Genomic DNA, 72,089 nt, shown 5'->3' on the forward strand with positions numbered 1-72,089 from the left:
CGCGATGTATAATCCTGCTGCGCTATCACATATTTCAATTTCACCGGTGTAAATATGGAAAAAATTCCAAAACTGCTATTTTTATTTATTATTTATCATGCTTTATATTGCATTTGGCCGGCGGTTGGCAAGCCAAATGTCAAGAAAAGCAGTCGTCATAATAATTGTAATTTAATTTTCACTTTTTTGTATTGGATACTCTTTACTTTTTTGCAAATGCAACATATTGTATTATTTTTTATAGTAAACGCCGATTTTTCGCCAGTGAACTGTATTTATTTACGAGGAAAATAAAAAACAAACAAAGTTGCTTACTTTTGCAGGGGAGAAACGAGGAGGGGGAGGGGTTGTCTGATTCGACGACAACCGCGCGGCCGCGCTCCCCTCGCTTCTCCCCGCAGAAGTAAGCAATCATTTGTTTTTTTAAATATTTTATTTCTTTTAATTTTCTTTGTTCTGAATTTTTTTTTAAATATGCTAATATGTCTTTATGCCCATACTGATCATCGTGGTTTTGGATGTAAAAGAACACCCTGTATAACTTTTAAAATAAAATGTCTAAAAATATGTTACTAGAAAAACGCGACATGTTTGGCATCAAAAAGTTTGACGTCAAAATTCGTTACGATATTTTAAATGGTTTGGCACAAAGTTGAAAATTAACATGAATCGTGACGTATTAGGGGCGTGGCCTATGCAATGACCGTTTTTGGGGAATTCAAAATTACAAATTTAAAATAATTTTTTACGCTACTAACAAGTAGCAAAAAAATATTTTTTGTACTGGAAAGTATTTTATAGACCCTCATTACTTTAAAAATGTCTTTTAAAAAAAACATGATTTTTCTCTATTACAGTAGTGAATTACAGCACAATTGAGGGTACTATTTGCAAACCAGGCAAAATCCATCTTTATTTATTTTGAACAAATCAGAAAAAACTAATACAATTCTTAGCTTCAACTTTTTTTTAAACTTCATTTTTTATTATAATCAGTAAATATTTTATACGTAAACAGTGATGACATAAGCATGATTATGTCAAGAAACAGTAGTAAAATAGTAAATTTAATTTTATAGATTCCAACTTGGCAATGCTCAAGTAGAGGTTGCCATGTTTGCAACAAACCCGATAATTTAAAAGTCAAGTTATTACAAATAAAGCCTTTTTTTAACTGACACATAATTATTGTAAAAAATTGTATTCTATTTAGAACTTATTTAAGTTTCAATTAATATCTCACTTTTTTTAGATTTTGGATTTTGCCGGGTTTGCAAGTAGTAGGTACCCTCAATTGTGTTCTCACCGGAAATCGAACCCGGAACCTTTTGTGTGAGGGTCAAGTATATTGGACATTACGCCACGGAGGTCGGTTGAGTGTTTTAGTTTAAAATAATTACTCGTATGCTTAACCTCTAATTGATAAACAATTTACAATTTAATTGATATCTAAATCTAAACCCAGTGAACATTCATGAGAGCGAGATTACCGAGTCCCCGATTTGATTATTTATTCTTAAAAAAACTGTGGTAAATAATCCCTTTGCATGTGGTGATGTAATCTCGTGTTATCACTAGTAAAAGACGGAATATTCTAAAGTTCAGACATTTGAAAATAATAAAAAAAACATGGAGACATACTGTTTAACAATTCCTTTTCCATAATTTATGCAAATAAACATATAATTTATCCCTGTTATAGCAAAATAAATTTAAAATCATAAATTCTAAATACGCCGGTCATGTTATGTGCGTGCGTCCCCCATCAACTGAAGACTGAATTTCACTGAATCTGTTTTACACAACACCGCCACAGAACAGCGTCTCTGTCTTCCTTATTGTGAGTTATATCTTCGTGCTTTCTCTTATACAGATGTCTTGCTGAATAAGCGGACATTCTTCGCGTACGAAGGATAAATATTTTTTGTATCAACATCTAGCATAGTTATACAAATTTTACTTTCCAAATTCAGTGTGAAAATGTCCATTTGAAGATTACAAAAATACAAGTTCATTTTTTTTAATAAGAGAGATCTACCTGTCCTTGTGTCCTATGTTGACTAGTGTGGGAAACAACATTGCCAAACCAAATATATCCTGTCAGGAGTAGAAACCTCACAAAACTAAAATTAGCCATTATCTACTCCCATATGACTCTTCTGGCTAAAATAGATCAAAACAAATAACCGGCTCAACAATATTTTTATTTGTAAAACTGTAGTCAGATGGCAGAAGGGACTATCAAAATCACATTTCAAAAATAACACTTTGGTTCTGATTAATCTTGGAAAGGTATGAATAGAACTCTGTTGAGGAGTTCCTGTGTCTTTATGCCTTACTAGGCAAATTTCTTTTTTGCAGAGGTTATATTGCATCGCAAAAGCCCCCTCTGTTGACACACTTTTTCCCCAATCAGTTATTTGATGGACAACACAAAATGTACTCAGTGTTTTTGTCTGGAGTTTCAATATATTTATTTTCATTTCCAGAGGAGACCACACAGAGGTTATAGAAGTCGACTACGATCCACAACAAATAACATTCAATGATCTCCTTGAACTCTTCTGGCATAATCACGAGTATGGTTTGACCACCAAGATTAAGAGACAGGTATGCAATATTTTTTGCTCTCGTGGATTTAATTAAATTAATTCATTAATATTTATTGTTGTGCACATAGTACCTATAATTATTACAAAAAAAACATAAACCTAACCCAGCAGCAACGAGGAAGTTCATTGCTACGGTAAATTGGATATATATATTTTTTGCACATGCAAAAGATACTTGAAATAATTCTAGATGTTTCATTACTTGCCTACAAATGTATATTTCTAGATAGAAAAAGCAAAATTTTATGCAAAGAGTGGGAATTTCTCTGTTCTCAATTGCTGACAACCCACCTAATATTATAATACCCTGATATACTGTTGACATTCTTTAGCCCTTAAATGCGAGATTTTTTTATATTCTATTAAAACAATATATTTTATGCTGTATTTTAAGGTGTAGTTTTGAGGAAAAACAATCCATAAAAATATCATAAAAAGTATTATATATTTTAAAAATAGCATGATATAAATTTTCATCATACTAAATTTCACAATAACTATATTGAATTTTATATTTTTAACGTAAAGTAAATATATATCTATGAAAACTGATTTTTTTGCTGCACATTTTCATTTTTATCGCCTTTGAAAATATTATAATTAACTGAGAAATTTAAATATTAAGTTTGCAAAACTCTAGAAATTACAAACATGTGCGGTCAAACTTTAAATAAATATATAAATCATAGACAAAAGGTCGATTTTATTTTTCTTTCCTCTTAAATCCATAGATGAACTAAATTGATTATGAATTATTACCAGAGATAATGTAGAACTATTACTAGTTATTATTATGAGACTTAAAAAATACTCCATAAAAATATTTGGTATGATGAAGTTTAGGATTAGTAATTCTGTGGATTGAAAACTATGTACAGTAAATACAAACTGCAAAAAATTCACTATTTCAAATGAACCAACTTTTTATAGGTTTTAAGAAAAGCCATTTTCATTAAAAAGTAAACAAAAATTTATAGAAATGGATTAGTATCCAAAATACAACAAATTTTAGCAGCATTGTTCCAACAAAATCACTGGTGTGATCACAATTGGAATATGCATCGTCAGTCTGGATCCCTTTTAAAAGTGTAAACCTTTTCATAAAGTTTGCTACCAAATTTTGATGTCTGAGTTGAGGTTACTATTGCTCTCCACCAGAATAACTGGTCTTTAATTAATAAACTCCTGTTTACCCACGGGGACCACCAGACTCCAGTACATGTTCCAGTGTGATTACAATAGCACAAACTAGTCTCACCAATCTCCCCCTCCCCTGGATCGCCCGCACAAAACTGCGAATAATTATACAGATCTGTTGGACTTGTTCCACACCACATCTGCTGCAATTAAATCAGCTGTTCTATCCGCTGCATGGTCATAATCTCAATTCTCCAACTTTTCAATGTGTCCTATCAATTTTTCTGTCCTTCCTTTCCTTTTTTGCTTACAATTAAAAGTTTTTCCAGTACATGTCATTAATACTCTACCATGACGAGGAACAGAAAAAGTTGGCAGAAGATTCATATAAACGAATGGAACAAGAAACCAGTGAAAAACTCAGGACAGAAATTGCACCGGCCGGACCCTTTTATCCTGCTGAAGAGTATGTCTTGTAACTCTATTTTTTAAAGAAATTAAAATATAATACCCTTGTCACAATTTTTACTTCTTTCTACTTTCTTTATGCAATCATTCATGCGGTTTTTTAATACGTTGACAGTGGACAACCAAGTTTCGTGAGTTATTCCAGTCTAAATCCATAGTGTTGGAGAATAAATTTTTCTAGAAGACGATAGACACCGTGACGATCCTGCAAATGAGTTGAATACATGAAATGGATTGAATTGATACATCTCTTACAGATAGTAATCATAGTGACCATTTAGGATCTTGTATGTCTCTATCTTGATGGATGCGAATCCTGGCACATTACCAAAACTCAAAGCACATAACTCCTGAGTTTTGAGCTTGAGGAGAATAATAGGCATAAGGTTGATTTCATAACTAACATTGAAATTTAAGAACAGACGCCGCAGCCTTCTATGACAAGCGTTTTGAGGATGGGGCAGTGGACCTGGCTTGGATACATGCTGTGCATTCCTTAAAAGAACCTTAACCTCAAATTCCCTCTTATTTACTGCTGTGGACTCTTTATTTGGCGGAACTAAGGGATGTTGTATTGATGTGGAAGGAGGCAAGGGTGCTATCTGGCGATAGGATCTCCTGGAGGAGTCTGGTAATGTTTACATGCTCCACCTAGGAGCGAATGTGGAAAAAAATATGTCTCTAAAGAGTGCGGTTGATAATAAATCATAACATTTGTCTGAGGGACAAAGAAAATTAATGTGTATCATCTTTTTAAAGTAATCCTGTGTAAGCTGGATTCGTTCTGATGTTTACTGAACGGTAACTGTACCATTTTCAGAGTAAACTATATGTATCCCATAATTTATCCGGAAGATGGCTTAAATTCTTTTTAAATATAACTTTTGTACTGTGTTAACTGTGTAAAAAAAAATTCCAGTGTATTTGAACCATAACAATTTTTTTTTTATCGATTATACATTAACAGTATATTTTCTAATAATATTTTCAATGTTTTTACTAATTAGGCTTGTATTTTTCTAAATATGATTACTTTATTTATGTAGTATTATTTATTATTTTTTAAATATTACGTTTTATTTATAATTATAAATTCATTTGTATTTCAGTAGTCAATATTATTTGCGTACGTTATGATATATCTATGTAAAAGCCCTTTGGACATTTATAAGTACATAAATGATTGGTTCAATAAATGAGTTTACATTATATGGCAAATCCAACATTGAAGACTATTCATAAAAAGAAAAAGAGTACAATGGCTGGGCCATGTGCACAGAACGAATGATAATCGTACCCCCAGTAAAATTCTTTATACCACTCCGGAAGGCAGACTAAACTGAAGATGGCTGGATGATGCTGGAAGTGACACAAGAGCAATTGACCTGAGGAACTGGAGAATACCCGCAGCTGCTGGGAGAAATGGAGACAGATCTAGAGGGCCCACAACGAGCTATAGCGCTACTGATGATGATATTATTATTTGAAACTATTTGTAATATTCTGCACTGGTATGGAGTTGTGACTTATCTTTATTATATTTTTCTTTCTCAGTTATCATCAGAAGTACCGCCTTCAAGGCCACAAGGATCTCTGCTCCTCCATCGGCCTTAAGATCGGGCCCATGCTGCAGGAGTCTCATCTGGCGGCGCGCCTCAACGGCTACCTCGTGGGGGTCGGTGGCCTGCAGCAGCTGGAAAGTGAAGCCCCGAAGCTCGGCCTCAACAAGGAACAGCTCGACTATGTCCGCAACGAACTCGAGAGAAACCAAGGTGGAGGCTTGTCTTGTTGAAAAGACATGGAATGACTACCTCTATGCTTTAGCTAATTCAAATTTTATATTAGGCGTATTAAAACAATGATCGCATCTCCGCCATTGGTCTGAAATTAATGATGAATGGTGAGACAAAAATACTATCGATAACTTCAAAGGTGGTGGACCATAAATGGCAGTATTTCATACATTTTTAACCCAAAGTATTTATAAAATTTACATTTGAGGCATTAACTTCGTGGTTATTTTGTTTCGCCCAAGTCGTTAGCGATACCCAATGGTTTTTTCATGTTTTCAGCAGTTAGATTTGAAATATTATCATCTTTGAATAATTATGGTTAATTAAAGCCATTCCCTTTAAATATTCCATTTTTAATTTTTCAAATCTTTTATTTTTTTAATGTGTAGTGACTACACAGCACCGTTACGCGTAGGTGTTTTTAGGACAGTAAGGAAAAGGTTAAAAAGCTTGTGTAGCATTGAAACCGGTCTGTAGAAAAAAAAAGTGGTTAAAAACAAAGTTGGTTTGTTTTTAATTTATTAATGTATGTATTTACTTGCAACAGCAACGGTAGTCTCCTTAACTTAACGGAACAAAAACCAAAGCAATCTAATTAATTCAAAATAATTAGATAATTTACTGATTCATCACAATAACATATGCACAGAGGGTAATTTCATGCTACCATGAGGAACTTCAGCCCTATGGGAAATAGGGTACGAAAAATGTTTTCTTGTGGGCATTACAAATTAAAGCATTAAATTGTACGGCAAAGTTTCTTCAAAATGTATGAATTAAAAAAAACACTAACTACTTTGAACGACGTCACTAGATCGTATGAATCAACCAATGATAAGAGAACTGAGAAATATATCCGTTTTACTTACCGTCAACAGACCAATGTCACATGCGGAGTAATTTCAGAAATACAACATTTAAAAAAATCGTAGCGCTGATAATACGATACATATTTTTTTTTTTTTTTTATCTTTGGCTTAGTGTAATAGTCTATTAATAAATAAAAATAAAAAAAGAAACCATCGAACTTCCTTATTATTAACTAAAATAATAAACTTTCATTGCAGTCTGGGAAAAGTACTAAAAATTAAATTTATTGCATATTACTCAAAACTAAAAAAGTGGAGAATGCTGTCCTTGTTTTAACACGCCTCATTTATGTATTGATGTGATTTTTACAAAATGACACTTTAAAAATTATCCAACTACTTACCTGATTATAGGTATGTTGTTTGTCCAATAATCGCATTGTTGTCTGTCTCACCATTTTTATAAATCAAGTAAATATTTGCACTGTTTCCGATGAAACGGTAATTTCGCCATGACAAAATCAAAGAGGTACTTTTTATTATTGTTAATAATTTATCATCGTCATTTCCCTATTTACACCTTTTACATAGGACACTGGTTTGGCACTCCAATTGCAGCTTATTCAAATCATATTTATTGTGTATGCAGACAAATGGTAAAATTCCATTTTAAATTTGGTAATGTATCCAAAACAAAACAAGTTTATTGGATTATAATTCTACTTTATTTTTTAAAAAATAGAGAAAGGATATATTTTATACAAAATAATGTAGAATTGTAATACAATAAACTTGTTTTATTTTGGATACATCACCGAATTGTATTAAAATCAGTTTTGTTACATTTAAGGTAAGACAATCAATCTGACTCTTCAGGTGCAAGTCTAGAAACAATGAATTTTTTCAGTGTAGAACACTTTATATACCAATATATCACATCCAGGCTGTCAGAAATCGAACACAGGACATCATGAATGGTAGGTGTGCGCGCCAACCGACCAGCCTACGAGGCGGACTTATCTACACCTGATTTCCTTATTCAGAATTTTTACCCGAGAGTAGCTTACACGTGGAAAAACTCACCCAGAGTTCTGAATCCATTTCACACACAGAACTATATTGCTGCCTGGACACAGGCCTAATCATTTTTAATTAATGAATCATTATATTATACAAATCTTATGTGGCACAATTTTATAAATAATGATGATATTATTGTGAATGTTACATGGTTAATCTATATTTGATACAATATTTCTTTGAATGATTTACATAAATGCACTGTAAAAATAAACAAAATTTAATTAAGCCGCCTTTTACTCATTACCAGTGGTATAATGATTATCATTCCTTTTCCGCACCTAATGATTCATGGTACACCAATCGCAGCGCATCTTGATCATTTTCGTCACATGAGGGTGAGATGGTAAGAAAGGACTATGAAATATTTTAGTGTTAAAACACCTTTTTTTTTAAAATAAATATTTCACATCAACCATGTCGGGAATCCAACCGGAGACCTCTTGCGTGGTAGACAAACGTGCTGACCACTACACCACGAGGCCGACAAATGCTATAATCATACTATATTACAACAGAGATGGAGAACACGGGGCTTATGACCTGTCATTGGTTGGTTTAACTGGCCACTTTACACTGACATTACACTATGTTCGAACTTTCATATTTCTTAAATTCTTCCATCGTTCTCCATCTCTGTTAACATCTCAATCGTATTAACTCTTTAGGGGGTGAAATCCGGTCCCTGTCTACATTAATTTAGATCAACTGAAAACATTTTTGGTAAACCCAATGGTACATTTAAACTTCTTCAGAAACATATATTCACCCTCTCCGAAACCGAAATCGTCCGTTACACGCCTGTTGTTGAACCGAAAATTCGGAACGCTATTGGACCAAATTATTACTATGAGTACACATTTGAAACTTACCTTACATATAATTTAGAAGGACGCGGACGACGGAATTTCGCTCCAAAACTGACAAATTAGCCAGAAGCCAATTTTTAATTTTAAAAAAAACTGTGGTGCCGACTGCTAACATAAACAGAAAAAAAATATGTCAATGTTGGGATACCAGGGCTGCTATTCCAAACGCTCACGCGGCCGTAGAAAAAGAATTTATCTCGCGTGTTTACATACAAAATACGCGAAATGAAAGTGTTTTCTACAAGCGCGAGAGCTTTCGGAATAGCAGCGCAGAAATCAATAAAGAAACTTGCCTTATCGAGTTTATTTACTAACTTATAGGCGGCCTATAGGGTCAATAGGCTTGACTTACTACACACGGAAGGTTCTGGGTTCGATTCCCGGTGAGAACTCAAATTTAAAAACTATAAAAAAGGGATTTTTCTCAAGCCGGGTGTTCTGTAATAAAACTCAATCTGCAATGCTTCGTAACCCGTACTTGGTTTGGGTTTTTCATCAGGTCGACAGAAAACCTTTGCAAATTGAAACCACTTTAACAGTTCCTTTGCATCGTATCTTTGTTGAATTGCCTGATAAACGAAAAATGTTAGAAATATCCCCAGGATCGTTGCCCACATGAGGTCATTGTTTTTTTGCTCTCTTAATCTTATCCATTTTTATCGATCGACCTTGTGTTCATTTCTAAGCACAACAATAATTAATAATGGCGACATAATGCTTAATTACATCATTTGGACAATGAATGCACTGGCAGGTATTTATTTCTTTCTTGCACTTAACCTATCATCATTGTGTACTTATTCAATTGCATAATGTTGTGTAATATTTATAACTTGTTGATTGCATACTTTTGCATGTCATTTCAATGATTTTACTTCGCAGAAGTCAACAAACGTAAGAGTAGAGGAAATGTGAATGTTTAAACATAGGCAGAATGGCAAATGCTACGCAGTAAGTGAAGTGACCACTCACGTTTCAGTCTCATCTGGGACTCTTTAATTAATATATGGCCACGCTGATGATTTAACGTCAAATAATGAACTCGTGAATTTTTTAAAAATTTTATTTTAAATTTACCAAGGTAAATATGTAGAAACATTTCATTTATGGTTTTCCAAATTCTATTTTGTATGATATAACTTCAATTATGACACATTACGTATATTGTTTATTATAAGTTTGAAATAATTTTTAGTCTAGTATTAGGTATCTATTATATTACAACCGTATTATTGTATATATGACTGTAGGTATAGAATTAAGAATAGTCCAGAAACCGCATACGCACATCAAACAGAAGGCGACTCAACTACTCATAAATGAGTAGGTTTACGTTTTGACTCATTAGTTTCATTGTAGACGTCGCTCAGTACGCAACTCCTGATTCAAATTTAACCATGCCATGTTGTGTCCTTTTAAAGTGTAGAAATACTGCTAGGATCTTAGAGAAACAGGATGCAATCACATTTCATGTGTAATTATTAAATGAATGTGTATGTCACAAATGCATTACTTAAAAATTTGATTATTTTTCCATCTGTCAGATTGTCGAAGAAACAAAATGGAAATTTCGTTAGTGTTGCCAGGGTAATAATTTTTTTTACCCTACTTTGCTTATATAATAAGAGAAATAATGAAAATTGAACCTCGGATTAAACAACGCCGTGGTAGATATTTGACCGACATTATCTTTGAAACATAAAATATTATTTAACATGATATAAAAATATCCGTTTTAGTGCCAGCTCTAATGTATGGGAGCGAAATATAGAATTGGAAAAATTATTATGAAAGTAGGTTAAATGCTGTCGATATGCGATCCCTCAAGCGAATGTGTGGTAAAATTATGTATAATAGGTGCACAAATGTCGAGATCCGAGAACTGTGTAAGGTTGAGACATGCATTATCGACATAATCAAGAAAGTGGTGCTGCGCTGGTTTGGACATGTAGAGCGAATGGACAGCGAAAGAACGGCTTAAAGGATCTACGATGCGAATGTTGATGGATGTAGAAAACGAAGACCGAGAAAGACATGGCACGATCAAGTCCATCAAATACTTGAAGATAGACATGTCGAGAGTAGGAATAATCGGCGTGCGTGCATGAGAAGATGTATGAATGTAGAGAAAGCGAGGTCTGTATGCAAAGACAGAGTGATATGGCGTTCTGTCATCTCTGCCTACCTCTACGGGGAAACGGCGTGATGGTTTGTTGTTGTTGTTAAAACGAATGTTCGATATGCCTCTACATTATCGACGCTGGAAAGAAAAAAGATATCAGACTCGTGTTTTAAAATTTTATTTACGCTATGTGGAATCACGCCAAAATAAAACGTGTGTATGTCATTTTTCATGAATTAAAAAAAAAAAAAAAAAAACTTCTATTGGCTCTTCTGTAAAGTTTCTACATGTCGCTTGGTAGCTTTTTCCTTTCCGGCGTCGATATGCTTTCATGATTACCCAAAAATAATTGGAATCCTCCATAGTTCAATATACTCGTATATCAAATTACATTTTATGATGTATTGAGTGCTAAAATAAGTTGTGTCCGCTTTTTTCCAAATTTAAAAATGAGCCCAAAGTTTAAAAAAATTGTTGAAGGTTATACGTCATTCGATAGTAAATTTTATGCTCTATATGATTATGTTGTGTTTGCTTTTTTTTATTAATAAATTTCATTAAAGGTACATGTTTTTTTTAAATTCTATACATATCTATTTTTATACATCTAGTAAATGTTATCACTGTAACTGTCCAAAAAAGAGACTAACTCCTGTGCTTGGAGAGTAACTTACACTGTTGTAGTTGTTTATTGTTTATTATAAGAGTTTATCTAATTTTAAATACGAGTACATGAGAAAAAAATAAAAACATTGGATATATAAAGAAAAAACATAAAACAATAATGCATTTATACTAATCAAAATTTAATATAGTTTTCAAACGTGTTCAAAAAATTTCTTTAGATTTACTTTAAATTTATTTATTGAAATGTTATTTTTAATAGTTTTCAGTTCTTTGGGAAAATTATTATAAATTTCTACACCTTTGAAGACAAAGCTATTTTGACCATGACTTGTGTGGAATTTAGGAATTTTAATATTATGTTGGTATCTGAGTCACTTATTCATCTCAATTTTTTTTTCTTCTTTATAAATTTGGATAATATAATTTATTTTATAAAGAGTGTCTACTGTATGAACCTTAAATATTTTAAATAGACTTTCCGTATTAAATGTTGAGAGTTGAGAGAATTGATCTTTGTACTATTTTAAGGGGGTTAAATATATTGGCGTATGAACCACCCCACCCTACAATACCATATTGTAATAAAGATTGTACAATTAAGTAATAAGCTATTTTTAAATTATTGATTTACGTTATATATATTATTTAATTTGATCACAAGCCTTCAAATGGAATGCCAAGTAGACGAAAGTGAGCATTTTCGACACCTCTTTCTATTCGCGTTCAATCGAGGGAACAGGGCTGCCAAAGCTGTTCGCGATATTTGTGCAGTGTACGGTGAAAATGCTATGAATTATTGACTAATTTCCCTAGATTGAACGCGAACAGAAAGCGGTCTCAAAAATGTTATTTTTCATCTGCTTGCCATTCCATTTTGAAGGCTTGCAACAATAATAAAATAAACAAACTTTACTAGCCATTTTATCCTCGACTGTGGAATCATCTCCCATCCACCATCAAAGAAGTTACTACATTATCTCTGTTTAAATCACGTCTGAAGAAACATCTCCTTTCTCTTCCTTAATCTCTCCTCCTTTCCTTTTTCCTCTTTCCTGTTTTTTTCCTTTTTCCCATTGAGTAATAGTTTTGATTTAAGGTAATTTATAAACAAATACGTTTATTTCTATTTTTATATATTTTTAACTTTTTAATCTTTTTTTTTCTATTGAATATGTTCTGTAACTTGAATTATAAAAATAAAACATTTATTTTATTGGTTGGTTGGAAGAAATTGCCATTTGGCAATAAGCCCGCCAATGTACAAATAACATTATGTACAAAAAGTAAAATAAATAAAAAATAAATAAATATATACAACTGTTATAAATAAAAAATAATAAAACAAAGGTGAACATGACTAAAACGCAGACTTATTGACGCTAGCAATTTCTTTCAGTCAAATAAATAAAAATTTGAAAAATACAACAATAATAATAATAAAAAAATATGAAAATAAATAAAAATTTAACAAAAAATAATACAAGTTATGATGCTTAGTGCTTACATTAAACACATTTAAATTTACTCTGTTTCACCTTCCAAATATTCATTAAGTCAGTCAGTTATCTATTAAGATCGTAAAAAGTTTCATACAATTGATTTCTTTTATGTGTTTTTTTGAAGTTTATTAAATATTTTTCCGGCCATTTTAGAATCAAAGATTTTTTAGCAAATGTATATTTTAATTGACTTTTATTTCTAGTGTTGTAAACGTGACTATTTTTCCTATTTCCAAAAATATTCGGTCTTGATTTTACAATACGACAAAGCTCCGTGATATAAATATCCGTTAATATTAATAAATTTAGTCTAATTAAAACTGGCCTGCATGTTGCTAGGTAATCAGCATTCACCATTTTCCTTACACATCTTCTTTGAATTATTTAATAAAATATATTAATAGGTATGTGTAACGTAAATCAGATGATTGAGAAAGTCGACAGCTTTAAATACTTGGGAGTTCACATAACTGAGAATGGAAGCATGCACAAGGAGCTAAAAAAACCCCGCCTATGAATTGCTGGAGCAACTTTTAACATGATGGGTGTTGTCTGGAACTCTAGTCTATACTAGGTCATTCCGAAATGCCGATAATTCAACTCTTGTATAATGCCAGTACTCCTATATGGGTGCGAATCTTGGCACCTTACCAAAGCTCAATACACCAAACTTCTGAGTTTTGAGAGTAAGTGCTTGAGAAGAAAATTAGGTATAAGGTGGTCGATTTTATAACTAACATTGAAGTCCGAGAACGGACGCAGCAGCCTTCTATAACGAGCGTCTTGAGAATGCGGCGGTGGACCTGGACACATGCTGCGCATGCCTTTGTAGAACTTAAACCCAAGTTGCCTCTTCTTCAAACCTGCGGGCTCACGCCGCGCCGTCCTGGAAGGCCGTCGATGACAATCTTTAGACGGCGGAATTAAGGGGCGCTGGATTGACGTGGAAAGAGGCATAAATGCTAGCTGGCGATAGAGTCTCCTGGAAGCAACTGTTAATGTCCACATGCTCCACTTAGCAGCGGATGTAGAAAAGAAGAAGAAGAAGTAACGTTAATGAATGGCGTATAATTTTTTTGACTTTTGGTGCTCATTTTTAAATTAAAAAAAAACTTAGGTACACAACTTATGTTAACACCGTATACGTAGTACGTAGGTATCTAATTGGGTGTAAGTTTTAAATTTCTTAGAAGACACTAAAATGTAAAGGGGAAATTGTCATGAATTTTTTTGGCTTCTTTCTTCATTTCTCTTTTGCCCAAAAAACAATTAATTTTGATTTGTATACATAAACATTTAAACTTTTTCTTATTAATTAACATCCATAATATGTAATTCTTTTTATGGTTTGGTTTTGTAAAAAACTTTCTGTAGAAATTCACTGTACCTAACCTAAACTCTTTTGTAAACAAAGATTTTTTTTAAAAATCGTTCATTACAGCTTTAAAAAAAATGTTTTTGCAACGTGCGGATCTGAAAAGAGCCCCTAAGACCTTTAAAACGGATTTGGGTAAGTGGGTGGAGCTTTTAACGTACCTAACCCAAAATATTTTTCAAAAAAGAAGTTCCTATTCGCATTGATTTATTTTCCTAAAGAAATTTCGAATACTCGTAAATTCATAATTGTATTTTGTCTCGTGTGTTCATTATTATATTTTTTACCTTTTACATTATTTTTATATTACTTTTTTCTTTTCTTATTCTTTAAATTTAAATTTATCTTGTTTCTATTTACTTACGTTTTTTATTTTATTTGCAACTTCTAAGTGCCTAACATTTCTTAATTGTTAAATTGCTTTTATTTTGATACCGATAATGTACTTAATCAATAGCTTACACCACTGTGGAAAATTTATATCGACTGTTTTCACAATTTTCGTTTACATATATTCTTATTTTCTGTATACAATATATGTAAAAACTGTTATAATAAATAAATTTAAAAAATAAATAAGTAAATATCCGTTGCAGCAAATGAGAATCAAATTGAGACAAAGCGGGATTCGAACCTCTCTAGGCTTATTCTGTCACAATTTCGTTTCGTAAGTTCGTTCGTTCGTCATATATCCATCTCGCTCTAACGCAATCAAAATCTTTTTTGCTCTCGTTCCCTCTCATACGATACGAATGAATTTACAGAACGAATTAATTACCGAATATGACCACTAACTCTTATCCGGATTAAAACTCAACCAAAAATTGAATTATAACAATAATATCGACTGTGAAATTCGTATAAGCCAACGCCCATGGATATGTTAAAAGGTGGCCAAATATTAAAAGTATGCACTGAGGTATTTTTATACCTATATCAATGTAGGTATGCCATTTATTTACGCATATGGATTTATTGAATTCTGAATTCTTCAGCAATTTTCCAGCATTTTGTTTTAACACGCTGTGGTGAAAAAAAAATCTGAATAAACAAATATTCAATGATAGTAAATATTCGTATTAACAACATACCGATTTTTTATGTCTACCGGTTTCGAGACGTACCCGTCTCTTCGTCGGGACACTCACTACACCAACTATAGTTGTATTATTTATTATAATGTGCAACTGTGTGACCAATATTCAAAAGTAAATATATTTTTAATAATATGAATTACATTTACATTTACATTACTAGTAATATTATAAGTTTTGTATGCTTAGTTAGTTTATGTTATGTATAATTTTTATGTGACAACATTTACAATAACAATATTACGTGGAAGCCTCTAATTGGACCATATGATATGTATTTATAGTATAATTGTATCTTATAAATGTATAAATGTCTGTTGGCTTTCCAATGAAATAAAATAAATAAATAAATAAACAAGCAAGCCCTTCAAACTTTTAAATTGCTCTTCTTTAAAATTAATGTTTTTTTCCATCTTTCAACAGGGACATCTGACGTAAATTTTGGGGTTTACATCAAAAACCGCATGTACGGCGTTCGTAAAATCAACGGAGATGCGTTGTAAAATAAATCTAATTTTGTGTGATGTAAATTACAGAAAACTTGATTTATTTTTACGAATTGTCATTTGCTTTATTAAATCTTGTCGTTTTGGAATTAATTTAAAATAAAAAGAAATGTTAATTTTTCATTATAAATTTCTTTAATTGACTCCTGAAAAACTGCTTCATTACGCATCAGTCTACCGTCAACAAGTACTTAATCAATTTCATAATGCATTCCTAGCGAGGTTTTGACACAGTTTGAGACGCAATCAATTTTTAAATCACCCGTAATTATTGTTATTATTTGTTGTTAGTATGTAGATAGCTATTGCAATAATTATTATAAATTGATTAGACTAGATTCGTGTCAATTCGATAAATTTGCAGAACAGCCTTGTCAACTATTGTAAGTAGATTCTAAACTCTAGAGTCTAACGAAACCAAGCTTCATATTTAGAGATTTCAATGTTAATGTTTCAAGGGTAAAACTTGAACAAACAATTTCCATTGAGCAGTAATTTACAAAGTAATAAATACAGTATTTTTTTTATTTTTTTTTATAAAATGATCATCATTCCCCTAACCGCGCGATGGTGCATAGAGCACTACATTAAAACACTACGAATGCAGCGTTTCTCGATCATCTATTACGTGAAGGTAAAGTGGTCAGTAGCTCAACCACAAATAACTGTCGACGTGCTAATAAGCGACGTGATAACAATTTATCACCAATCGCGATCACAATACAACATCCGTGAACACCTTATATTAAATGTCAAAATATTTACGTTTCGCGACGTATAATCCTGCTGCGCAATCACATATTTTAATTTCCTCAGTGTAAATATGGAAAATATTTCAAAACTGCTATTTTTATTTATTATGCTGGCGGTTGGCAACCCAAATATTAAGAAAAGCATTCGCCATAGTAATTGTTTGTAATTTAATTGTCCCTTTTTTGTATTAGATACTCCTTACTATTTTGCAAATGCAATATATTGTATTATTTTTTTGGTAAACGCCGATTTTTCGACAATGAACTGTATTTATTTACGAGGAAATAAAAAAACAAACCGACACGAGCGTTGACTTAATCTCCAATAACACACGCGTTGACTTATGACTACGGTAACTTAAGCATGTTTATAATTTAAATTTATTTCAACAGAGAGGGAAAAAGTTTTCGAGAAGAAATTTGGAAGTCTAGGCGAAGTCAACAGATGGAAGAGTTGAGGAAATGTGGATGTTTAAACATAGGCAGAATGGTGAATGTTACAGTGTGTAAAGTGGCCACTTAAACCAGCCAATGACAGGTCATAAGCCCTGTAAATGCCTAGACTTCCAAATTTCTTCTCGAAAACTTTTTCCCTCTCTGTTGAAATAAATTTAAATATGAACAACTCCCTAGGGAGGAAATCCAGCCAGTCTGCAAGCATTTGGACATAATCAAACATTGTTATGTTTATAATTGTTCATTGTGATCACTCAAATACCAAGCATGTTTTTAAGCTCGTCGATAGTTATTTGTGATTGAGCTGCAGGTGCGCCAGCCCAGGAACAATGAAATATTGCAGTATAAAACCACCTTTGAAGTCAATATTTTACGTCTACTCTGCCAGGACCCAAAGCATGCTAGGCTACTCTACAAAACAGACTCATCTCTACTCGATTTCTTTATCAGGATTTTTCACTCTTCTCACTCTTTTCCTTAAGAACTGAAATGCACCGAACCCCACAAAATTGTATTTCTTTATTAAAATTAATAAATAATTAACACAAATAATTTAAATTTCTGTACGGATATTTGCCTTTACTCAGCCCTTACTAGTTACAGTAATAATTCAGATTCAATTACGTGGTTTCCATGTGTTTGACTTATTTTGAGGGTGGTCATTTTTACAGTACGGCGACATTTAGTCTGGAATATGGCCTATGAGTACCAGTAGTAGATAATGTAGATAAACAAGTATGCAATATACTTAATATCATTAATATTTAAATGATATTGATTTTGCGGTCGAAAAGCGTCCGAGTGGCCATAAATGTACCGAATGGGTGCTTACTTGACATCATTTTTCGACAATCAATTCGCAAGTTGCAACTAGTAGATACGCTCGATTTTTGACGGTCGTCAAATCAATGTCGCCGACAGAAATACCGATCATCAAAGGTAAGGTGATCAGTTTTACGTTTCAGGTACCAGTTCAGGAACAGTGTAATATTATATTTAGGGGATTCCCCGGAACGTGTAAACACGTGATTATATAACCACGCGTTGTATCCCGGTCCCGTGTTTCCACGTGATTTACCAGCTGTTCAAAAAAGTGCATTTTATTGACATCTAGTGACTTTAATTAGTAATATTTGGCTGCTGGTAAACTACGTAAAAACACGGGACCGAGACACAACGCGTGATTATTATAATCACGTGTTTACACGGCTCCGGGATACAAAGCACAAAAAAAGGAATGAGACGCTGTTGGTATATATGCGAACATTGCAATGTAACTCTCCATAAAGGCCAATGTTGGCAAAACTATCTTACAAAAATTACTTAGTAAATTGTTTCAAATAAATATGAGAAGTTAGAATTGATTTAACCGAGTATTTTCATAATTATTACACGTTTAAGAAACCCTTCACAAAAATGGGCCAGGCACAGGGTGAATTCTATGTGTATTCGGCCGGTGCTCAAAGTGTTAAGCTCACCATCCACCCGCAGCTGTTATAGAGTCCAGGGGGACTCTGTCAGCTGCTCATAGAGGAAAGCTATTAAAATATTCCTAAAGAATGCAAACTCTACGCATATCAAGAAGGGGGAAGGAGGATATATGGACAGTGGCCAACACGTCGACCCTACCTCTCAGGATTAGAGTTGTAAAAATTCCGTAGTCTACCAAATAGCTTAGTAGTATACCGGTAGTCTACCGTTTCCTACCGCAGTTTTAGTAGTTTCTTTTTTAGGTGAAAAATATTCAATATTTCGATAAAATAAACACTCTTTTACGATGATTTTATTATTCTTGTTTCATTTTGCGCCCCTTGCCGTCTCTTAAGTAGTTTATTAATGAATAATTTCATGTTTCGTGACAGTACGGCTTCTTTACGGGAAATTTAAGTGAGAAGGGCGAAAAAATAAAAATATTAAACAGTGCCCTATGGACTGAAATCAGGCAGTGCGCTATGGAGGAAAATAATGAAATATTACTAATAAAGTGATTAAACGGCCATTTCAAAAAAATGAGTGTTCTCTATAAACACTACAGAAAATACCGTATTTTACTATTTCTAACAAATATATAGTTTTAAACTATAAAATACCGATGGTACAATACAGGCATTATAATCAAATAGCCATTTTATGAAGAAACACGTTTCACCGGCCTCACCTCTCTGCTCAGGATCTCCTCAATGGGCATCTTCAGACTGGTCCATTCGAGGGTGAAAGCGCTAATTGGTCAAATAAATAAGTGAAAGTGTACCAAGTATTTTTTAAATTAATAACTAATATGTAAATATAAGTTATTATTAAATTATTACAATGGAATAATTTAAATTTTAAAAAAATTTAAAAAAACGAAATCATAATTATGAATGCCTCTAAAAAATTTATTTAAGTTACCAGAATTTAATGACTTCAAATCTACGGAGGCTTAAAAAAAAGTTATCCACCGCAACCCATGCTCCCCTATAATAATATATTGTTACCACTGCGCTGATGCCCAACCGGTGGCAGTCCAATCAAATAATCCCAATCTTAATTAAATTATTAGCTACGCTGAAGTTTTATCACCATCATTCTCTTTCCGCCCCTAATGACGCACACGCAACTGTTTTCGTTACATGAAGATAAGATGATCAGTCTTACGCTTCAGGTGTCAGTCCTGGGCTCGTATTACAATGAGAAGTTAACGTTTGCCTTCAAGTTTATCTACAAGTAAAATTGAGTTTTGTGTGTTTTATTTGTCGTCTTCGGACGTACTGCATACAAATATAATAAATAATTTTTAAAAACAGAAAAGGTACGAAAAATATTTGGATATTATGAAAAATATGAATATATAAATATGAATAATAAAAATTATGAATATTTGGAAAAAAATATTTGGATTTTTTTTCTAAAAAAAATTTTCAAAATTGATTCAGTTTTGAGGTGCGGAAAACGAGATAGCAAAACGTCGATTTTGTCGATTTCAGTTGCCCAAAATCAGTCAACCAAAAACGATGTTAAAATACCCATTCGTCAAAACTCTTTCCTACCACATATCCTCTTGAGGCTTTCAGGGTATGTAAATATATATTTTATTTATTTAAGTGTCTGGCATCTGGTCTGGCTTAGTGTACTAATTCTTGTGTAAATTTAATTTGGTTTTCCAGCCATGTAGAATTTATAGACATACAAGACTTTAACTCTTATGTCATCTAAAAGATAAAAGCAGTATTTACGATGATTAAAAAATGCTCTGTGTGTAAAAATACCTGTAGTTACATTATGACATCAGCATTATTTTTTCAGTAACTTTTCCGTTGGAAAAGATAAGGAATAATAAACTGTGTAATTATGAACTAATCTACATGAACACAAAAGTAAAATAGGTTTATTTTTAAAATGTCACCATCGTAACTTGTCATTTATGTTTAGGTAGTTTCAGAATGAATATGCTAAACGCAATATAATCTAGGAATCACAGAAATGCATGCATTTATAATATTATTATCTTATCTTTATTCCTTATTATCTTTACTAGTGGACTGCTGTCTATTTTGTGTTCATATATTTGTTTTTACTTTCAGTGCTGCAAAACAGCGTTTATTCCTCAGACCTGTTACAGCTATTGAGTCACCCAAGCGGTCAAAAACCACCATAGAATTATCAATCACGAAGTTAGCCACAGTTTACAACTAAACAATGGGCTGTGGCGGGGACGAAGGAGCATATGAAGCAAGTGAGGCTGAGCCTCACTAAGGAATCATTGCTATTCACCAGCACCTAATATGTAATTTAATTCGCATTATATAAACACCTTATGAAGATAAAAAACTAGCAACCAATATAAAAATGCTCAAAGATGCCTTCAAACATGGTCCGTACTGTGTTATTTACTATGGGTACCTACTTAACATTTACGCATATTATACTTATCCTTAAAATCTGAGCTTCACTAGAAATTTGGTATCAAAGACGCCACTGATGTAGTCTGATGAATCACTAATAAGCCACAAAATTGTATGTTAAAGAAATAAACCAGTAAGAAACTATAAATGGCCTTTCTGCACAATCAGCTAACAATGACTTATACCCCTCTGCCTAAATACCACCGAAGTATACTTACCTACCATTTTCTCGATTATAACTTATATATGGGTTAGTAATGTTAGAAGAGCCAAATGACTTAGGCTTCAAAAACTACTTCTGGATAACTATATACGTACACTTTGAGAAATTTGTTAATAATATATTTGTTTTGTCTATTTCTAAATAGCATTTTATTAAAAATAATGTATACACAGCCGTTTTTGTGAGAATCACCTTAAGGGCGCTGGCATATTTAAAAGCAAGAAAAATTCTATTTTGATAAAGCAATAAAAAATATTAGTTTTTTTATACAATAAGTGCATTAGACTGCGTAGGTATCGTAGCATCTAGTTGAGAAAAAAAAATAGTCGAGGAAGAATTTATTTTTATGAAATTTAAATTTGAAGCACTAACTTTGTTATTATATTAGTTATTTATTATAATAAAATAACTACCATTAAACATTAAACCTGCATTCTACATTACTAACAATATAGGAAAACTGTTAAAAAATCACCACGATTAAGTCCCTACATATAATAAATCCGGCATATGCCGATTGCGATTTAATCTACATTTTTTTTGATAAAAAAGAAATATTGCTGTGGGTACTCAGGCCGAGAAATGCAAGCGAAGCTACAAAACGGTCCGTTACACGACTGCTGTTAAACCAAAAAACAAAAAAAAATTATGACACTTTTGTTCTATGCAATACCTATAGCGAAATACTGTCTCTACATGTTTATATGGTAGATTAATTATAAACATAACTATAAACATAAATATAACAATAAACATAAATATAACAATAAACATAAATATAAACATAAAATAAAATTTTATATTTGCAGCACTTATGGTGGTCTTAGCATATCCCGCCATCGCTCGAACGACGATAAATGGATCCACCCTGCAGTGGCTTGGAGAATTTCGTTATTAGAGCTTTTCAGGCGTTCCTATAGGCTCCAAGATCTTTGGCGAAGTAAAAAAACCTCTGACCGTCGAATTTGAATGAAAGCATGGATTTATATGAGCTCTTTTTTTAATTTCAAATTCTTTATAATTCGATTTAGTTATTTAGATTGATTTTATTAATCTTTTAATTATTTAAGCACAGACTGGTAGGAGTTTTTTTTTTTTAGAAAAAATAAATATTTGCGTTCTTATGATTTACCCAAATATTTAATTTTGAGGGCCATTTTCAACGAGTTGTAAATAACTCACTATTAGAAAATGGAATCGAGTTGGGGTAGAGTGGGATTCGAACCACGAACCTTTGGTCCGCGAGTCCGAGACACTAGCCACAGGACCACAGCCCGATTTAGTTATAAGTTGGTCTAGGTTATCTTGGTACTTGTCAATTTTACAGTCTTTTGTTTACTGAAAATCCCTCCACCAACTAACTAACTCGGATCCGTTCTAAATGTCTTCTGGCCTCATTTCAGATCCGCACATTGCAAAAATAAATTTCAAACCTTAGTGAACGGTTAATTTCTTTATTTATAGTCGAAATACCCTTATTTAATTTAACAATGCAGTGACCTACGCACCATTATGCCTAGATACGAATTTTATCACAACCATCAATACATAACATCACATTTCAAATGTAACAACATTAAAGTCCAGACTTTCAGCCCTGGTGTTCATTAAAATATGTACAAACTTGAAGAATTTTTTACTCACGTATCGAAATCAAAAGGCGGTGAGTTTATTTTTTAATTACTTGGTTGCAGCAGTAGGAGTGTTAAAGGTGTTAACTAGTCAGTTTTTACAGGTAATTTATTTCGAATATTTTCCCATGATTTACGTTGATTTTTGGCCTTTATTGTCCCGTCACTTGTATTATATTGCTTAAAAAGTTTCCTTATATCAACATATTTACTTCAGATACTATGTTTTCTCAATTTAGGGGATAAGTTTGTGAATTATAGTAAGTTTACTGTTGATAATGACAGTTGATTTCGGGCAATATGTCGGCCGCACCTGGCATCCATATAAAGTTTGAGTCTTTATCGAGTAGAGGTCGATTAAAATTTTACTCGAAAGTAGCAACGTTAACCTTAAAATTGCATCTAAAATGACATGTCCAAATTTCAGGCCGCTACGACTCGCTGTTTTGGAGATGTGACGGACAAACAAACAAACTCAACACGGGACTTTGGTTCCATGGAGTTGGGATTTATGTCTCAATAAATGTAACGTGTGAATAAAATGAATGAGTCATAATGATATTGTGAATAAAACAAATAAACACAAACACGGATTTTCAGTTTTATAAAAAAATATAGGCGAATTATAGAAAAATAAATATAAATAACCCTGTAATTTGATTTGAATTTACTTTTGTGAGTTCCGTGACATTTCGTGATCAGATCGAAACAGTTTGTAGTAGTTCGTTCAAGATGTTAGGATTTGTCCTAGATACTGCCAGGGTTTTGGTAATACACGAGTACTGAGAACCCTTTATAACTCGTTGGTGCGAAGTAGACTTGAGAGTGGCTCGATGATTTTGGGACCGTGTGAGTTGAAGTGGAGTGGTCTTATGGTGGAGAGGGTTCAGAGGAAATTTCTTCAGATTTATTATCCATGGCTTTATCCTATTGAGTTCTTCCAGGGTATGCTTGGTTGCAGCAGTTTGAAGACTAGAAGGAATGTGTATTTAATTACGCATTTTTATCGATTGTTGCGCAGTATTATTGACAACCCTGAAATTATGCGGAGCATTAGCTTTTATGTTCCGGATAATTACTTTAGACAGCGTCAGCATAGACTGTTTCACATTCCAATATACAGGACCAACCTGCCAATGGTTATGCCTGTTGGAAAGGCTATCTCTATGTTGAATAATATTACTTTTGACATTGACATTTGTCACGACTTTGACGGAGTTTTTCGTTACCAAGATTCTCTCACTTTTTAACATAGTATTCTCTGGATATTATGTATATCTATGTGTAATTTATACATATATATCTCACTTTACCTTTTTATTTTCATTATTTCTATATAAAATTTAAAAAAACAAACCACCTTTGTTTTTTTATGTTCTCCATCTCTGTTGTAAAAATGATTGTTTACAAACGATGCTTTCTTTATAACGTAGACATATTTAATTTCCAATAATGTTCTGAATCAAAATCAATTCTCAAAATTTGTGTTATACATGTTATCATTAAAGCGTCAAACCACTTCAGATAAATACGAGTATTAGAAAATGGGAAACTTTATATTAAAAATTTATATATAAATTTACACTAAATAAATAAAAAAAATCAATAAGGTCTTATCTTTGTATTATCATTTTAATTCATTCTTATCGTCGGGTAAAAACTCATTTTATAATAATTTTATCGACGATGTTACAAAAAACAAAATACGATAACATATTTATAGATAAACGTAATTTTTACATAATTTCTTTGAAGGCTTTTAATTTTTTCTCGTTGTCAGAAACAGAATCAGGACGAGTGTTTTTGACTCAAAACCTAATACAAGATTAAAATCCTCAAAAAGGCAATCGAGTGATGATAGGTTTGCATTGTAGTGTAGGGTAGTGGTTTGCATTTTCGTTTTCGTTTGCCTATCTTGCTTGAAGTTCCGGGTTTGATTCTTGGCAAAGTCGAAATGAAATATTTATATTTAGGATATTTATTCTTTATATAGTTTTATATTTAGATTTTGGTCAATTAAAATTAAAAATAAAGTGCATACTGCAAATAAATCCTGTTTTCGTAATATCAGCATATGTTAATTTTGTTTTTCCTTTGTTTTTCTTTTCTTTTCATGCTCATGTCATACCGTATTTATGTGTTACTTATTAATAATTAAAAAAGGAATGGCCCACACTCAGACGCTGAATTCTATGTGGGCATTTTTTACAATTTATGTTATGGCCTTATTTTAAGATGTATTTTTTTAAATGGTATTTTTGTAATTATTTTTCGATGAAATAAAATTTTATCAGTTATTGTAATTGTAAGAAAACAATTTTATATCCAATTTCCCGTAACACTGAACTTCCTCATTACGTCTGGACACAGACAATAAACATACGTGTTTATTTTTATATTTTATAAGCAAAAAATCATTTAAAAAAATAATATAAAAAGGTGCGCGATTCCTTTACGTCGCGCGTCGGCGTCGGCGATACAATGAATCATATTATCTTACCTACTTCTGAACGAGTCAGTAGTCGGTATAGAATTATACATACTTTCACTCGGCTGTGGTTCGTGGTATGCCGAGCATTCTTTGGCTGTTTGGTTCAATTCTCGGTTCATTATTCACTACTACGTTAGCCTTCAGACGGCCAACACGCTTTATCAAATCAATTCATTATTAGGTACGATAAGTAACAAGTGCATTATTTTTAAATACATACGTGCAAATAAGTTTTCATGAGTCATCAAGTGATAATTACATTGATTATTTATATGTTATTGTTACAATTAAATCTGTGTATTACCACTACAGCATGGAATTAACATTTTATGATCGTGTTTGGGAATCCTTAATGTATGTTTTGGTTGTCATTTCGTGGAGATTTAGACAATTTTGGGATTATCTCGAAAAAAGGTACGTATTAGAATGTGTTTTTCTTAATAATTTTTTTAAGGGCCTCGCTCATTGGTTACATCATACAGACGACCCTGATGCGCCTCATCAGGGTCCATACTCTAATGGAAAGTTAAAATTTATCTTCAAATTTATTTACAAAACAAAAGTTTTCTGTATGAAAAATTCAAAACGTTTACAACTTTTTTTAGACAAATTCAATTTTAGGTTACCGACGACGATAGTTTTCGTACAAATATGCACATTTTCGTACATAAATATCGATTTTACTTTATGGCGTCTATATACGTACCGATGAAGACCCAGAATAGCCTCTATGATTTTTTTAAAATAATTTAATAGGACTAGTATATTTTTTACATAGGAAGGTATATTCAATAAATTGAATGACGTCAAATTTCTAACCCCAAATATAATAACAGAAATATTAAATAAGGCTTTTATTCATTTTCTGTGAGTCCGAATTCAGTTTCAATGTGGGTTAAAATAAAAATGTTCTTATCAAATTAAAAAAGGTACTTTTTTATTATTTAAGAGAACGCTATTGTCTCATTATTGATAATCATCTCACTTTCGTGAAATTTATTAGTATTTATTAACATCTATATTAGAAAAACGCTGCCATAGGTAAATATCACATACTTGTAATGCTGATAAAAATATATGAAATGAATTTAGAATAATTAATTGTATTTTCAAAATCTATAAAGGTATTGTGGAGAAATGTTTTCATACATAAATTTAAAAAATAAATATTTTTTTAATACGTCAACAGAAAAACGTCAACAAAAGAAGAAATAGTTGTGACGTCAAAATTCGTGACAATGTTCTAAACAAGTTTGAATGGTCAGGAATAAATAAACATGAATCGTGACGAATTAGGGGCGTGGCTAATGGGATGGCAGTTTTTGCGGGAATTCAAAATAACAAATTTTTGAAAAAATGCAACTAATAAGTAACATATTTTTTTGTTTTTATTGGACAGTATTTCATAGACCTTTATTATTTTAATTAATTAAAAATATTTTTAAAAAGTCATTTTTCCCTAGTACAGAAATATCAAAAACAATGCCCTATGCCTAGGGGTAACGAAATAATAGATAAAAATAAATTACTTATTCAGTAATGATTTTTACCTAAATGCGATATTATTTTTATTTATTTAGTTTTATTTATACATATTATAAAAAAAATAATATCATGTCCCTAAAACTCTATGAGGCCATTAGCCATGTGTTGAGTTGGGATACAACATATTGCAAAGTATTATTATTATTATGGATAACTTATATAGCGCCATTCTTGTAATATAATACCTCAAGGGTAGGATGCATATTATTAATCATCATCGTCATCATTCCCTTTCCGCACCTGATGATGCATTGGTACACCAATCGCAGTGTAGCTTGATCATTTTTGTTACATGAAGGTAATGATCAGTCTTACGCTTCAGGTACTAGTGCAGGGACTATTGTACTGTATTCTAGTGAAAAACACCTTTTTAAATAAATATTTTATGTCAACCACGTCGGGAATCGAACCCGAGACCTCTTGCATGGCAGGCCAACGCGCTGACCACTACACCACGAGTCCGACAAAATATTTTTAAAGTACCAAAAATAAAAATGATTCTATAAACATAAATTTCAAAACCTCTGGACAACACACATTTTTGACTTTTTATGCTTTGTTTTAATTCATATAAAAACAATATTATACATATTTATATATATACTCATGAAATTATTATTCCTGACCCTCGCACGCGACGAACACAGGCAGTACTATTTTATATCCACGGACTAGACAAAGGTAATGAATTTAGCTCTATTGATGAATTTTGCTGTTCAATATTGAAATTAAAAGAAATACTGTTATTAATGTAAGGATAATTTACTGGGTCGTTAATAGTTAATTTATTTAGCAATTTTTGTTCGATTCCAATTATCGTTTTTCTGCTTTTATTTATTTAATTCTATTTTCATTTGTATTTTTGTTTTTACTAATTTTATTTCATTTCATTTCATTTATTTTTTTTGCACCACAACAGGCCAGGAGGCCCAATTACAGTGGTGAATTACATTACAGAACAACCAGGCTTGAGAAAATTCACATTTTAATTTTTGTGTTCTCACCGGGAATCGAACCCGGAACCTTCCGTGCGTGAGTCAAGCGTCTTGACCACTACACCACGGAGGCCGCCAATTATTATATTGATTATCACGATACGGTTTATACTTTTCACAATGTAAAAGTCCGCTAGGGTGTTGTACTACAATATTGTTTATATTGTGTACCAGGCCGCGATTATGAACGGCTTTCGTGATCGGTATATACTAAGACGGTATAAACTAATATCGATATTTACGTACGAAAGTGTGTATATTTGTATGAAAATTCAAAGTATCCTCGTAGGTAACCGGTAATTGAACATATTTAGAAAAATAAAATATAAACATGTTTAATGTTTCATACAGAAAACTTAATTTTACTCTGTAGATAAAATTGAGGATAAATTTTAACTTCCCATCAGAATACGTACCCTGATATAAAAATTATACCCATGTCTATCGTTAATAAATATTATTCTTAATGCTTAGTGTGTTGATTAAGAAAGTAGGTAAAAAATGTCGCTTTGCAACAAAGTTTATTAAAATAGCAAAAATAGTTTGATAATGGTTATGCCCAGTTATTAACAAATACGATTATTATAAATACACTTTTTATCATCATTTAACTGTTTTTTGACCTTCTGACTTAAAACAATTTGCTATTCACAGCGTCAATTTTTAATGTTAATAATGTATTTATTTATAATGTTTTGATGATTTTTTTCAAACTAAATAAAACATTAAAATTTAATTAAAAATTTTTGACGATGACCTTTTGCACCCAGAATCCCCTTTCCACAATCAACTCGTATCCATAGGGCACCTTGAATTATAATATCATGTATTTATTTGTCGTCAAATGACTTTCGATTAGTTATACTGTTTCTAGTTAAACTAATTATTACAGATTTTTTTTGTTTGTGCTCTGTGACAGTACTAAGATTGGTATTGGAACGCCTTAACAACGCTAACACATGTGAAAATTTACATTTAAAACAGTGTTCAGTTCGCCAAACGTAGGTACTCGTACATAGTATGGCTCTTCGTGAAACCACGAGTTTAAGTTGGGCGACAACATTATTTCCAAAAATCGTCCTGTTAATTATTGGCCTCTACAATCTTGTTATTTGACGCCATTGGATTATTTGTTGTGAGTCTACGTTTAGTCAATGGCCCATGTAAACAATTGAGCATTGGAAGCCAATATAACATGGACAAATAACGCCGAGTTAGTTGGAAAAACTTTTTTTTTTAATTTACCGACAGAATGAACTACGTAACTGCTAGTCGCTAAAAACATTGTTGTTGGATATATTTTCATAAAATAAATGTGTATTTTCATTCTTTCGGACACAATTAAAACAAACTTATTTCTTAAACAATTTAAAATTTATGTTTGAAGCACTAACTTTGTTGTTGTTTATTATAATACAATAAATAATATAAAACAACCACTTATATAATCGGGTTGTGGTCCTGCGGCTAGTGTCTCGGACTCACGGACCAAAGGTCCATGGTTCGAATCCCACTCTACCCCAACTTGATTCCCATTTTCTAATAGTGAGTTATTTACAGCTCGTTGAAAATGCCCCTCAAAATGAAATATTTGGTTAAATCATAAGAACGCAAATATTTTCTTTTTTTAAAAAAAAATTTTTCTTCCGGTTTTTTTTTCATGATATATTTGTTTTTCTTGTTATGATTTTTTTTATTATTATTTAAAAATTTATTTGTTAACCCTTACGGATTATAACTTTCATTTTACAAAAATAATGTATTATTTTTTTAATCATACTCATGTTGTTGATAATAAGATTTTTTGAACCTTTTGAAAACTTTGTCTGAGTCTATTGTTTAGTTTTGTCTGATAGTTTATTGTATAATTTCAGTCCTGGTTTGTTAGTCTCGACTGTCCTTGTCTCGTTTTAGAAGGTTGCATATGATTTTTTTCTGATATTCTCGTATTGTGTCTATGTTTATTACATTTTTTTTTCAAGTTTTAGTAGTTTGTCTACAATAACATCAGTGGCTAATTTATGAATATATTTTGAGGATTCTAGTGTAAAGAGTTCAGTTCTATTAAATTGCTTAGTTTGTTTAAAGAGTTATTTAGTTGCTGTTAGATAGGGGAGGTCATACATATACTAACTTAAATATTTTATTTTGCTGTCTTTGTAGTCTTGAGTTGCGGATTTCGTCTTGATTGAGCAGATACAGTCTAACTACTGCTTCTTATTTTGACTGTAATCGTTTTAGTAAAGCTATTTATTTTTAATTAGGATTAATATTTATGGAGGTAAACTTTACCAACAAGCCACAAAAAGTGGCTTGCTGAGGTTTTTGTATTTATTAGGTGTACTTCTTTTTTATGCATCTAAATTTTTATTCATGTGTACTTTTACAATGAAATAAATAAACATAAATTTAAAAAAGATCGGTTTCAAAGCTACACAACCTTCTTTGTCAAGGTATACTTAACTAATGAATCTTATCCTATTTTATTTTAACAGTGTTTACTAAATATTATCGAATAAATATATTTGATTAAAAACAAAGTTGTTTTACGTTTATTTTATCATAAATAAATTTTGTATTTAAATTTGTTGCAACAGAGAGGGAAAACATTTTCGAGAAGGGAATATGGGAGTCTAGGCATTACAGCGATTATGACCTGTTATTGGCTGGTTTCAGTTGCCACTTTACACACTGTGTAACATTCACCATTTTACCTATGTTTTAACATCCACATTTCCTCAACTCTTCCATTGGTTGAGTTTTGTGAAGTAAAAGAGCTGAAACCTTTATCATATGGGTGAGATTCATCCGGCTGAACCAATTCACCTACTAGGCAACGCCTGAAAACAATTTTTCAATTTTTTATACTTTTTATTTTACTTTAAGTGGCCACTTAAAGTAGCTAGTTACAGGTCATTAGCCCTGTAAATGCCTAGAATACCATATTGCCTTCTCTAAAATGTATCCCCTCTCTGTTGCAACAATTTTAAATATGATCAACTCTCTAGGGAGAAAATCCAGCCAGTCTGCATGCTTTTGGACATACTTAAAACGTTATTGAATTATGTATTATTTTTATTTAAAGAATTACGCTCAAATACCAGATATAAAGAAAAATATGTAGGATAGGTAATTTAGAAATAATGTACATATGCATATTGCTTTTTACTTATATCTCATGCAGTTGTTTTCAACAGACTGAAAACCAGAATATAAATAGCTTTGAATAATAAAACATTACGCCTACAGAAAACAGAATTTTCTGCCCCTATATCTAGATATAGGGGCAGAAAATTCTGGCTATGTTTAGATTCAAAGCTTACATTTTATTAATGTGATGCAATCATTGAGTGAGAGCTTTTATAACGAGTGGGTAATAAAGCTCTATTGTAACCCCTGATCTTATGCAGTACCTACCCGGACAGTTACGAAGGACATTCATCATTCGTGTCCCCTCCTTACAAAGGATAAAGAGCTACTTGATTTAATAAACAATAATTGATCGGGAATGCGACTTGCGACTTGTATAAAGGATAAAGACCGTATTACATTGAACAAGAAATAAGTCAAAAGACTGAATCTTTTAGATAAGTTTTAAGCGTTTTAGTAGAACCCTAGGAATAACAGTGGCTCATCTAAAAAAACTCGTTTTTACTGGAGAGCTGTTACAAATAACACACGGGCTATCAGTAAACTTTTTTTATTTTCAAAAACAAAGGCACAACTTTTAAAGTTGTGTTATCTAGTTTTGCATGTTTTCTGAAATCACCCGGCATATTGATAATTGTGCCTCTTATTACTGGAATTTGAATCAAACATTATAGTAATTTTATTTTATTTAAATAAACGGCACTTACCCTTAGACATTGTGCCTTTTACATATAAGTTGCATATAATAAAATACATACATGTAAGTGAAATGAGTAAAATATAGTATTTAAAAGAAATTATTACTAAACAGTTATTTACAAATTAGGAGTCAAAAAAAAAAGATACATCGTTTAAAAATAATATTACTAGTTATAAAAATACTTGAAAAATTAAATATTTGGTGATAGAAATATTTTGAACCTGTAAAAAAAAAACTAAGAAAGCAACACATATTAATAAAAAAAATAAAACAATTTTGAATAACACTAAACGAAGATTTTTCTTTTTTAAATTACATGTATTATTATTTAAAACTACTACTTAGGTAACTAATATAAATATACATTTGAATAAAACTTTTTTTTACTTTTAAGGCCATGTAACTGACTCTGGTCACATGCAGTCAAACCGTTTCACTTCTGACGTCACTGCGACTTGTGTAGATGTATTATGACAGGTTCCCGTAAATAAGGTCTTGCCCTCCAAGCCTATAAGAGGATAGGCAGTATCTAGGAATTTTGAAAAATAAGTATTTGAACATTGACTGGATGCTGCCGTATAAGAGCATCTAACCGTAAAAAGGTTGCCACCATAAAAAAAAATGTTATTATGTTTCATCGATCTGTTTTTCAATATTCCTGTTTGTGCGTATCGAGATGTCAAAAGAGCAGACTTTGTAATACCTCAATAGATAAATACAGATGAAAGTTAAGTGTACCGTCTTGGTAATTGTCAAAAATCATGTTCAAGCGAGCATTTTTTGCTTGAATGGGGGTTTATTAGAGTTTATAATTGCTTTGAAGTGGTTACTTTTTATCCCAGAAGCCTATTTAAAATATAAATGAGAACTACTTTAAATTGTAATTAAGTAAGGAACGCGGACTAAGTTTTCGGCGTCATTCATTGGTTGGATTCGATCATATGACGTCGAGATGACAAGTCGGTAGAACATACCGAGAAAGATAGAGATAATAGAGAAGTTAAATGTACCGTCTCGATATGTACCGATGAAGATAGCCTTTATAATCGAGGCCCAGTTGGTAATCAATGTAAACCAATGTAGACCTCCATATTTTCAATATCTGTTGTAACAATTTTCAATCGTAACAATGCGTTAAATTCAATACTTGTCTCTATTTGGAGACACTCAAAATATTGCTAAACAAAATGAACAATTAAGTCTTTGAATTCCTGAATAATGTATAATAACATTTTTAATATTTGTGTTTTTTGCGCATCAAAATACTGCGTCTTATTTTTAAACCGAGCTTTGCAAAAACAAGATTCGATACAGGTTTTTTTACGCACTCCATAATTTTAGCCTACGATTTTCTTTTGGAATTTAACGCCACACATTTTATGCATACAAATAACTAAATATCGATGGTCAACACGATTAACCTGGCAGTCGTGAGGTAAAAATATGTTGCGCCTAAAGCGAGGTTTGAGAATCCTCTTAACTAAATGCCAGTTGCAAAGAAAAATCATTTATTTGCCGTATTACTCAATTATGGTTAGCAAACTAACATATTTTAATGAGGAACTTCAGCCCTTCTGGAAATTGGATAGGCAAAATGTTTTCTTACACGCTGTAAAGATTAGAGCATAAAAGTTTCTTGAAAACGTACGAAAAAAATATCAAAAAACACTTTAAACGACGTCACTAGTTCATATGAATCAACTAATGATAAGAGAGTTGTGGAAGATTTCAGGTTTACTTACCGTCAGCAGACTAATCGGCAGAAATAACCGAGAAGAAGTTGAAGAGAACTTGAGACGTCACAAGCGGATTAATTTCAGAAATAAAACACTTTGAAAAATACGATACATCATTTTTTTTTTTAAATTGCGCTTAGTATATTAACAAATAAAAAATATATAAAAACCACTGAAACAACTTCCTCATGTCGAAACCTGATCTTTTTAAATCAAAAACATTAAAAGGTACAAAAAATAACGATAAGTTTAATCATCTAACTTTTTTTTCTGAATAAATTAGAATAAATTATATCAAAAAAAAATTGATGAATTACTAATATTTATATTAGGATCAAAATAATGGTTCTGTCAGTGAAATAGAACCGGAACGCTGGTCGAGTGTTCTTGACTCGATGGCTGCTCTCATGTAAAAATCCTGAATAAGGAAATCGATCAGATATAAGTACGCCTTGTTGTGTAGTAGTTTGTGCTTTGCCTACCATTTCCTGGTCCTGGGTTCGATTCCTGTTAGGGTGGACGTGATATATTGGTTTAAAATATTTCATTGTTACTGGACTGGCACCTGAAGCGTAAGACTGATCACCTCACCTCACCTTTCCCGTATTTGGTTTTTACCGATGCGGTGTAGATTTAACAACACTCAAATTCAATATTTCACGTCCTCAAGATTGGTAGACGAGCGCGCCAACCACTTTAACAGGCGGACTTCTCCACTCGATTTCCTTATTCGGGATTCTTACCTAGAGCACCCACCGTGTCGAAAACACTTGTTCAGTGTTCTGGTTCGCGATTATAAACGTTATCTTTATCGGCACATCGCATCGGTATAAAGTAAAATCGATATTTATGTACGAGAACGTGTATATTTGTAAAAAAAATAAAGTATCTTCGCCGGTAACCTGTAATTCAATATGTTGGGAAAAAAAATTGTACACATATTAAATTTTTCATGCAGAAAACTTAATTTTATTTTATTTATTTATTTATGCTTTTTTAAGTTAATTCATAACATCTTAAGAACGAATATAAACTTTTAATAACATTACATTTTTTTTTATCAAAATTTCTCAATAACATATTTTTTCAAATTAATTAAAAATATTTCGATATTTTCTATCTCCTTTATTTCTTCAGGTAACTCATTGTACAGCTTCAATCCCTTGTACACTTCTGTTTTTCTCCTCATTGGTAATCTTATCTTTTTTTATCCCTTGTTTCATATTTATTATTTATTTTTAATACTTTTACAATGTTTGTATTCTTTTTTTATACAGAATAATGTCCCGTGCCGAGCGAAACATTTTACAAAAAGTGAAACATGCCTTAAATTAGTTATTTAACAAAGTCAACATAATAATAAAAAAATAAAAATGAAACCAATTAAACCTAATTATCATTAACATAATGAGCAATATAAACATAAATAATCATAAAAAAAACATAACCAATTTATTTAGACCTGTAGACCAAATTTCATATACAGTACACAAATTACACCACACCTATTTGACTTGATCCACTCATCGATCCGTGCGCAACCCGCCTCCACTATACATTTCTTAATTGCAATTTTATATGTATGACATTGTTGATTAAATTTCATTTTTTTTTTTTTTTTTATTCATCCCCTTAATTTGCTACTTTATATTTAATTTGCTGCTTTACTGTGAGCAAGCCAATTTCTTTGTGCATTTTTTCTACATTAGAATTGATATTTCTTTTGAGTATAATCCTCATCGCCTCATTTTGAAGAATTTGTATATTTTTAATTTCTCCTTCATCACATAAAAAAAGAATGAAAGAACAGTAATTTATGTGCGGACATATGATCGTTTTATATCTAAGAACACTACTCTTTATATCTTTTACATTTCGCAATTTTCCCATAAATGAATTTTGTAGATAAAATTTAAGATAAATGTCAACTTATTTTATTTTATTAACATAAACGGCAAATCTGCCTTTTACAAAAATTTATAATACTAACATATTTGGCTTAGTATTTTTTTTAAAAAAACATAAATTTCCTTATACCCAAGATTTATAAAAAAAAATTAAACCTAAAAATTATACAAGATTTATATTTAAAAAATTAACCTAAAAATTATACAGCATATTCAGTAGAAAGTTTAAACAATTCAAGAATACATGTAAAAAACAAAATTAAATAATAAAATATTATCACTGTAATAAGGGTACTGGTTCTATTTCACACACACAATTGTATTCTTTATCCGCCTGGACACAGAGAATCAGTCCACCCCATTTAAATTTATCGTACTGTAATCGGCCAACCTTTGTGCATTGATCGCTGATTATTTTAATAAATTAAAATTTGTAAGTGGTACTTGGTAAGTAACTATAAAATGCATACTGGTAGACCTTGGGTATGCATCGTCGCTTTTAAGGATCATTCAATCGTGATATTTATTAGTTCTTTATTTATTATTAATTAACATTGGACAAGTTCAAGCTTGCGATAGTACCAATCAAATCAATTCCCGCATTGACGTCACGCTTGTCTATTATTGTGTCCCTGGAATTATTTATTTCAATTTTATTACCTCGAATACATTTCCATTTAAACGCTATTCCCTTATTAAAAACACGCATTCAAATATTGACAAATAATGTGACAACGAAAAAGTACACAGAACATATTCGAGACAGAAATTCCGAAGTCAAGACAGGGGCAAGGGGGCGAGGCAGGTCACAGGGTTGATGACCCGTAATAGACTAGTTAAAAAAATAAAAAAGATTTATTTCAAAGAAGTATAAAAACCAAAAATTATATTAGGGTATTCCGAAATGAGTAAGATTATTCAGCAAGAATTAATTTTAGTCTTTGGTAATTTTTTAAGAAGTTTATTTAACCTTTCCCTTACTGTCCCAAAAACACCCGGTGCTGTGTAGTCATCAAACATGCAAAAACTGAGAGATTTTAAATCGAAATAATATAACATTCATAGGCAATTGCTTTAATTATTAATTTATAGTTGAAGTCAGAAGTGATAATACTTTAAATCTAATTGCTAAAACCATGAGAAAACCATAAGTTCATGCTTACAGCGCTGGCAACGGAACCGCTGCTAGGAGGCTACTAACTACCGTCCGGGAAAGTACTAGAAATTTTGCTAAATCTCCCCCTGCAATCCCAGATCCGTAAAGTATCGGGCTATTAGGTAGGGGGCGAGCTCTTTAACATCCTCAGGTTTAGTGGGCACACTAGAACATTTTATTTTAAAACGCTCTGTCACTGGCACGTGAACGAAGGTTTGAATGGACTGTAATTTGAATAAAAATAAAGTTGATAGAACTGAACACATGAATCTAGCCCACAACAATCCGAGTTTTAGGTTTGTTAGTTCGCAAATGTCAACAGATGGAAGAATTCAAGAAATGTGGATGGTCCAACATAGGAAAAATAGTGAATGTTACACAATAAATATCCCATTTACTTTCTTACAAAATAATTTTGAGTATTTTAATTTAGTGTATGTAAATAAAACGCTTTTTAAATATTGATGTATGAAGGTAAAAAAATAGGAGCTGAATTAATAAATAATTACTATTTTTCTTTAATTAATATGTACACTGCGTTCGCATGTTTAATAACCCTATTTTCATGTGTATGTTAAATGCATGTCGGTGAATCAAAAAAACCTACAAATCTCGTTTGTGTTAGTAGGCACAATATAATAATTTATTTTTAAAAGTTGTCATTCACACATAAGCAAAGTTTATCAAAGATTTAAAAATACATTTTTAAAATTAAGTATTATATTAGTCATCCGCCTCGTAGTGTAATGGTCAGCGTATTTGCCTACCATGCAAGAGGTCTCGGTTCGATTCCCGACACGGTAGATACGAAATATTTATTCAAAAAGGTGTTTTTGTACTACAATATTTTCATAGTCCCTGGACTGGAACCTGAAGCGTAAGACTGATCATTTTACGTTCATGTATAAAAAAAAAACAATCAAAAGATACGCTGCGATTGGAGTACCAATCCAGTGCCCTGTGCACCATTCGGTGCGGAAAGGAAATGATGACGATGATCAGACTAATAGATACTTAATTTTTTAAAATTTTATGTACATCTAGATGTATATATTTGATGTCAATAATATCCATAAATTTGTGTGGACAAGTCATTTTTTGTATGAAATGTTTCTTATCTTTGATGTGAGAGTACTCTACAACAAAATTTGAGTGCACCTGTACTGAACAAACAGGTAATTTACGTACGTCAAGGACATTGATTTTTTATGGCTATGTAGGTACTACGTAAGTACTAGTGGACGCCATGATTATCATCAGCACAACACAATAGCAATATAGCAAACGCTAACGAGGCACGTTCTTGCTAATTTAGTTATTTATGTGTCAATTATTTGGCGTATTAACATATTAATTTAGTTTCTTTTTTAAAAAGAATTTTGCTAGTGAGTCATCTAAACTGCTTAACTAGGGATAGCTTCCCCGTTCTAAGGCAGTAAATAACGTATTTTAAAAAAATATTTTAATATCATTTACTTATTTATTTGACACTTTATATACATATACAATAAATATACATATTAGGGCGGGCATTTTGCCTTAAGGCAATTTCTTCCTACCTACCCAAACCGTTCAGTTTGAGAAAATTATAAATACATGGATATGTCCATGTATTTATAATTTTCAATATGTTGAATCTTACAATTTTAGACAAAAAATAAAAGCAAAGATTAACAAAAATAAATATATATGTATAAAACAATAACACTATACTATGAAGAGAGGAGAGGGGATGGGAAGGAAAGAAAAGGGATAAAGGAACAATTTAAATATTTAGATAGTGACATTTCAATCTTGACTTAAATGTAAATAAAGAAGGGGCGTCTCTAACATTAGTGGGTAGATTATTCCACAATCGAGCGGCTACTACTGTGAAAGAGGAGGCAAAAAAATTAGAGTGATGATAGGGTATTAAAAGGGTTCTCTCGTTACTAGAAAGAAGAGATAGTCCGTGTTGTGAAAAAGGTTGGATGAGCTCTCTCAGATAAACAGGCGAAGTGGGATTATTACTTAAATCAGGCATCGGCAACCTTTCCTAGGTCTGGGGCCGGTAACGGATGGTAACGGATATTATGGATCGCGTAGCAGGACTGAAGTGGCAATGGGCAGGCCATGTTACGAGACAAGACCCCGCAAGATGGACCCCTAAAATATTAAGATGGAGACCTTGGGAGAATAAGCGAGGCGTCGGAAGACCTCAAAAAAGATGGTTTGGCTGCAAGTAGCAACCGACTGAGAAAAATGGAAGGATATGGAAAAGGCCTATATCCAGCAGTGCAGGACAGAAGGCTGAAGAAGAAGAAAAAGTGTGCCCTACTTCAAGATTCAAAATAGTACTTTAAAAAAAAAAAAGTGAGAAACGAAAGACAAACATAAATGCACAACACTCTCGGGGTGCTTTATTATGAATAAGGCGCATAATAATTCATCTTTGGTTATTATTAACCAGTTGATTCGAATATCCTTGGTAACCTACATAACTCGTGCCATTTTTTGTATCAGGAAGGTTTTCACCTTCTTCCGAAGGATTCGATCAAACTCGTGAAGTCCATTTATAGTAAACATGAAATATTAAATAGTGACCATGATGCATATTCAATATGTGAGTCACGCTTCAAGTTGTGAGAAATACTTTGCAATCGAGTGTGACGAGAAGTACCTAGCCGGTGACTGAGGATTACTATTACTCACTTATCTTGCTATTTTCGCGAATCTGTACACAACAAACCATCACGTGATGTTTTTAGTTAGTTGTGATTAACGTAAGACAATTATTGATGTCTATTCTAGCTTAATATTCAATATACTTACTACATAATATGTAATATAACTCCTGTATGAACTCTGACGCATACGTGACGCGTAATATGTCATGCATTTGGCGGCTATGTTAAAATTCAAACATTAGATTTCGCGGGTCTCGTAAATTTAGATTCCGGTGTCTATGTTTAGATTTGTCTATGTATTTTCATTAATTTGTTTGCCTTTTGATATTGTCTTTGTTTTTTTTAAACTGTTTTTAAATGACTTTATTTTATATTTTTAATCATAGAATAGTACGCATATAATTATATTATAATTTGTGTTTTAATAATAACTTTTTTTTTCTTTGCATTTTACAATAAGTTACAAATAAAAATCCACTATTACACCTGTGTGTGGGATTTCATTTTATTTTAAATTTTAATAAAGGCTACTGGAAGAATAGATAGATTTAAAAAAATGTTAAATATTAGAACACAATTTTTTCTCAAAAAAATTTGAAAATAATAATAAAGAATATGCTATTCATTAGGAAAAAAAGCAGATTTAAATAGCTTCTTTTTAGCCATAATTTCAACCAAAATTTTAATCAAAACAATTTCAAATAATTTTACAATTTCAAGTAAGACTGATCACATTACCGTCATGTTACAGTTCACAAAATACATTCCATTTGATCTACCAGTGCAGTGCCTTATGCACCACTGGGTGCAGAAGAGGAAAAAGTTCTATTCGATGGTCCATGGAAAGAAGAATCTTAAAAATTTAATACACCGATTGCTTTCATTAGTTAACCTTTTCTGTGCCGCTAGGTATTGCTATGACAGTTTCCAGTGGGCCGTGAAATTTTAGGCTATTTTTAGAAAATATAAAATCTAAAATAATTATTTTGAAAACATACATGTCAAAAAAGACTCATATAAACATACTAAATAAATACGCGATGTATCACTTAAGATAGCATTGCTTCAGAAAAACGTGATGAAAATTTTCACAAAATATCGGGGTTTTCACTTGCCATACTCGTATACTATACATTCGCATTCTACATCATTGTATACACCAAACATGTACATTCATATTCTAGAAGTGCGTAGAAGAATACAAGATTTATTCGATAAGTAAAATTTAAACAGTTTTTAGCTATAGAAACAATAATAAAGAATTGGATACAAAAATGTTTTCTTACGCGCGGTAAAAATCAGAGCATGAAGTCATACCGCAAAGATTCTGAAAAAAGGAAAAAATATCATAATAAAAAACGATCTATTTTAAACGACGTGACTAGGTATAAACCGACCAATGATAAGAGAGTTGTAGAAGATTTTCGGATTACTTTCCGACAACGGACCAATCGGCAAAACTGACCGAGAAGAAGCGAAAGAGAACTTGAAACGTCACATGCGGATAAATGTCAGAAATACAAAACTTAAAAAAATCATAGCGCTGATAATACGATACATAAAAATGAAAAAAAACATTTTTTGGCTTTTTTAAATTGTCTATTAACAAATTAAAAAATATACAAAATAAACCACTGAACTTCCTCATTGAAATCACCCAAAAAACTTACCATGTCCTGCTAAGTTTATTGCTTTGACGAAGAAGCGCCAGCGTCCTATTTTATCTGTTATTATAAAACCTCCTTTATTTTTTATTTCCTGATAGCCATCCGGATATTTGACTGGAGTGAGTTATGGAGAATATTTCATCAAGATTCTAATCGATGTCTCCGAGCTTACGAAATTTAAAATCGTTCAGAATACTTGACCTCGACGCGTTAAAGCGCGTACAAAGCCACGCGTCTTTATGCGCCATTTTTGTGTGGTCGACCCTCTGAGCACGGAAACGGATAGCGCGTTAACGCGCTTATGACACTTAACCGGTCAAAATACCCTTTAGAGTTAAGTATTGTTCAGAAACCATGTTTGCACAAAATACCATACTTCCAATTCACAATACATTACTTACATATCGATAGTAATACTGATAACGCCCTTTGTTTGCCTTTCCCGGTATTGTGATGTTACAAAATCAGTCGACATCCATTCAAAAATGATGTTACCGATAGCGTCAACATTTCTGAAAATAACGCATTCTGATTTTAGAAAAAATACTTATAAGATAATAGTGAATTTTTAAGAGTTGATTCATTATAACGTGAATGTTATTGACTACAGAAAAATGTGTAATAGAGCAATTTAAGTGTTGTGGAAAATCTATACGAGATAAGAATTTTGGTTCAGAATGTTTGTGGCCGCAAATCTCGGAAAATAATCGATGGATTGACTCATTTTTTTACTGAACATTTCATTTTAGCAGAATAGTGTTTTTATATACTTTTTGTTCGGAAGTTCCAACGGAAATGGAACATTCTACGCGTTTTAAATTGACTCATAAATTGTCATAGTTAATAAGTACTGAATAACAGTTCTACACGGTGCTGCTATTTTTAAATTTTATCCAAAGTTACAACGGTTTTTCTTTATATTCTACAGCATAGTCACAAATTAATCATGTGTTTTCTTCACCCGCTCGCTCATTTTCCAAGTTACCATCGTGTAATTTAATCCATGCCATTACAATTTGGTTTTTTACTTGTTCGGTATTTTTTCCGGCTAGTTCTTTAATTTCATAGATAATTGGATCTGTAGAATATGACTAAAGATCCAATAATTTATAAAATGGCCTGCATTGGCTGGTTTAAGTGGCCTCTTTACACACTTTGTAACGGTCACCATTCTGCCTGTGTTTGAACAAAAACAAGGTTGGTCAGATTCCTCCGGCTGAAAAATTGTTTTCAGGCGTTGCCTAGTAGGTAAAATGGTTCAGCCAGATGAATCACACCCACTTGATAAAGGTTTTAGCTCTTTTACATTACAAAGTCAACATATGGAAGAGTTGAGGAAATGTGGATATTCAAACATAGGCAGAATGGTAAATATTACTCGGTGTGTAAAGGGGCCACTTAAACCAGCCAATAACAGGCTATAAGCCCTGTAAAAGCCTAGACTTCTATATTCCATTCTCAAAAATGTTTTCCCTCGGTTGCAACAAATTTAGATCTAAATAATCCTTAGGGGGGAAATTCAGCCCGTATACAAACATTTGGACATCTTAAAAGCATTATTGCAGTGTTATCCTTTACGCCAGCCAATGTAAAATAACCAGTCTGAAACTTCGTGCTTCAAGTTGGAATAAAATAATAATTATTAAAAAATTATTGGAGATAAGTTTTATCTTCTCGAACAGGCGCTGTGGCGCAGTTGGTTAGACGGCCAACTGTGAAACTGGCGTCGCGGGTTCGATTCCCGCCAGTTGCAAGAAATAATCTAAGAAAGATTTTTTCTCAATTGGTCTGGGTGTTGTGGTGTATTTTCCATTACCTCCTTCCATATGCCCTCTATCCTACCTGCTGACAAGCCTCTAAATAGAGACATAGCAGGTTATTCCTTTAAAAAAGTAACACAAATATGTTCTCTAAATTTTATATTATAAAGTATTGAAAGTAATAATCTTCTAAACTCTTTTTCGTTTTTTCTTACATACCCAACCAAATACTGTATTCACGTGTAGTTTAACATTATTTTCTTTTTTTCAGCACTTCAGATGGTTCCTGCTTATCTCAAACTCCTCAAAACGCAAAGACCTTCACTCCAGTGCTGAGATCGAGACGCCTTTCATCGACTCGAAGAATAGCGTCATCTGGGCGTTGTAATCATAGCAACATAAAAATGACTCCAATTCCAAGACACCTCAGCAAAAATCTTTTTGGGGAAATAGAATCGGTCCCCGTTATTTGTCCTCCAAAGAAATCTCTTTTTCTGGAGCTTCCAAGTCATGACGGAATAGTTGAAGAAGACTTGTTTTTCCATCCAATTAGACTAAGCAGTGACCCTTCGCGTGAATTATGAAATTAACATTGAAAAAACATTTCCAAAGAAAAAAAAACGTATTTGTTAATATTCTAATATCCCGCCTATTTTAAATGACAATAATGCACAGTGTTGCCTTCGAAAAAATGTAATCTCGCCGTAAATTAATTTGTGGAGTTTAACTGTGTTTGTGAAAGCGTTAAAATTTCTATACATAAATGCGAAGAAAATGTTATTAACTAGCGGTAAACAGAATTTATGAATGTGGAAGTATTTAAAAAAGATAATGAGTAGCAGTGAATTGATTATCTAGTCGTTACTTGAAAATATAAATTAATAAATGGTTTTAACAAATTTCATGTTATTATGCTTGATTAAAAAAACCAATAATATTTTTTGAAAATATTGATATTACTATATTTTTGGTAAAGTATGCTCATCTAATTGTGACTGGAATGTATGAAATGTTTTACAATGATAAAAATACAAAACAATGAAAATTGTATTAGACGATCGCTAAAAAAAATATATTTTGTTTCATATACGAGACTGTTTCAATAATTAGTTTTTAATTATTTTGTAGCAGCCAATACACTATTTAGATACATTATTTTTCTTGGTGAGACGTTCAAACATCTTGTTTATATTTTATTGATAATATTGATATTAACTTGAATAATAGACTGCCATGTACAAGTGGAATATTTTTTAAGGATTTCCTAACGCCTAGTAAATTATTTTATTCAAAATCTGTAATAATTTAGTAGTTCTATGGCCTTACTTATAAACCTGACATAAAGTTGCGCCTAGGTATAGTGGTAAAATAAGGATGGGAATACTATTCTTATTCTATCTCTATAATGAAGGTGGTATTTTCATCCGTATTCTACCACTATACGTAGGTGTATCTTTACGCCAAGTTTATGAGTAACGCCCCTATAATATTAAGTCATTAATTTACAAATCACATATATACAATGTTGACATAAGCCAAAAAAATCAATCATGCCATGTAGAATCGTAAACAATTATAATTAAATATTTTATTCAGCTCAAATTTATTGCATGTATTTTATTTTAACGAGTCTTTATATTTAAACAATCAATAAATATTTAAGCCTAATCTAACAAATTTACTAATTCGGCAACTACACGCCAGTAATACAAAATTTATCTGCATTTAATATAATTTTTGTATGTTTCCAAATTTCCTGATCCCAAATTTTCTGAAATATTTCAAATTATTTCCCGTAAAAACGAGAACAATAATTTGTATCAGTCATGTTATTTATTTTTATTGAAACACCATGATCAACATAGTAATGAAAAATTATTTCCGATTGGATTGGGCAACTTTGATAAACGTTGACACGTCAAATTATGATATTTTGTTCAAATATTGTTTGTAAATAAAATATATCACAATATTCAAATGGATTTTATTGCCGCCCCTTTATGATTTATTCTTAAATCAATTCTAAGGCCCAATGTTACCTACAAATAGTAATTATTAGTATGGATAATAATGATTCAAGTAGCGTAATTTTTGTGGAAAGAACCTAAATGAAACGAAAAATATACAAAATACGTACTTTAATTTTTCTGTTTCTATTTCACCCACATGAATGTTTTACCTTCTAGTTAATTATTATAATTAAGGATAATTTGATAACTTATTTAAGGGCATTAACTTAAAATGTAATTAAACAATTGATTTTGTCATCAGATGCTAATGATTTTTTTAAATGACTGTATTGGACTGAGAAGCTAGGATATAGAGACTAACAAAAACAGAAAAAATCAAATTATAGGGGTTTTATTGCTTTTGAAATAATACCGCGAATTAAAATCACATTAAAAAGTCACTGAAAAAGTATCCTGCAAAATTATTTGTACAATTAAATTTAAAAACCGCTCCTTTACTTTTAACCGCTGATAACGATCTGAATGTTTGGCAATCTGGATGAGTGGAATTTGGATAACGGAAGTTCTTCTGTAGTTAACTAATAATAAAAATAAATGTATTATTTAGAATACCTGCATACGTTTATGTTAAAAATATAGTATATGTTATTTTCTTACAATGTTAATTTACAAATAATTGTTAATTTACAAATAATTGGAAGTGCAGTGTTTTAAAAAAAAACATTTGTTAATAGACCTTAAACTAAACCAAAAAAAAGTAATTATATATCGTATTATCAGCCCTTTGATTTTTTAAAGTTTTGTATTTCTGAAATAACTCCACGTGAGACGTCAGAGGTTCTTCCGATTGGTTCATTCACAATAAGCAAACCGGATATCCTTCACAGCTCTTATATCATTAGTTGGTTCATATGATCCAGTGACGTTGTTCAAAGTAGTGCGTTTTTATTAAAATATTTTTATTGTTTTTCGCATACATTTTCAAGAAACTTTTGAATTACCATTTAATGCGGTAATTTTTACCGCGCGCAAGAAAATATTTTTTGTATACAATTTCCTGTAGAGTTGAAGTTCATCATTGATAGGAAGTGTACATTTTATGGTATTATTTCCTATATCTACATATACGTAACGCTCCTGTATATATTTACCTAAAACCAACTAAAAGTGAGAAAAACATTATCATATTGTCAGCATTATTTTGACTTAAATCATTTTTATTTTTATTCTATGGAAATCAATCTTTCGAAACATAGTCGGGGGTTATATCTTCTTTTCCGATTTCAAACTCACTGTCATACAGGATACAGGTCTATTTACGGGCTGAAGAATATACTTAGTTCTCTCTGTAAAATAGAAGCAAAATCCTGTATAAGTGTTTTTGACTCAATGGCAGCTCTCAGATAAAAATACTGAAAAATATAATCGAGTGGAGAAACCTTCGCTTCGTAGTGTAGTGATAAGTGTATTCACCTACCGTGTTTGAGGTCCCGGGTTCGATTCCTGGGAAGATTTATAAGAAAAAACACTGAACTACTCCTTTTTCCTGGGACTGTCACCCGAAGCGTAAGATTGATAATCTTTTTGTATTATTATTTAACAACGCAGTGCCCTATGCACCATCCAGTGCGGATAAGGGTTTGATGATGATGGTGACGGACATACAGGGAAACTGGAATAAGGTAAATGAACTGACCACGATGTGTATTTGATAAATCACAAATTGATTATTTGCAGTGTAGGGTGCAGCGAAATATTTTACAGTTTTTGTATTTTGTTGTTTTGCACACTTTGATTATAAAAACATTATTATTTTATTAGTTTATCAGTATACCTATACAAACTTGAAAATAAATGTGTGAATCTGAATGAAGATTTTATTCTTAATTTTAACAGTTTCGGTAAAGGAAAAGCGCTTGCAGATTAATTCTTTTCTACACGCCTACCGCAAATATCAATGTTTGTGTTATTATGATTATTTTGGACATTTTTATTTTTTGTGGAAATCATCTCTAAGGTGCTGTGCCAACACATCTTGCAGCTTCATAGCGCATGCGCTGTTGGGACTTTAGTTCCTTAGGCCCGTATAACAATGGGAAGTTTACATTTAACAATTTTATCTACAAAGTAAAATTATGTTTTCAATTACAGGTAACCGACAAGGGTACTTTGAATGTTCATACAAATATACACGTTTTCATGCATAAATATTGATTTTACCTTGTACCGTCTCGATATGTGCCGATGAAGATAGCGTATGCTATCAAAGCCAATCATAGGAGCTTTATTAAAACACGCCTTGCAGCTACAGAGTATATGAACGGCTTTAAATATATAATCCAATTACATGTTTTTAAAAATATGTTTGAAAATGAAGTGTAAAAAATAATGGTTTGCATCTAGGGGCTGGATTACAAGACCAGTTACGGATCACATATGAAAGCTATATTACTAAACGTCTTGCAGGTACAAAGCGCATGGACGAATGGAATGTATTCGTTTTGTAACCTGTGCTAGTGATTAGATTTAGTATATAGGTATGTATTGTACATTTTTTTACCTCTTGTTTGTCATACGTTATGTTTTTAGACTTTATTTTATTCTTGCTTGTAATCTTGGGTTTGATTTCTGGACATGGTTGATAAGAAACTGCTATACTATTCTTTATTCGCCCGGACACGAAGAGTAGGTACTAAAAGCGCAAGATTTAGCATTCAACTAATACAATTAACGTAAGTATCAAGGTAAATTGTGCTTGCAGTTTCAATGATAAAATGAAAAAAAAAACATGAATATTTTTAAGTACGTCACCCGGCCCTATTAGATTTAATTGATTGATTCTGATGATTAATACCTATTGTAATTGACGCAGGCCTTTTTTTACCAGCATACATTATGTCTAGCAAGTACATTGCTTAAAGTAATCTTCGAACTTTGAGCCGTGGTTAATAATTGCCATTTAGGCATATGCAGAGCGTACAGTGTTCAGCACAATTTGTTATAATAAGAAATTAAAGCATTGTTACATTATGTCCAAAAGTAATATAGGTAAATTTAATCAACCGTGTGTTGAGCGTGTTCAAATGTTTGTAGACAGGCTGGATTTTACTCTCTAAAAAGTTATTAATATAAGCATTTATTGCAACAGAGAGGGAAAACATTTTTGAGAAGGGAATATGGAAGTCTAGGTCTTCACAGGGCTTATGATCTATCATTGGCTGGTTTAAATGGCCTCTTTACACACTATGTAACATTCACCATATTGCTTATGTTTAACCAACCATATTTTCCATCCATACATGTTAACTTTTGTAAGTAAATGAGCTAAAACCATCAATATCAACCTGCACTTGGTATACTTATGCAGTGCCTTATACATAATGATAATGTAAGGAATCTCGAAATAAGACATTAGACGTAGCAACCAACGGTAACAATTATCATCACGCGGAAGTTATGCGACTAGCTGGGCCACATGCTTCATCCTTAATATATATATATATCACAGATGCCTCCTGAGAGCCTTAACCACGCTTGCTTACTTTGCAAGAGATCATTCAGGTTCTCGTGGTACTGAACGTCTACAGCTGACAGTTCGTCTGCACTTCAAGCCTCACCTGCAAGTGGCAGATACGTTTAGGTATTTAAAACCTAAACTGCATAACATATACATTGCTTGTTTTTTTTATATCTCTAGTTTCTTTGTTGAATTATCTTAAAAATAATAATCACTTTAAAACTGATATTTTTTTCAACCTCCATGTCGTCGCTTCAGTTTGTTTTCGTCCAACAGACCAAAAAACAAATCTGCAGAAATAGAGCTTACAAGATTTTTTTACGAAATAAACATAAATAATGACCACAACTTAAAACTACATTCGTTAAAAAAACCCTTAAGCAATTAAAAAAATTCCATTTGAATTTTATAAATAAAGGCTCTTTCAGAACTCTTTTACACTGAACTCAATTTCGTTAAAAATGGTCTGATGGACAAAATCTATCTAAAGCGACGATATATTTATTATTTTTGTGGCAAACATATTGTTTTTCGATATTCATAGTCAATTGTTATCTAATGGCAACATTCACTCGTAAACCTCGCGCCTTGGCGCAGACGGTGAAATCTGTATCTCTAAACAAAACAATTGAATAGCGTCTGTCATCTGTTATTAGTGTCATTCTGGTGGGCCAGCAACTGTGGACGAAATATATGAAAGTAGTAAAACGTATTGTTGATTCTACTTTTCGTCGACTGACTTTCTTAGATTAGTATTGTCGCATATGAATGCTGTTGTAAACAATAACGGCTGAATACCCAAACTGAATGATATATTTGTTCCAGTTTATTTTGAAAAAACATGTTCAAATTTCTTATAATTATTTTATCATGTCTTCATTTTTGTCATTCTTCTACGCCTATAGTTATGTGGCATGGCATGGGTAAGTCAGTTTATTATCTTTCATGTATTCTAGATGTTTGAATTGATCAATTTAACTAGTAGTGAAGTAAAATTACAATAAAAATTCATGTCTATATATACATCTGTCTAGTTTGCGTCAGGGCGAATGAAAAATACAGTTCTCTGAGTGAAAAAGAACCAGAATCCTGGATGAGTGTTTTCGATTTGGTGACTACTCTCAGGTTGAAATTTTGAAAAAGAAATTCGAGCGGAGAAAAGTCCACCTCGTAGTGTTTGGACGGTTCGCCTATCATGCAGGTCCTGGGTTTGATTCGTCCAGGTTTGATGTGAAATATTGATTTAATGTTCAAACTGCAATATTTCATTGTTCGTAGACTGGCACCTGAAATGTAGGTCTGATCATATTACATTTTTCAGTTCAGTTCACTGCGATAACACAGAGTTTATTGGCAAAAAATATAAATTGCATACTTGCATTACAAAATATGTGTTTGACTTGTAAAAATTGCAGGAAAATATTCTTAGCAGCTTCATTCATTCCTTTATTCCTTTAGCTTCATGTAACAGATGATTGAAATACCCTGCATTTGGTTTACCAATGCAGTGCCCTATGCACCACGGGATGTGAAAAGGACAATGATGATATACATCGTACATTTTATACAAAAAAGCTAATTGAAAAATATTTATTTGAAGGTGATGCTTGCTGCCTTCCATATAGCTTGGGACCCTTCAAAAGCTTCCTCGAGAGCCAAATTGATGGTGTTTATGTTAAATCTCTACGGGTGGGAGACTCTATCACTCAGGACCTGGAAAATGGCTACTTCATGGCAGCTAATAAACAGATAGACTATGTGTGCCAGCAACTTGCTGAAGACCCTAACCTTAAAGGAGGTTTTCACGCTATTGGATTCTCGCAAGGAAGCCAGTTTTTGTAAGTGCTAACATTGATTATTATATATTCTAGAACAGTGATAGCTAACCTATTGACCAGTAGCTCAATCACAAATAACTATCGACGTGCTAATAAGCGATGTGATAACAATTTCTCACCGTGGTTGTTTATCATATTCGCGATCACAATGCAACATCCGTGAACAGCTAATATTAAATGTCAAAATATTTACGTTTCGCGACGTATAATCCTGCTGCGCAATCACATATTTTAATTTCACTAGTATAAATATGGAAAATATTCCAAAACTGCTATTTTGATTTATTTATTTATTTAAATTTATTTCAACAGAGAGGAAATTTTTTTTCGAGAATAGGGAGGAAATCCAGCCAGTCTGCAAGCATTTGGACATAATCAAACATTGTTGAATTACTACCTGGTAAAAGAAGAAGTATAAAAATTGGAAAATTGTTTTCAGGCGTTGCCTAGTAGGTGATTTGGTTCAGCCGGATGAATCTCACCCACGTGATAAAGGTTTCAGCTCTTTTACTTCACAAAAGTCAACAGATGGAAGAGTTTAGGAAATGTGGATGTTCAAACATGGGCAGAATGGTGAATGTTACACAGTGTGTAAAGTGGCCACTTAAACCAGCCAATGACAGGTCATAAGCCCTGTAAATGCCTAGACTTCCATATTCCCTTCTCGAAAACTTTTTCCCTCTCTGTTGAAATAAATTTAAATATGAACAACTCCCTAGGCAGGAAATCCAGCCAGTCTGCAAGCATTTGGACATAATCAAACATTATTTATTTATTATTTATCATGCTATTTATTGCATTTAGCCGGCAGTTGGCAAGCCAAATGTCAAGAAAAGTAGTCGCCATAGTAAACTGTAATTTTATTTCACTTTTTTGTATTAGATACTCCTTACTATTTTGCAAATGCGCTATATTGTATTATTTTTTATAGTAAATGCCGATTTTTCGCCAGTGAACTGTATTTATTTACGAGGAAAACAAAAAACAAACCAACACGAGCGTTGACTTATGACTGCGATAACTTAAGCATGTTCATTATTGTTCATTGTGATCGCTTGAATGCTTAGCATGTTTTTAAGCACGTCGATAGTTATTTGTGATCGAGCGACAGAATTGACACGCCAAGACATTTTGGGTGACACGTCTCGTTTACGGAGAGTCAGTATACTTTTGTGAAAGTCTCGGTGTTGAATAATATTAAAATAAGTAAAAGACACTGACTGACTGATGAAGTTTATAATGCTTGTTTATATTATAATATACAAAATACCAACCATCAATAATTGAAGATTTAGAAAATGCTATTCAGAAACATAAGTGTCAGTAATGTAAATAATAATTTGTTTCTGCTTTTTAATAATAATAAACAAATGGTTCACAAACAAAACTCTTTCATCAACATATTTCAACAGAAATGAAGAACATTTTAGAGAAGGTAATATAGAAGTCTAGCCATCTACAGGGCTTATGACCTATCAATGGCTGGTTTAAGTGGCCACTTTACACACTGTGACACTCACCATTCTGCCCATATTTGAACTGTTATCATTCAATTCTTTCATCTGTTGATGTTTGTGAAGTTAAAGAGCTGAAACCTTTATTTATGCGGGTGAGATTCATCTAATTGAATCATTTCACCTACATACTAGGCAACGCCTGAAAATGTTATTTTTTCATTTTCTATACTTCTCCATGGACAAGGTGGATTTATCAACAATATTTTGAGCTTGTCCAAATTTTTCTCTTTCAAAAACTCTTTCAAATGAAATAGGCTTCAAATTCTAAATTCAAATGAGTAAATACTGGGGCTGCAAAAATGATTAATATTCCTAGATGTGACACAAGCCACATTTTTCTTTTAGAATTTTGACACGCTGAGCTAAAAACATCTCTGTTATAGAATAATAATATAATTTTTAATTAATTCACATTGTTTTTTTGTTTATAGTTTTAAAAAATATTTACTATAAAAACATGAGACCTCTTGCATGGTAGGCGAACAGACTGACCATTTACTGACCATGTATTTGCATAAAGAATTATAAGTTTGCTTTGTATATTTTTCACATATAACAAATAAAAGTAAAAATAAAATGGTTTTACTTCAAAAATACTTTAAGAAAAGTATTTTATAAAAGTCTGTGCCCGGACGGAAAAAAATACAGTTCTGTGTGCGAAATAGAACCAGAACTCTGGACGCGTGTATTGATAATATAGATTAGAGGAACGACTTTAGTTTTAATTTATTTTTAAGAGGCACGTCCTTATCAAATATAATAGCATCCTTACACCGTCTAATAATGTTGTCTCTGTTTTATTTTGTAGACCAAATATTTCATAATAAAAAAAAGCTTTTAAATAGGAAGTTCATAAACAATTGCATGGTGCATTGACTCTATAATGACAGTGATGTATTATGCAATGCTGTATATAATTTAACGTATAGTGAGCGGTTAATAGTAATTTTATAAATTCCCAGCGTAGAAAGTTATTCTAAACAGTTGATAATAATAACTTCCTTGGCCTCGCATGTTTATGTCAATTTTTGTATCTTTATCCATTACTAAAAATAAGTACACAAAGAAAATTTAGTAAACATAATATGTAAGTCATAAGACTTATAAACCCCATTCGGCTACTTTTGCAACCTTGTAATAAATCTTGATAAAATTCTTGTAGAAAGAAATCGAGTAAAGATAGTTTCTTGTTTGGTCAAAGCTTTTGCCTGTAATCTGAGTTCGATTCTTTATGTCTATTTAATAAGTTATTTTCCACTGAAACATTTCAATCCAAAGTAAAACTAGTCATCTTTCCATCATGCACATAAAAAATGAAAAAAGCACCTTGTCAGGTGCGCATTTGGGAATCTTGATGATATTTTTAATGTTGTTACGGATTAAATTTAACAAATAAACCATAACGCCGTTTCCCCTTAGAAATAGCCAGAGAGGATAGAATGCCATTTCACTCTGTCTTTTCATCTAGACATCTCTTCCTCCTCATTCATACATCTTCTTATGTACGCTTGCTGATTTTTCCAACTTTTGACATGTATTTTTCGGATTAAGTCATGATATTTCTTTCTTAGCCTTCCTCGATCTCGGCATCCATCAACATTTGCACTGTAAATATTTTTTGCCGTTCTTTCGCTGTCCATTCGCTTTATGCATCCAAACGAACGCAGAACTCCTTTCTTGATTTTGTCGATAATGCTTATCTATGCCTTACACAATGCACAGATCTAGATATTTGTGCACCTATCGTACGTAGTTTTACCACAAACATTTTGACAGCACTAAGCCAAGCCTACTTTCATCCTTGATTTTTCAACTCCATATTTTTCTTCCATACATAAGGGTCAGCACCAGGACTCCATTATGTACAGCTGATTTTGTTAATAATAATTAAATTTATAAAATATTTCATTATACTAGGAGAGCAGTTGTGCAGAGATGTGGACACAAGATCCCTCGTGTCATCAACCTTATATCTCTAGGGGGCCAGCACCAGGGAGTGTATGGACTACCCAACTGTGGAGCCCTGGCACACGAGACTTGTGACTACATGAGGCGCCTTCTGAATCATGCGGCTTACTTTGGGTAAATATTATAACAAAATTATCAAAATAACTACTTCTATTAAATCCTGGATTCAAACTAAAAATATTAACTCTTTTTTTCTATGATATATTTTATTGCCTTTTATAAGGAATATTTTTATGTTTTTTTATATCCTTTTTTAATTACTTTAAATAAAAAAGTATTATTTAATCTAATTTAACAGAATATTTTCTTTTCTCTTTCTTATATTACACAAAAATATTATACCTGTCTATTTATTAGAGGAGCGAAAAATTCATAAACATTTCTTGTAAACCCACGAACAGGCCATGCCTTAATGGGATTTTTTTGTTTACTATTTTTACTGTTAATATGTATTTCATTGTTATGTAATTATCCTTTATTTTATTAAAACTCTGTTGTACCCTTTCATGGATATTGTAAAAAAACGAAAAAATCATATTAATAAAAAAAATATCTTAAAATTTAAAACAAAACAACAAAAATTCTAGCTATAAGTTTAATATTTTTTATCTTCAAATGTGCGTGCTTACACAAGCAAAAAATCAAGTTTATTTGGTTCACCGACAGGCACCAACACAGTAACATAGGGTTATTAAACATTCGAACACACTGTAATTTAATTTTATAATTTTTTGGTTAAGACGCTTGACCCACGCACGAAACGCTTCGGGTTCAATTTCCTGTAAAAACAAACTCTAAAATGTGATTTTCCTCATGCTTGGGTTTTCTGCGCTGTAATTCACCACTGCGATTTCCTGGGGTGGTATTCCAAACGCTCTTGCAGCCGTATTATCTTGCATATTTACGTACAAAATACACGAGAAAAGCTTTTTTCTCGTGCAGCGAGAGCGGTTCAGAATAGCAGCCCTGGCTTGTTGTGGTAAAATAATAAATTTTCGGTTTTAGAAAGAAGTCTTTTTTGTAGAAGCTAGTGGGCTTGTTTTCCTTTTTACTAAACATGCAAAATATAATTTTCAGTTGGGTTCAGAAACTGCTAGTCCAGGCAACGTATTGGCACGACCCCCTGAATGAATCCGAGTACAGGCAGTACAGCGAGTTCCTCGCCGACATCAACAACGAGAATGCCATTAACAAGACGTACATCGACAACTTGGTGAAGTTGAAACACTTTGTGCTCGTCATGTTCAAAGATGACTCCATTGTACAGCCACGAGAAACAGAATGGTTTGGTTTCTACAAGCCCGGACAGGCTAAGGAAATGCAGACTTTGCAAGAGTCCAACCTCTATCAAAAGGTAATGTCAATCTGCAATTGAACTTAGTTATGCAGAAAGCAGTCAGTCTAAAATTTTGAAAAAATGGGATGTTTGTGTTGGGTTTAAGAAGGTCAATTCTATGTTCTGCTAAAAACACCGAGGCCACTTTGAATAAAAATAAACTAATAATCACCTTCTGAAAATGTCATGATTTCAAAATGTCACAAAAATAAATGTCACCTAATACATTCAGAGGTTGTAGCTGGCTCATTCTGGCTGTTTTCTGCAAAATGAATATTTTAGATTGTGCGGTCAGCCAGACTTAAAAAAAAAAACAAAATTCCTTTAAAACATAATTAAATTATTTTAAAAGTTATTAAAACAAATCAATTAAGTGATTCATTACAATTAAGTACCCTTATAAATATAAAATAATATGATCAACACATAATGACACAACAAACGTCAGAGTTTTACTGGGGCTGGCTAATTTCTGCAAATGCACGCCTTGTGTGGTCAGCCAAACTTTAAAAATCATTAAAACTGGTCAATAACATAATTTAATTATAATTGTATTAAAAAAAAATCGACTGCATGAATTATATATCATTTCTCAAAGTAAAAAACATTTGGACCATTGTGTAAATTCGATTATTAATTCTTTTCACAAAAGTGCAACATATATAGTTTCACTTTTCTATGCATAACTTCTCTTCTGCATAACTATACATTTATGATTTACACCCAAGCAGATAAAGTATTTTTTAATAACTTTGTAAAATACAACTGGCTTCCTGGCGAGTGTTTTAGATTAGATGGCTACTCCCAGGTGAAAATCATAAAAATATTCATCTTAAAAGTGGTTCTTTCTGCCTTGCAAGTTATTTCATTGTTGATCCAGATACGCTGCAATTGGAAGACCAATACGTGCCCTATCCAACGATGGGTGCAGAAAAGGGAAATGATAATGATAGCTAATTGTACATATGGATAGTTTATTTATTTATTTAAGTATTTAGTCCATTTAACAATGGCAAACACTTTTCCTTATAATACATACAGGACAATTTAAATAAAATACAACTAAAAAAAATTCAATCTTGTACTAAAAAAATAAATAATTACTACCTCTATCTTAGTGATTGTTTAAATCTAGAAAAGCTAACACCAAAAAAGTCTAGATAAGTTTACCTTAATAGTCTAAAGGTTTAATATAAATAATGTACTATGAGAATTCCTAATTATGCTGTCCTTTCAAAACATTAAGGGCTTATTTTTACTATATTGTTGGTGATACTGCAATACCGCGTAACCAGATTTTTCACAAAAATGTTTTACTTAAATAAATGTTAAATAAATTCATTATAGGGATTAAGAGCCGTTAGTTTTTAATTGTTTCTATTTTTACTCTAAACAATAATAGTTTTTCTGATATTCCAGCAGTATTTTTGGTTGGTTAAAATCGTAAGTAATATATTAAACAGATCGCTTTTTAACCTTTCCCTTACTGTCCCAAAACATCCGCGCGTTACGCTGTGTAGTCATTATACATGCAAAAATTGAGAGATTTTAAATCTGCAAAATATAATATTCATAGGCAATTGCTTCAATTATTTATAGTTGAAGTCAAAAGTGATAATACTTTTAATCCAATAGCTAAAAACATGAAAAACATCACTATCCCACGCTCGCAGCGCGGGCGAAACAACCACTTGTGACGAAAGTCAGAAGCTACTGACGGGCATCTGGGAGAAGTACTAGAAACCCGATTATACCTGTATTATCGAGAGCGAGGCGTAAAGAGTGTGTCAGACAATTATACAGTAGAGTCTCGGTTATCCGACTTTCCGAGTTATCCGACCTACCGGGGCAGTGCCCCTTTCCTTTACCCGACTGCACGAATTATATTTGCGCGCCAGGCGACAGTCCTTAGTCCTCAGTGCTTACGTAGCTCTTTTGCTGAGCTTTCGTTCGTTAAATTAATTTATGTTACATGTACATATTTGAAATGTTTTCCATGTGCAACTAAAATAATGTAACACATTTACAATGTCGTTTTTAACATTTTCCGTGTTATCCGATCTTTTCGCTTATCCGACCCTGCCGCGGCCGGTTTAGGTCGGATAATCGAGACTACTGTTTATTAATACATTTTTATTACGTGCTCCGCAACATTCGACACATTGGTGAACTTTCTATTGTATTGGCGATTTATCTCCCATTTTTAATAAAATGCTTTTTCTGTTCCTAATAATCATTAATTATATAATAAAAAAATATTTGTAACAATACGTAAAAAGAGGAATACCAAAAATCTTATTCCATAATTTATTATATTTATGTAGAAATTATTAGATGCAATGTGTACTAGCTACTCATCACTGGGAAGAGAGAGTTAAAATCCCCTGCCAAAATTTTTTTTAATAGGGTATCGCTGTATCACCGATGATTTTTTTTCTTTTTTTAAAATTATCGATTGACTCTGAAATTCGGAACAAGTCACAAATATGTATGTTTCAAAGAAATTATCTAACACTAGCAGATTATAATTTCACATAAAAAAAATATTAAAAATATATATGATTTCCTTTCAATTTAAGTCTGCATAGATGCAACACAAATTAAGCACAAAACCATTATTCCTTCGTGGGAAATTAAAAGTAATGATAAATATAAAAATTAAAAGTCAAACTAAATTTCCCAATTCTTGTAATAAAATATTAATTCATTTTTTAATGTTTTTAAAATTATATAAATTACTAAAAAAGTACTGTAATTAAAACTCTGAACAAACTCCCTCTCTAAACACGAGCATCTTACACCATTAGATGGGTAGAAACGTTAAGTATATCCTGTAAAATGCATATTTATATGGCTGTATAAAAATAATAATAATTCTGGGAATAGAAATCCATTCCTTACTGTGTATTGGTAAATTATATTTTTATATTTTATTTTAGGATCTGCTCGGCTTGAAGAAAATGGACAAAGCAGGCAAACTAGTATTTCTCTCGACACCCGGAAATCACCTGCAGTTTTCTGAAGAGTGGTTTGTAAATAGTATCCTTAATCCATATCTCCAATAAAATATGAATTGTTATAATTGTTCAATTTGTTTCCTCAAATTAATTTACCACTTGCTACGGCAAATACATTCAAACATGTAAAAGTGCCTAGAGTTATCTACACTGCAGCAGCTATGAAGCTAAGAATTTAGAAAAGTTAACTGTTAATCAGTGAAAGTAACTGTCTATCTGATATTAGAAATGAACATGTATAATTTTAGAGGATTTTAAAGTTTAGTGGTGAATTATTATCAATCAAGGTTGTAATATCTGCCTCTGGGGCAGACAGATGCAAATCCAAACGTCAAATGTTCAACACAAGCCTAAAGAATCTACATTTGCTAAGTGATTTATAATAATTTATAGTATTAATTTATATTTTTAGTATATCAATACATTGGTTCTTTCATTATAAGACGTGCATTTCTTAAAAATCAATGGACATGGTCATAAACTGGATACGAAAATCGAAATGTCATTCATCAAATTCTGGATTTGCATCCGTCTGCCTCTGAGGTACAGATATATTTTTTTACACCAATGAATAATATAATTTATTATTTAAAAGGTTTTCTTAAATCTATTTTTTTTTCTGTCAATGGTAGTTTAAAGTTTAATATTTTAACTTCACATTTTCATAGACTGATTTCAAAGACTATTTTATTTAAACCATTTTTGTTGATGTTTCTTGGTGTTTAACTGTCTAGCACGGGCATTACAAAACGGCGACAGCACATCAAACGATATAAAATGGGTTACTAGAGGCAATGTTATAAAAATTGTTTTTAATAATTTATTATTTATACTTGGAAAATATACGCAATTAATAAATACGAGGAGCGATAGATCAAAGTGTATTTATTCCAATAATTATGTATATTGATTTTGGAATACATGCAAATATTTATAATTTATTTAAAGAAACATGACAAGCAATCAACTTCATGCAATAGAATGGGTAACATATTAAATATTTAATTGCTAATATGTAATATTTTTTCTAAATGCATTATAAAATAGTCGGTCTTGTGGTGTAATGGTCAGCACATTAGCCTACCATGCAAGAGGTCTCAGGCTCGATTCCCGACATGGTTGATATGAAATATTATTTAAAAGGGTGCTTTTACACTAGCATATTTCATAGTCCCTAGACTGGTACCTAAAGCGTAAGACTGATCACCTTACCTTCATATAACTAAATAAATAGTCCAGATCTTGTCTTGATGTCCCTCATGTTTGTCAATGCTTCTTTTCTTTTTTTTTAAATGTTTTTAACTATTCTTTTATTGTAATATTAATATTAGAAGCCACCAGATCTGTATATCCGACAGGACCTATAACAGGGCCACGGATAGTAGCGAGAAGCTCCATTCAGTAATCATAGAGAAGGGGAAAGGGACAAGACCACAGAATTTGTGTTCAGAAGATTGGTTAGGATATCCGCAGCAGCACGAAGGGGAGTCAACAATATTAAAAACAAATAATTTTTGAGATTTATATACAAGAAAACCTATACATCATTGTTCTTTCATTGTTTACTTTTTTTACACAGCGCTGCGTGAAATGTATCCACCACGTCAAAAGAGGTTCCGGTGGATTATAATTTATTAAATATACTAATTTTTTTTACTAAATGTTATTAAATATTTGTATACAACCACTTACTGACTTTTCTATGTCTACGGGGTTTCGAGACGTACTCGTCTCTTTGTCGAAACACCGATTAAACTAACATTTAAATCCCACTACACACCTTCACCATAGTTACTGCACAAAAATATAAAACCAACGGGCTGATTTGAAACCCCATGCTTTTAGTCGGTAACATTAACATGCGCAGTACTTGTGTCAGTCGGTGAGTGGTTATATACAAATATTAAATTACATTTAGTAGCGTATTTGACCTTAAAGCTAATCCTTTAAATATAAAAAAAACAATTTTTCGAATCAATATGTTATTCATAATGTATTTTTTATATGTGTAATATTTTATAACCTAATTTGAAAGATACCTGTAGTTCTTAGATTATTTTACTAGAAACCAAAATAAGTAGGTACATAATTTCAAAATTGTCAGAAAAATATGTTTTCTTTTAAACTTTTTGCCTAATAAATATATAATATACTGAAAGATACTGGTTTTTACTACTTTTTCCTTTTGCTGAGAAAATGAAAGAAATTTTTGTTGAGAAAAATTTAAATAGAATATAACAAATGTATGTGCTCAAAAATCCATTTGCAAACGGTGCATTCAAAAACAAACATTTGACAAATATGCATACTGTCTAATAAATATACTATCCATAATTTATAAAAATAATAATATAAAGTACTTTTTTATTATTTAAAAAAAAGAAAAACAAAGTCAAGTATTTATTATATGTAGACTAATGTGACATCGTAGCCACACAAAGGTTTTAAAAAAAATAGTTATATTAATTCCATAAATCGATTCTATACTATTTTGTCCACCTCGTAGTCTAATGGTCAGCAGGTTGGCCTACCATGCGAGAGGTCTGGGGTTCTATTCCTGACATATTTGACATGAAATATTTATTTTAAAAAGTTATTTTACACTAGATTTTCTGAAAGTTTGATTTTACTGTTTACAACATTGATGTGCCATCAATTTGTTTTTTTATTGTTGTGTTTCTGATCATATATAATATCGTATTTGTAATGATATACTCTTGTGTCTGTGTCAACTAATCGCTTGTCCCAACTCAACACAGGACTTTTAGTCCAATGGAGTTGGGATTTATGTCTCAAATCTCTTAATCCGTCTTCATTGGAGAGATGCAGAACTGAAATGCACCTTATATGCATTTTCAAAATACTTAATGCTTTAAGTGATGTCCCATCTCTGTTGCAATCAATTTCTTTTCATGTTCCCAACCGTGTCACCAGAAGTCAAAATCTGCTATTTATAAAATCTTCTAAGAGCAACTTTGGTTTTTATGCCCCAATGTCCAGAATTTGTAGATTAGTCAATTCATCACACGACTTGGAATTTTTTGGGATAGATCTTCCGGATTTTCGTAGATCTCTTCGCGACTAAACAGTGTGGGATGAAGTTGGATTGGCATGGTTTAGCTTAAAGTTTTAGGTCTTTCGTTTTTTTTTAATATATTGTATACAATTATTGTTTTGCCCTTGTTTGTCTTTACTAAATAGTTTTATGTTCTTTTTGTTCAGTTTCTTGCATTTATGTTTCTTCATGTAACTGTTGTAATTGGGTAAGGCCGTATATATAATAAATAAATAATGTGTAAAAAAACTGCCTTGAAGTAAATAAATAAATATCTGTTAAGTAGCATTTATACAAAATTTACCTAGATAATTTAAATAGGAGATATTTTAACCTTTTGATGGTGGATTAATATTTTTCAAACTTGTAAGTATATTTTTTTGAAACAAAATTTTGTAATCTTAATGAGAAATCAAAATTACTTTTAAAAATTAAAAATCACTTGACTGATATTGCTGGCCCAATGAAGATTTTTATTTTCGTTACGCATTTCAGTAATAAAATTAAGATATCAAATATTAATTTAAAAATGCGTTTCATGTTTCAATACGTGATAGTCACTGAACATGCACTTGAAGGGAAAATCTGATCATAAGAATTTGATTAAGATATGCTGTGATTGGTGCATTTTAAATATGTGTCCTTAGGGATGAAGAATCTAGTTCTTTATGTGAAATTGAACCAGAACCTTCGACAAATATTCTGCGTTGGAGCTAGGAACTGTCCAGGCAGGCGGCTGCCAGGGATGCAACTCTCAGGGGGCATGCTTTGCGGGCCCACAGCCTTCTTTTCTCTTTTTCTGCCAAGAAAAAAATTCTTAAGGGGGCCCCAAATTCAAATCTGGCCAGGGGCGCTCATGACCCTGGCTACAACGCTGCAAAGATTTTTGACTCAATAGCTAAGAGATCTGAAAGAAATCCTGAAAAAATGAATCGAGAAATAAGTGCGTATTGTAGTTTAGCAGTTGGCGCATTCGCCTACTATTCTTCAGGTCCTGTGTGATCCCTGGCACGATGGACGTCAGCTATTGGTTTTAAACTTGATTTTACACACAATCCAAGAATTATAGGGGTTTGGACGACCTGCTGGCCTCTGCTAATTTATCCTCATTATTTATTGTTTTTAAAAATAGTTTAGCTAACTTTCCATTAACATAGAGACTCCCGGGACTCTATAGCAGCTGCAGTTGGATGGTGAACACTTTGGATACCCTAAATTCAATATTCTACTGTCTACTGTCTATACCTAGGTTGCGATTAGTGGAAAGTTGACTTCTTCAAAAACCTGTAATTTGATATGTCGACCCCTTGGAATAACAAGATTTCAATTAACAATTTGAATTACCAAGTGAAAACAGTTCTTTTTGATGATAGTCTTTATTCCCTTGTACACACAAACACTATCTACTGAATAATAAAAGGATTTAGGAAGTGTGAAAAGTTTCAATTCTGACCAGTTATTTAATAAGAAAAAAGGTTCATAAATTGTATTGAATAATAAGTATCAGTGCCAGATGGAACATTGTAATTCCAAGGGGTCGATGTTTCAAAAATTATTTTGTATCAATCTTCAACTTTTTATGCAGAAAATTACTTCATAAACAATTGAAGATATCTTTATTTACTTTTTGTTGTAAAACGGGTCGACCGGCACCTGAAGTGAAATACTGATCAGTTAACATACATGTAGATACTCAACATTTAAGTTCCAATGCAGTGTCCTATGCACTATTAGGTGCATAGGTGCAGATAAAGGAATAACAATGATGACGATGTAGGTTTTTTAATTATCTGGAAAGGTATTATTTTTTTCTCCTAGGCTGATACAAAAAGGCATGCCAAGATAAACACCATTTCTCACAGTAACAACAAAACCTCGCACTCCACAAAATGTGATATTACGTCACGTACAGTGAAGAGTTTAGGCTCTCGGCAAGTAGAGGCAGGCATACAAGTTCACCTGTGCCATACAGAAATGTCTTCTCCATAATGAAATGCTAACCAGAGCATTAATATAAAGATGTAGGATGTGTGAACACGGGGTACATTGGACACGCACAGGGGTGAATGAGGAATATATCAGAAAGTGAACTTCGCTTTTAGTAAAAAAATAGCATATCTTTTTTTTAAATCCATTCCAAAACAACCAAGGTTATACTAGTAAGTATTCTCACTATAAAATTTGTTATCATGCTATCAAAAAGTTGGATTTGCCCACAAATTGGATCAGGCCAAATAGGTAAAAAAAAAGTTAAATTTTATTCAATGTGTATTTGGGCTAGTTTTAAAATAATGTTTTCATCGACACGGGATACCCCAGTGACGAAACATTTTTTTTATTTAAATTTGTTGTATTTTATTTAAAAAAATACAAAAACTGTTTTTTTTTAGACTGCAATTGTACCTGGTTTATTAACTATAACAAAGCTTAACGAGATAAACTGCAAAAAGTATGTTTCTTTCAACAATTCTTACTATAGTGTGAGGATCTGGCAGGCATTTGCTTTATGAAGAAAAATCGTCTTGGAAATAACACAAAAAAAAATTGGCTTTTAAATAGTATCTAATATTATCTCCATTTCACATATTATGTAATGTTACTAAATTCGATATTATTTTTGTTTTATATAAAAGTTATGAGATTTTTTTCCTACAGGCATTCGATTTTTATTTTTCTAATTTTTTTTTGGTAGGAATTTGTGTATCTAAGAAGTATAATCACCAGGGATGGAAATACCGACAAAAATATCTAAAGGAGGGGGAGTGCTGGGAACACGATGAACGGTATACTAAACAATCAACTTTGGCAAAAAAATATAAGTCGCAGGAATTAAAATTAGACATTCACACTGGAGTCCTGAGTTGAAGGAGTATAGATGTTCAAACATAGGCAAAATGGTGAATGTTACTCAGTGTGTAAAGTGACTACTAAAACTAGCCAATGACAGGTCATATGCCCTGTAAATACCTTAATTTATATAGTCCCTTCCAAGTGTTCTTCATCTCTATTAATTATAATATATTAATATTAATTAGCATTTTCTGTTTAACACAATGTATTATGTTGTGCAAGACTAACATTATTACACACAGGACGTTAAATCTTAATTACATAATTGGATGACAAATCCAGTGCTACATTCTGGAGTACATAACATTCATCCCCTCTATAAAGACGTCAAGAACAAAAAACCTTACAGGGGGTGGTAACACCAGTCAGCTCAATTCAGTCGGCCCAGTCCATTGTGTAGAAGCTCCCTGCATCATCAAGGACATTTTTAACACGTTCAACTTAGGTCCGAGGTTTGAACGCCGCTCTACCACAATAAAAAAGTTCAGTGCAACAGGAAATTGGATATAAATATGCTTTCTTACACGCGATAAAAATCAGGGTATTTGATTGTACGGCGAAGTTACTTAAAAATGTATGAAAACAATTTATGGAAATGATTTTAATAAAAACAAACTACTTTGTCGGCCTCGTGGTGTAATGGTCATCGTGTTTGTCTACCAAACAAGAGGTCTCGGGTTCGATTCCCGACATGGTCGCCACAAAATATTTATTTTAAAAGGTGTTTTCGCACTAGAACATTTCATAGTTTCTGTACTGGTACCTGAAGCGAAAAATAAAAATTAGTAAGTCATATTCGTTTTTTACCGAAAATTATCATAAAATACCGTAAATTAGGGTAGACCGGGGACAATTGTACCATTTTATCTTTAACGTTGTATGCTGAGGTAATTATTAATACTATTGCGGTAGTACTAATATTTTCATATACTTGGTTTATTAGACTAAAAGTTGGCATCACTTTTAAATGTATTGAATCAATATTAACAGAGATATTTGACCTTTAAGACGACCAAGTCGATTGGTACAATATTCCCCTACTCGGGGTCAATTGTACCAGAGATTTGATGTATGAAAATACAACGTTTTAGTTAGAAAAATGTATTATTTAAATGGTAATATAATAACAGAGCAGATTGTAATTGACTAAAATCAAAACACAGCGAACTTCTCAAAGAAAATCAACATTAAATTTAAAAAAACGTAAAACGAGTCTTCTCTCTTATTAAACAATAAAATCTGAGTTAAAGACTACAAAAAAATATTCTGTTAGTAAAGTTAACTACATTTTTGTAGTTTTATTGTTTACAATCAATAAAAAAACAATGAAAAATATCAATCAAAATATTGTATGGCAAAACACGTGGAACATTTGTCCCCATGGTACAATTATCCCCTGTAAAGACATCATTTTGTAATTTATTAGTAGGTTTAGATTTTAAAATCTGAATCACTATAATTCTTGCAGAATTGTAACCCATTGAAACTACAGCTCCATTTTCACAATTTTCACTTTAATTTTTGTATCTGATAAGAGTAACATGGCACAAGCCCAACATATCAGCAGCTGTGCGTATCGATTTTCCAGTTAAGATTTTTTCATAAAGATAGGTGTCTTTCGACGCTCTGTCAGTTGTTCTGGTTCTGGTCCGGGGACCTGATAAAAAAAAGAATAATCGATTGAGAAAATGACTATATTTATACATACTGTAAAATAGGGCGTTTTCTGGGAACGATGGAAGAAATTCCGCCAGGAGTCGCACACAAAAACAGGATCCTAAACTGTTTGGTTTTACCTGAGATATATTTAAATGTATTCTGTTCTATTAATGAAAAAATAAATCTGAAAAAAAAACCAAAGCGAATCCCCAAAATTATTTGCAAAACCTTTTTTTAACTTGTAAGTTAAATTTATTATGTTTTGTACATAAATCGATCAGTTGACAAAGTTTAAATATTATATTCTCTCCTCCTAGCGAGAAAATTAGTTTGCAAAAACGGCCAATAAAAAATGGTTTCTTTAGAATCGTTATTAAATTACAATAGAAAAAACTGAATATCTTAAGGGGTCAATTATACCGAAAATTGCTTCAATAGTCCCCTTAATGTCATTTTGTTTAAATTGCTAAAATTCTCATAAATCTCAACTCGATACCACATAAATATAATTAGAATATAGAGCCAACAACAGTAAGAAACGTTTAATCTGACACTGAGTAAAAAATAATGTCCCAAATTTGTGTTATGATCAATAAAATACAGTGGAAAAAACTTACTTTGAGTGCTTAAAAACGTATTTTCTCTGTCACAGACGTCCACTTCGCGCTATGTTTTCGTGTCACTGACAGTTTCTCGGGACGTGTTCTAGCATGTTTTTAACCCGGGTGTGCGGGGTATTCGCAATGGTACTACCGTCCCATGCTACAACCGTCCCGGTCTACCCTACAGTATTTTACCGCGCCTTTTAGTAAAATTACGTTAATTTACATACATAGTTTGATAGTATCTCAACAATTTTTTTTTTTTAAGCCACTGAACTTCCTCCTCATTTGATTCCCATCTTCTATCACGATAATCTGATTCGGGTAAGTAAGATTGCTAATACTTTTTTTAAATCAACCTTTCTTATTCCGAATGCGCCCCTGGCCGTCCCATTGTCCCCCTTCCCCTCCCCCCGCCATCTCTCGCTCTTACCACCCCTGAGGGGGCGACGGGGGCGCCATCTCACTCCGTGTTATTGCAAAGCGAATGAGTGTATACCATTTGGCGTAGGAACCTTAATCACCATCGTATGCACTTTTTCTTGTTTCTTAATGGATGCGCTCTTTTTATTGTCAAATCATCCCGCGGGTGCATTTGCTGCGCCGTGTCTTTCACCTGGATTAGAAAATACCTCTCCATTAGTGGTGCACACAGGTACCCAACTTTTATTAAAAAACATCCTTTCTGTGAGGAGTATGAAGAATAAAAGATACGCGTTGAATTATTAGACCGAGAATCAGTAGGATTTTGATTTAAAAAAATAACGTAAAAATTGAAATATGGAAATATCACTTTTTTTTTTACATATTATAAGTAATAAAGGTCTATGAAATACTGTGAACGGAGCAAATGGACAGCGAAAGAATGGCTAAAATGATCTACGATGCGAATGTTGATGGATGCAGAGAACAAGGAAGACCGAGAAAGACATGGCGCCATCAAGTCCGTCAAATACTTGAAGATGGACATGTCAAGAGTAGGAATAATTGGCGTGCGTGCATGAGAAGATGTATGAATGTAGAGGAAGCGAGGTCTGTATGCAAAGACAGAGTGATATAGCGTTCTGTCCTCTCTGACGCCTACCCCTATGAGAAACGGCGTGATGGTCTGTTTGTTTTTTGTCGATAATTTTGAATTCCTGATTCGATAATTTTTTTTCGCTTTTCAGAATATTTTTATATTTTCTTTGAAGTTCTCAGTCATGTTGATTCCCTCTCTTTCTTTCTACAATATCTTTCATTCACACACACCTTGTTTCACTCTCTTCGCTATGCTCCTTGCGCTGCTCCTCAATGGACGATGAAACTGTGACAGCGTGCGCGCTATGCATTTTTAGTGTGGCTAATTGTATCAATGTCATACAAAGAAATATACATCATTCAAAAATAGCGCTCGCGTCTCGTGTGAGCGCTCGATGCGTACTGCGACCGCGTGATTATGTGGCCAGCTACTCGGGCTCATATTGCCGGTCCTTTGACTCGCGTTCAAAAACCGACAAAATGGAGAGCGGTGGGCACGACGAGGAGCATGACGTGCGGCATGATGAGTAATGTTGTCATACTACGTCTCTGCCTCCTTTCCTCGCTACTTCCAATGGCATTCGTCGGGTGTGTGGCAGGCCAAATACATTAATTAAACACGCTTTTTAATTCTGCAGATATACCTACTACCGACAGCTTTATTCACCGTCAGCAGATTTAGCTGTGCTTCCTTTTTTTCTTGCACTATTTTTTTTATTCCATCGTCCCATCGAGCATCACCTTTCTTTCTTCCTTGTTTCGTTATACCGCATACTTCCATCGCTGATTCACACATACCGTTTTACAAACATTCCCACATAACATCAATACTCATATTTTCCACACATTCATCTTTCAGTCTACGGCCCTTTCAAAATTATATTTTATGCAATCATTTTGGAGTTTTTCAACTTTGACTCTAGACGGCGCCTGCATTTTGCGGGTCTTGGACCGCCATCCTTGAAACAAGATTACTCTTGATACCACCACTAAGAAGTGATCTGTTTCCATTTCGGATCCTCTGTACCCGCGCATCAACTGTCACAGACTTCAATCTAGAGTCAATGACTACATAGTCGATAACTCTTGTGTGGCTGTGATGTCACACTAGTCGACATAGGACACAAGACTTGATATAGCTCTTATTTTTTAAATGATGAATTCGTATTTTTCGCAATCTTCAAATGGACATTTTCACACCCGATTTGAAAAGTAAAATTTGTAAAACTATGCTAAATGTAAAAACAAAAAATATTTATCCTTGCTACGCGAATAATGAATGTCCGCTAATTCAGCAACACATCTATACATATATCTTATACGAGAGAGAGCACGAAGATAGACGTTATTTTCGACACTTGACACTTGTGCAATATTTACACACATGTCCACCCTCATTCCAATATAACACCCACCCTCTCACTTACTTACACTCACACAAACACACTAGTATGTATTGTACGTGTATTTAATGTATTTCTGTGGATATCTGTCATTGGTTTTATTCTCTGTATATTTTATTTGTTGTATTTTTGTTAAATGTATTACTGTTGATATCCCTAATAAAAAAAAAATATAAAAAAAAAAAACAAGGAAGACAAAGACGCTTCAGACAGACAGATTCAGTCTTCAGTCGGTTGATGATAGTATAGTGATGGGGGACGCACGCGCGTAACACGAGCGGCGTATTTGTGATTTTAAATTAATTTTGCTATAACAGGGCTAAATTATAGGTTTATTTGCATCAATTATGGAATAGGAATTATTAAACAGTATGTCTCCACTTTTTTTTTTCAAATGTCTCAACTTAAGAATATTCCGTCTTTTACTAGTGGTAACACAATGTTACATCAACGCGCGCAAAGGGATTATTTACCACAGTCATTTAAGAGATAATAGATCTTTCATTGCCTCTCTTCTTCTCTTCCTCTTGAAAAACCTGGTCATATCCACGATCAACGATCCACGAATCGATCCAATTTTTTACTGCTTAATAAGGCCGGAAGTGCTGGTCAGACAGGCCGTGTACCATTGATCAAAACAAGTGATGGTCAGGGGGTTTCCATGAGGGTCTGTTGACAGATGTCCAAGTTTGTTGCGTGACGTGTATGATCTATTTATTTCGACCACCACTTGCCGCTAAAGCCATCTACTGGAAAACAGCGGAAGCAAAGTTACTTATTTATTTGTATACCATCTTTGTTTTTTCTAAATAAAAATGAAATATTTTTATAGGCATTTTATAAAAAGTGGTGTTCAAACATACCCGTTATTTTTAAAGTATGTATTTATATATCCAGATTTAATAATTCATTTATTTATTTATTGATTAACGGACTAAGTCCATTAAAAAAATGGCAAACACATATCTTTACAATACGTACAGGCACAATTGAAATAAAATACAAATATACATAATGAAAGCTAGGAAAAAAAAAAAAAAATTACTACCTCAAAACAAGATCTGGTCTATCTTAGTGATTGTTCAAATCTAAAAATACTTAAACCAAAAAAGTCCAGATCTTGTCTCGAGTTTACAATGCTACACAATTGGGACATTGCATTGGTGCATGCAAGCCATAGTTTGTGCTGTGCTGATCAAGGAACAGCACATTATTACTTCGCAACCGGTGGACATTGAATGCCACTTGTTCTAGTCACGATGGTACATCATTGAAGCCATTTAGTAAAACGGTTGTAGTCTGGTAAAACGAACGCAAAATTTGGAAATTATACGATTTTGCCATTTTAAAACGAATGTTATTTTTTAATCGCGCAATAATAAAAATAAAAAAACATAAATTAGATAGAAACAATGTTTTTTAAAGGTATTTCTGTTAAAAATATACTTGAAAGTTTTATGTAACTAAAATATAATTACTTTTAGACCGGCAGATTACGCCATTTCAAATTCAGACTAAACTTAGGTATCTGGGATCTCAATAAAGACTAAGTATTGAACCGAAATGTCTTTTGATAATTAAAAGATAATATATTGATCATGAAAGTGGCAGAAGAAAAATGTTTTTTTTTGTTTTTGAAAAGAAATACAAGCATTTATCACATACATTTTTGTGACATTTTTATTTGTTTTTACGAAAAGTTATGCCTTCAGTAATACTTTGAAAAAAATATTTATTGAAATATTTATTGAAATATTTTAGTTGAAAGCGTTTTTTATGGAATTGAAATCTCTTTTTAAAATTATATTTCTGGCTGTAATATTCGATTTCTAACAATTTATTATTTCCGTTTTTATTACTTTCATACCTGCCCTTATCTGTACCGGTAAGGGCATTTTTTTTTGTTTAATACTTAGTCTTTATATAAGAACCCAGATACTTAAGTTTAGTCTTAATTTGAAATGGCGTAATCTGCCGGTTTAAAAGTAATTATATTTTAGTTACATAAAACTTTTAAGTACACCTTTTAATAGTATTAACTTTTAAAAGTAATTTAAAGTAAATTGAGTTACATGATCGCCTTCTGGGGAACTGGCAACAAGACAGACATAACAATAATACAAAGACAACAAAATAAAATTCTTAAACTGACATACAACCTACCCTACCTGACCTCTATGACTGAACTGTACAAAAAAACACACCAGTTTGACATAAACTACTTGACTAAAATTGAGACCTTAAAAATTGTGCACAAAATAACACTGGGAAACATACAAGACGACGACATAATATTAGTCAAAAATGCTGACATACACAAATATAACACTAGACAACAACAACACTATCATATTGAAAAAGCAAAGACAAACACAGGACAGTCAAAAATACTACATAATGGACTTAAACACTACAACGACCTACCTTACTACTTGAAAACTTTTACTGGAGACAAATTTAAAATCAATCTGAAAAAGCACATGATGACTGAACTAACTAGACTAGACGAGACATAAAATGACTAGAAAATATTAAATTTCTAATGTAACCTTAACGGGTTTTTTAAAATTGTAAATAAAAATAAAAAAAAACCTTTAAAAATTATAGTTTTTATCTACGAGTAATTTATGTTTTTTTTTTTATTACTGCGCGATTAAAAAATCGTATGATTTCCTCATTTTGCGTGCGTTTTATCAAACTACAGCCTTAACTTCTCTAGCTATTAAAAATCGAAGAATAATTTAGACCTGTTATTTTTATGCAAATTAATAAATAATAAAATTGATTTACCTAATCTACTTGAAAGACTTCCATTCCGTGTGCCATCGAGACCGACAAGACAAAATCTTCTTTTTTACATAGACAACCCGTCAACAAACTATTTTAAATAATCTACAATACTTGGAATATGCGAGCAATATAACAATAGATTTACCGAGGCTGACATTTTTTTTGACAATGTATGTAAATTTAAGTTAAAAATCATATAAATATTGAGATAAGCAGATATTTATTTTATTTACAATATTTTTCAATTTTTATCTCTTACATTTGTTATATTTAACATAATTTAAATTATTGTCTTAAGTATATACAGTTTTTTTGGTGTGTGCATGAGTGTCCTACACTAATATAGAAAGAAATTTACAATATTTCTGTACACTGTTTGTTTACCCAATAAAAAAGAAAAAAATACCTTTAATATCATCCGTATGACATTATTATACAACAAGAATATAAAACTTATAGAAATACATGCAAAAATATACAGGAATAGCTAATTAAAATTACTAGAGAGGCTTATCCATGAGAATAATAACCGTAATCCTAGGGGAAAATATTTATAGAAATCACTAAAACAACAAAAATTATACACCTTTTTAAATAAAACCGATCTGGATAGTAAAATAACAACTCCAGACCCAATAGTGATATCAAGTTATGCAAATAAATATTTTACTTGTGTTGATTAATCCCTAGCTTAAAAAACAAAATCTGACGTAAAAAAAAAATAGTGAATAATAAATCTTTCTTTATAAAGACTCTTAGCGTTTTTATCCAAATATTTCAATTTTGGTGGCCATTTTCAACGAGTTGTAAATAACTCAGTATTAGAAAATGGAAATC

At 32.1% G+C, this 72,089-nt stretch overlaps 2 protein-coding genes and 1 long non-coding RNA gene across 4 annotated transcripts in view; all 3 read left to right on the forward strand.

Annotated features, from left to right (window-relative positions):
• The window catches only part of MsrA (methionine sulfoxide reductase A), an 18,302-nt gene extending 10,175 nt beyond the window's left edge, over positions 1 to 8,127 (forward strand). For both annotated transcript variants that reach the window (XM_088238774.1, XM_088238773.1), the window contains exons 3-5: positions 2,490 to 2,610; positions 4,079 to 4,215; positions 5,772 to 8,127. In XM_088238774.1, coding sequence (XP_088094900.1) covers positions 2,490 to 2,610; positions 4,079 to 4,215; positions 5,772 to 6,009 — 496 coding nt within the window. In that variant the 3' untranslated portion in view covers positions 6,010 to 8,127. The remainder of the gene's footprint in view (positions 1 to 2,489; positions 2,611 to 4,078; positions 4,216 to 5,771) is intronic.
• A 17,356-nt stretch (positions 8,128 to 25,483) lies between these two features.
• Positions 25,484 to 44,682, forward strand: LOC148273385 (uncharacterized). Its single transcript, XR_015824593.1, has 2 exons — positions 25,484 to 25,842; positions 42,982 to 44,682. It is a non-coding gene; the product is annotated as an uncharacterized LOC148273385 (long non-coding RNA).
• Positions 44,683 to 48,806: 4,124 nt separating this feature from the next.
• Ppt1 (Palmitoyl-protein thioesterase 1) lies at positions 48,807 to 57,941 on the forward strand. Its single transcript, XM_088238775.1, has 5 exons — positions 48,807 to 49,120; positions 49,798 to 50,035; positions 53,470 to 53,634; positions 54,598 to 54,874; positions 57,796 to 57,941. The coding sequence occupies exons 1-5, from the start codon at positions 49,039 to 49,041 to the stop codon at positions 57,919 to 57,921; spliced, it is 888 nt and encodes a 295-aa protein (XP_088094901.1). The 5' UTR covers positions 48,807 to 49,038; the 3' UTR covers positions 57,922 to 57,941.
• The last annotated feature ends 14,148 nt before the right edge of the window (positions 57,942 to 72,089 follow it).

This window comes from Micrasema longulum, unplaced genomic scaffold (genome assembly GCF_059751315.1).
Source record: "Micrasema longulum isolate JH-2025_06_02 unplaced genomic scaffold, ASM5975131v1 h1tg001967l, whole genome shotgun sequence".
Taxonomy (NCBI): domain Eukaryota; kingdom Metazoa; phylum Arthropoda; class Insecta; order Trichoptera; family Brachycentridae; genus Micrasema; species Micrasema longulum.

Coding starts and splice junctions, on each gene's coding strand:
- Ppt1 (XM_088238775.1), top strand. CDS start 49,039: ATGTTCAAATTTCTTATAATTATTTTATCATGTCTTCATTTTTGTCAT. Junction 50,036..53,469: donor TCGCAAGGAAGCCAGTTTTT/GTAAGTGCTAAC, acceptor TCATTATACTAG/GAGAGCAGTTGTGCAGAGAT. Junction 54,875..57,795: donor AGTCCAACCTCTATCAAAAG/GTAATGTCAATC, acceptor ATTTTATTTTAG/GATCTGCTCGGCTTGAAGAA.